This window comes from Sebastes umbrosus, chromosome 10, assembly GCF_015220745.1.
Source record: "Sebastes umbrosus isolate fSebUmb1 chromosome 10, fSebUmb1.pri, whole genome shotgun sequence".
Lineage (NCBI taxonomy): Eukaryota > Metazoa > Chordata > Actinopteri > Perciformes > Sebastidae > Sebastes > Sebastes umbrosus.
Genome location: NC_051278.1, coordinates 17,430,481 through 17,484,985, shown reverse-complemented (window position 1 = coordinate 17,484,985; position 54,505 = coordinate 17,430,481). Strand labels below are relative to the sequence as shown.

Sequence of the window (54,505 nt, the reverse complement as noted above, 5' to 3'; positions counted from 1 at the left end):
ACTCCTCCGCAGTACACCTGCAAATGCCCCCTCGGCTTCACAGGTGAGATAACTTCGCTTTACTATCTGTTTTGTTGCCCCCTTTCCATCTGTCTGTCTGTCTGTATGTGGGCGGATATCTCAAAGTGCGGATAGAGCCGTACAAACCCTTGTGGGAAAGTTGGTCATGTGGTGAGGAATGACTGATTGATGTATGGGGAAAAGCCGACGTGGAACTGGTGTAGCTCGACGGCAACATGCAGTTGGAAAGAGGTTTGTGTTCTGCTTTGACGTCTGGTGTAACATGTATGTAAACATCATGTATAATGCAATGCGTGCGCAATGTTATGCAAATGTGTGAGGCAGACATGCAACACAGGTGGTGAAGGCAGTCTGAATGTTTTACTCTCGTTATTCTACAGTCTCATGCAAGGTTCTTGACACAGAGAGCTCTTCTGCTGAGAGCGATCCATAAATTATAAATGTTTCTATTTTGCCTTTTGTTGGTGATTTAAGGCAGCAGTGCATAAAGAATGGCTTTAAATCTATACACAAGTCATGTATTCCATCAGAAGTTCATAATTTCCATCATGGCAAAATAAATGTCAGAAAATACAGGTTTCTGATTGGCTGGCAGGTGTCCATTAAAATGTTATGTTCATATGAAGTTTGCGAAGGAAATGCGTTTTCCACCCTCTTATACAATAAACACAAAACTTTCATTTGAGAGTTCTTGCAGCAAAAATAAGGGTGGATTATGGGTTGTGTCAGTAGACCGAGATGCACACCAAAACTTCATCAAAATGGTCTTAAAAGAACGCCAAACAAGGTGAAGCCTGTACTTCTTCTTTTTATTATCTTTTCATATCAGGTAATCATTGGTTAGATAACATACGTATGCTGCAGTATGACTCACACTGCATTACCAGTTCCTTCACTTGTAAACTAACCATGGATTAAACTGACTACAAACAAACGTAAAGGCTGCATGAAGCCACAAATTGCAATGAATTGCAATTGGCTGTTTTAGCTTTAGTTGTTCCACCAGCTTCTGAGAAAAGTCGTTGTCCTTGACCTTCTAAATGTTCGATCTCATCATTAGCTTGTGTTAGCTACTCTACTGGGAGAACCTGCTTTTTTTATTTGAGCTGGCACTGGTTTTGACAACAGAACCAACTGAGCTGAACGAGTACATCGTAGCAGCACAACAGTTATAGTGAGTTGTTGAGTTTCAGTGGGATTGTTAACATTAGCTTCGTAACCTATTTGATTCCAGTGGTGGAATGTAATTTATATTAGAGGCAGATATTGTCCTTTTTACTCCACTACATTGATTTAATAGCTTTAGCTACTAGTTACTTTGTACATTTAAATTATTAATGCGCAATATAAATCGACAATACATTATGGTAGATTATTATAGATTAAGCTATCCAGCAGTATATAGATAGATAGATAGATAGATAGATAGATAGATAGATAGTAACTTTATTGATCCTGAGGGAAATTCAAGAATATATAATTTAATAGTATTAGCTATACATTATTAAAGTGACCTCACTTTTACCAGCTGCAATATTAAAGTGTTGTACACATTAATGCATCAATAATTGTAATCTATGTTAATACTACAATACACATTATTCTGAAATGGGCCATTCTGCATAATGATTAGTTTTACTTTAGGTACTTTGAGTATATTTTTATGCCAATCGTTTTGTATAATAGTTTATAAATGTAGATCTGATGATGAAAAATGTCCCCTTATCAAGCTTTATAAAATATTGACAGTTTTCTAATTTTACAGTATATTGTGTTTAATTTAATTACACATTAGGGCTGTCAACGAATATTCTAAAGTCTAATATATATTTGAATATTAAAATTAATATTTGATTGTGATAAAAAAAAGCAGCACGACGGCAGGAGGTATTGTATAGATAACTTCTCTTTTTAATTTCACGAATCAGCTGTTTCTCGTACATTCTCTTTCATAGCGAGCGACAGGAATAAATAGAAACGTGACGTCCAACAAAAGTTCAGCTCAAAACACTGCGCAGCGCATCACTCACTCAGGAGAGACATAGTGTCATGGACATAATGAGCAAAAATAGATAGCTTAAAAAAAAAATTCTTTTATAATGAATATTCAAATGGCATTTTTGGCCAATTTTGACAGCCCTAATGCACATAAACATAATAAAAGCAACATCATGCACTCTGCAGTATCCCGATATAGATTCAGTAGTATATTAAACTTGTCAAGCGTACACTTCTCATTAACCTTTTAAAATGTTTCAACAAAAAATCGAAACAGGTTCATTTAATTTCCTGAAGTCAGTGTTTACCAATATCCTTACAGCCGGCATGATGTAAACTTAGACAAGTCTGTTTCCTAGTAACACAGAAGCAACTGCCACATCTGACTGAGAGCTGTTTTTTTGGGAAGAGGGGGTCACGTGACCTCTAATATTGTACATTGCTTGCACATGGGTCAGCAGGGCAACATAGTGCAAAGGGAGGCCACTCTTTCACTGTCAGCTTTTGGTTCAAACCTCCATGTTTGCAAGAATCCGCTCTGATTAATGTCACAAAAGACTGAATCACAGCCATCTTAAGGGCTGCTGCTCCATAACTGACCTCTGACCTCTGACCACCCTTAGGAGCGGAGCAAGGAAAAGCTTCCTACAGTGATCAATTCATTTTTGATTATTAGTAGTACACACTAGCAGTAAACACTTTCGGTTAGTCTAAATCCAAACAGAGAAGCACCAACACTAGCATCTACAACTAACTAAATATCTGTGAAGTGCACTGAATTGAAAATATATTATAATTACCAGTATATCATGTATAGAAAATATAGCTCAGGCCAGAAATCTGTGGTTTGAAGCAAAGGCCAGATTTTCTTTTTTTTAACCTTAGAGCTTATTTACCAGTAGCCTCGCCTGTTTGACATTTCTAAGGCCTGCTGCTGACTGCATTTAATCCAAGTACTCTGGCAAACTGCTTCCTAATTAGCTGCCAGCTCGGCAACATGGCCTAAAGTTGTTAAGCTATCACTGACAACTGTTCTAAAAAAACGAGGGGAACAGGGGAGAGACACAAAAACAAAAGGTGTTGTTACAGAGTGAGAGATTTAAGAAGAAAAAAAAAAAGCCTAAGTACCCTTTTCATTATCGGGCTTTAAAAAGATCAACAAATTCACAGAAACAGTCAGAATTAAGTGCGATTTTCACAAGTGCGTCATTGCTTCAAGACCTCCCAGGCGGGAGACCACATCTAAGAAAACACATCATTTCAGTGAATAGCTATAAATAAGCTAAATGCTACTGTGATATTGTCTCTAGCAGACACCCAACATTCACAACTATGCCATTTTATTTTATAATTGAAGCATTAATTTGACGCATTGCTTATCTAAACTGTTCACACCGCCTAAGAAATATAATCAGGTGTTTATGTATATACAGAAGGGGTGGGAATCACCAGAGATTAATTTCATGATTGTCCATAGTTTATCGCGATTAATCACAAATTAATCACACATTTTTTATCTGTTCAAAATGTACCTTAAAGGGAGATTTGTCAAGTATTTAACTCTCGTATCAACATGGGAGTGGACAAATATGATTGCTTTATGCAAATGTATGCACAGTCTATATTTATTATTGGAAATCAATTAACAACACAAAACAATGACAATTATTGTCCAGAAACCCTCACAGGTACTGCATTTAGCATAAAACATAAGCTCAAATCATAACATGGCAAACTGCAGCCCAACAGGCAACAACAGCTGTCAGTGAGTCAGTGTGCTGACTTGACTATGACTTGCCCCAAAACTGCATGTGATTATCATAATGTGGGCTTGTCAGTAAAGGGGAGACTCGTGGGTACCCACAGAACCCATTTTCATTCACATATCTTAAGGTCAGAGGTCAAGTTGCGTTAAAGAAATTAGTGGCAATAAAATACGTTAATGCGTTATTATCACGTTAACTTTGACAGCCCTAATTATATCATAAGCAACTCATCAGCATAATACAGCACAGTATGTAAACATCTCTCTTCGGACTTTGTTACATTCTCTATTCTAGAAAAAAAGGACAGTGTGGAAAACCACAGATTGTGCTGAACATTGTTGATGCTGTATAGGGTTTACGATTGCACTGCACGCTATTGTTCCTCTCTTGTTTTATTGCTTAAACAACCGGTGAATGTGAATTTTTTTTTTTCTTCCCCAGTGCACTCAGGTTTTGGCCTATAGCATATTTCCCAATCTAGCCTTAAGTCCTGACACACTTACCTGTCAGTCAGATAAGCCCTTACATAGCACTACATGAACAAGGTTTTTCCCCCCTCTGTTCAAAGCTGAAATCTGTTGCCACTTCAGTAATGGAAAATTGTCTCTTGCACCATGGCAGGTCTTAGTGACTGATAGAATTCATCATTTTCTGGCATCTTGGGGATTTTTGCTTTGGAATTTCGAGCCATGCAGCATAGAAAGGCCAATTTAATTTCAGGCTTTGCCCAGAAACCCCAGTGTAGTCAATCATAGATCATAACTCAGGATACATTACTCACGCCCAGGCATTCGGGTGTCATTTTCAAAGGCTTTATTTTTCACGGAACAACAACTGTTGGCATATATTTTGCTCTCTTTCTTTTTTAATTGTGTTGATAATATTAACAAGACCTGGAAAATAGCCATGCTATTAAATGCTAGTTTAGAATCCACCAAAGATCCAGGAGTGGGATTAAAAGACAAATTGTGAAATCATCTGTAATTCTTCACCTGAAATGCAGTCTTTCTTTATCTGGCCAGTAAGAATCTATTGGCTGGAGGTAAATAATGATTGTGAAGAGCTGATGCAATTAAAATAACCTTCAATTGATATTGACCTTTAACATGTTTTTTTTTTATATATTTGATCATTTAAAGCCTTTTAAGACATTGCACTACAAACATTTTGTAACCTAAATCACCATATTTCATATTATTAAAGCCTTCATAAAAAAAGACTACAATACAACATAATTGATTTTATTCACAGCGATAAATGAGAGTAGGCGTTTCCCAGATTTTAGTAGGACAAATTTGTATAATTTGCTGCCGCACAGCGTGGCGTATTTTGAATATAATGACCTGTAGCAGCCACCGTGCAGATGATATCAATCATGGTGTTTGTGCTGTAGCGTGAGGTTGCCGCTGTCAAGAAGGGACTTTCACTACATGTCATTGCTGCTCCGTTATTGATGATAGGACATTTTAAATTAATAACCTGCACTGGAAGACACCCACCCCCAGCCACAGCGGTTGAACCAGCAGCTGCTGAGGCAGCTGAGCACCAAACAAATCTCCCATCAAGAAACCTGCATCCCCCCACTTCTCCTGCTCTCTTCAGCCGGACAGAGCTCGTTATTAAGTGTCTATTTTCTTAACAAGAAAGTGAGCTTGTCCAATCTCTCTGTGCGTTTCCAGGGGCTCACCACCTGAATCCTACAGCATCTTTTTAAAGGAATGCTTCAAGATGGCCTAATTATTGTTTCAGGAGAAAAAGGTGCTCAAACAATTGCAGGCAACTCTTAAAGGAACATTTGGGGACATATGCTTATTTATCTTCTTAACAAAAGTATTTAGACAAATATTGATTGATAACGCTTTCATATCTGTATATGAAGCTAAAGCCAGCAGCCAATTAAGCTTAGCTTAGCATAAAGATTGGAATCAGGGGAAAACAGCCAGCCTGGCTCTGTTCAAAGATTTTTAGAAAATCTGCATATCAACACCTGCCGGGCAACGTCCCAGTGATGGCACGACTCCAGGTTGTCTGTGCTCCTAGTCAAGAAACAGTCCGGCATATCACCCCTGTAAACTTGTTGTTCTTACACTTGCACCCATTAAACAAATGAGATGTTAATTAGTGCTTTTAACAGTTGTTGGTAGAATTTCTTTGTACTTTTTGGACAGAGCCAGGCTATCTGTTCCCCCCTGCTTCCAGTCTTTATGCTAAGCTTTCTCTTGAACAGTAATTAGGCCACAAACATTCCTTTAGCGCGGTCCTGTAGGATTCAGATTGTGAGCCCCTGGAAAAGCAAAGGGAGATATTAAGAGAACATATTCCCCTGGTTTGACGGGCTATTCCTTTACTAAATATGGCAGATAAATCATTTTCTTTGGACCTTCTATTCTTACAGAAAAGGGGGCTTTTTTGGCAAAGTTGTATTTTAAACATGCAATGTACAGGAAGAGCTCTGTGTGAAGATAGTAATGTGTTACAAATGCAACTAATTGCACCATTTTTTTTGCTTCTATTTTCAGGAACAAACTGTGAGACTGAGATCGATGAGTGTGTCTCCACTCCCTGTCATCACAATGGCACATGCGCCGACTTGCTAGGACGCTACGAATGCCAATGTCCTGCAGGTATGTTGGGCTATTGTCTAATCTAGAGCTCCGTAATGACATTTAAGTGATTATCTGTATTCGCTGTGGTAGCAGGCAGTGCTGCATACCTTTTAAACTTGTATGCAGTGGATGTGGCCTAAGATCTTCCTCAGTCGTCTCAGGGGTGAATTCGTAACCAGAATCTGCCCTGTCTTCGCTTATTACCTAGTTTAAAGGGACAGTGTGTAGGATTTGGCGTCATCTAGTGGTGTGGTTGCAGATTGCAACCAACTGAATACCCCTCCCCTCACTCCTCCCTTTCCAAGGCTGTGGTAACGAGTCACAGAGTGTAAAACCGTAGTAACACCGTTCACCTCACTCAGAGGTCATCCTTACCATAATAACACTATTTTAGGAGCAACAGAAGTCAGACGACTGCTGGCGGTACCACAGTTTTGCACTTAACTGCAGTTTCACAAGTCTGTCAGAGAACTACGGTGGCCTTCATGTAATGTAAAAACGTGAAAAGCTCTCTGTAGAGACCACATTTGGTTTGTTCATTCTGGGCTACTGTAGAAACTCTGTCAAGAGGACCCATTCCCTATGTAGATACGAAGGGCTCATTCTAAGCTAACGAAAACACAACGATTCTCAGTTTCAGGTGATTATACACTAATGAAAACATAGTTATGAATACTATATTCCATTTCTGCTAATAGATCTCCCAAAATGTTACACGCTGTTCCTTTAAATACATGGAAAATAGCACAGGAGCACTGAGACGTTATTTGCTTGACAGCGCAGTTAGGGATGCATTTCACCCTTTGCGGGTGCTTTGAGAATTACGCGGTCTCTATTTGTCTTACTTGTGCAGGTTTAGCGGCCGCAAAACAGCTGCACAATCCTTTTGTGACTTTGCCCCTCAGTGTGCACTGAAAACCAAAAGTGATTATCCGTCGCCAGCAGGGTCCCCAGACTGTGACGCATCCTGCCTGAGGAAGTCAGGCTAAAGAATTCGGCATGATTCAATTCATCACATGAATCATATGTCTTACTTATATCCTGTTAACTATTCTTGGGTTTTCTTTGATGATACTACAAGTACAAAAGCCATTATAAAAGGCCAACCTCACTGTGATCACAATGTGCTCTATTGTGCAGTGTAGAGGCGACAAGAGGGGATCTTCATCTCATTATTCACAGTATCGGTTTACCAGGCTGGTGATGAACAGCTTAGGAAAGGCTCATTGCCAAAACTCAATAATGCAACCAAATTGTGCAAATACATTAATGTGAGTTTCATGATGTTATATTATGAAACTCCCATTAATATAATTTTCCTGTACATAATTGCTTATTGTGCCTGACGGGCTGAGTCTGATTTTAAATCCACTGAACGTAAACTCGCGGGAGCTTGGTGTTGCTGGCGGGAAGCTGTTAGTGTGTCTGGCAGTTTGTGGGCACGGCGTCTTAGTGGCCAGATGAAGTTTTTCTCACAAGAATTTGCCGCTGTTATTTTTAGCCCTTGTCCTCAAAATGTTTTTGGACTCTTTAGGGAAATGTAACATTGACGTTAATGAAACATTGTGTTTGTTCACTCTTGTTCAATTAAACATTAAAGGACAATACCAGTGTTAACGGGTCACAGAGTCCGTTCGCCTCATCAGCTGCTGAAGCAAGCCACATTAGAGACACTATTTAAGGTGACATTCAGATGTGGCATTGTATTTTCATCAACTGATGAATTGTGTCAGCCCTTGAAGTGTCTAAGGTGCAACTCTCCGTAGTTTTAAAAGATGGTGAATGATAGCTTGTTCATCCATCCATTTCCTCTGCCAGCTTATCCTGCTCCGGCTGCGAGGGGCTGAAGACTCCTCCAGCATGCATTTGGCGAGACGCAGGGCACACCCCGGACAGGTTGCCAGTCCATCTCAGGGCTAACACGCAGACAGAAAAACAAAGTCGTACCTACAGGGAATTCAGAGTTTCCAGTTCACTTAACTGGCATGTCTTTGAAGTTAGGGAGGAAACCTTTGCAGACACAAGGAGGAATTGCAAACTCTTTTAAAGGCCAGCAGGTTTGAACACAGCAGTGCGCAATGCAATAATAACATAGAAACCTTATGTCAGAAGTGCTGGTAATGAAAAAGCTAACATTACAGCCTCTTACTTTAAATGTTAAGAAGAAAGTGAAATGGTCCGCCTGTGCCTACATTGGTATTTTTGCTTAATGCAAATGTAATTTATTGGAGTATCTTCAAAAGCTAAAAGGTTATATAAGTCAATAAACAATAATAATTGAGAAAAGTATTGAAATTGTGTCTTAAATATTTCCCAATACGCCAGATCTGTTGTGACTATCTGCTTTTTGGGTGAGCATCTATGTAGAGATCTGGCTGTGATGTTAGAGGAATGACGGGGTGGGCTGATGGCTATGTCATTGGGGTTATCAAGTGGGAACCTCCCATCACAGATGTCAAGTTGAATTAGACCCACGACACCCCAGAAGGCTCACCAGTTATCATGTGCCGCCCCGTTACACCTGCTCAGAGCACCGATCAGCACTGTCTCTATATTTAGGAACATATTTCATAAATGTACCTACGATGCCTGTATTTGCCCTCTTACTATTAACATCAACAGTAAGCCTAAGACGATCATACAGGGAGTAGAAACTGTTGTTTGCCCGCCGAGTTGACACTGATATTTGCTGTATCTCCTATCTTAAACAAGAGATGGATATCTCATGCTTTGCACACAAGCTGGCGCCTTTTCTTTTCAGGCAGAGCCGTCGGTTGCTCTTTTCAGCTGCCTCTGAAGCAGCCTCCCGTAATCCCCGATCATAAATCCCTAACTCTCTAAGTAAACTGGTACTAGATGTGGCCACAGATCCATGGTAACAAAATTCCACGGGGCACACCCTGGTTTTCCAGCCTTGCTACTAAATCCCATCTGTTATCTCAGTAAAGCTAAGCCTCTTCCACTCATGTGCCTCATCTGCTGCATCTTCTCATGGCGAAGTGAGTTCTACAATGTAAGAAAATAGTCTGGTGAGAGCAGGACCACAGTACTGAGCAAAGTCTTAAGACATGTGTGGGATTATAAGTTGCTGGCCACTTTCTTTTTTCCAAGCCCTACCTGCCGCTGAATATATTACCAACTCGATACTGCGTGTTCCCTTAACAACAGTGTGCATGGGTTAAGTCAAACTAATGCACAGTTCTCACTCTCCCAAAGCTTACTATATTAATTTATGTTAGTTCATGGTCCAAAATGGTAAATTGATAGTTAATTAAACTGAGCTAATAGTTATATTACTGTTAAGAAACAATGAAAGGATAAATAATGATGTTTACTTATTATTAGTAATTATATAATTTATGTTATTTTATCATTAGTTTGTGTAATATGAAATATTTAATTTCTATATTGTATCATAGCTGATTGGAGACGATAACAATTACATTCTGATTACATTAGTAAAGTATTTATTATCAGTTAATTGTTGTACACATTATAACATTGCATACATTATATTAAGTATTCGTTAGTGATTACCAAATGCTTTGTAAACCTTTCAGAAATCATTTGTAAAACATCTATAAACATTACATAGACAGATGGACCAGAAACCAATTATCATTATTATTAACAGAGTATTAACTATCTATCTAAATAATGTTTATAGATGCTTTACAAAGTATTTATCAACCATTTAACAAGGTATTATAATCATCAGTTGCTACTTTATAATAGCCATCCAAATAATATTTATAGATGGTTTACAAACCAATTATTAATCATTAACAAAGTGTTAGAAATATCTACCCATATAATGTTTATAGATGTTTTACAGAAAATTTCTTAAAGGTTTACAAATAATATTCTAATCATTACCATATACTTATATATGTCTGTGTGTATATATATATATAAATATGTGTGTGTGCATATATATATAGTGTGTGTGTGTGTGTGTGTGTGTGTGTTGTATATAAAATGTTATGTGTGCAACAATAAACCGTTAAAATTATGGCATTACTAATAATTACTAAACATTATGAATTATTGTTTGTTAACAGTAAAATGACTATTATCTAAGTTTAATCAACTATAAATTTACCATTTATAAATTATGGTTATTATAAAGTGTTACCCATTCAACTATTGGTTCTGCAAATTATTATTTCTAATTATACCACCTCAATAAGGGTTTTCCTTTAGGGATAAGACAAAGTGTCTGCTGTGATACTAACCAACCTTTTTTGTCATCCACAAATCTGATGATGGTTACAGATAAGTATTAAAATCAAAAGAACAAGAAGAAGAAGAACAGCGATTAGAAGGGGGAATAGAAGAAGCATAATAAGAAAGTTCACATATTGAAACTCAAGTTAAGAATTAAATTTGACTACATTTCATAACAGGGCCGATCCTCCAGTCGACCCACAATTAGCCTGATTCCGGCCTTGTTTATTAGATCTATAGATGAGCTGACCTGATACAGTGACATTAATTAGAGATGTGTTTGCGGCAGATCAGGTCACCGGTTCCATTAACTGTATTAAATCTTTTCTTTCAGGTTTTCTGGGGAAGAACTGTGAAGTTGACATAGATGCTTGTGCTCTACCCAACAACACATGTCCACCAAAGACTCAGTGTCTGGATCTCCCAGATCGCCTAGAATATACCTGTCGTGTTCCCTGCCCTCAAAACCTTCAAGTGAGTAAAAACATCTTCCTCTGTTTTAGAGGAGGTCAGCAGTAGATGTCACATAGAAGTGGTGTACATCATCTGAAAGCTGGGAACCTGAAGATTAATTTGAGATGCAGCTCAGCACTGTGTCAAGTTGTTCTAGTCAGAATCAGAAATAAACATGAGTTAATTACTTAATTAATTAAAAAGCTTTACATCCTCTAAATGCTCCAAGTCTGTAGTTTGCTGCTGTAAAGTTTCATGAGGCTGTGATTATCCCAGAGGTAATTTTATACAGTGGGGTCAAGTTACAATAGCTACTATGAGGATTAACATCTTCACACATGAATACAATTGGGCTCATTAGAATAGGCGAAAATAATTATCATAAAGTGGACATGTCTGTAAAGGGGAGACTCGTGGGTACCCATAGAACCCATTTTCATTCACATATCTTGAGGTCAGAGGTCAAGGGACCCCTTTGAAAATGGCCATGACAGTTTTTCTTCACCAAACTTTAGCCTAACTTTGGAGCGTCATTCAGCCTCCTTCCTGACAAGCTAACATGACATGGTTGGTACCAATGGATTTCTTAAGTCGTCTTCACTCTAGCTTTAAGACTGAGCCCACTACAGCCTTTTGAAAACAGTAATATCGGTCGCCAGCGATCCCGCGGGTCTCAGAGGTGGACTATTTGTCCTCATCTGCGGTTCTGTTAAGTATTCCTGTTAAGTCCTATACATGTTTAAAGAGCTCCCAATCGTTTGTTTATTTCTCTTGAAGCAATTTCTATGTATACTCTCCAACATTATCACAACAGGAGGGAACCATAACAAGCAAATTAATGAGGATGTTATGTGTAATTTTCTCCCCCATTTTATTTAGAGGGGTACTCTGTTTGATCATTTTTTTGTTTTTGTCCCACAAGAACACAGGACTCGCATAGAAATCACCAGAAAAATCTAACTTGTGGTGATGGTACATTATTAATGCATTTCCAAATGGCTAGAGTGACACTTTGGCAACTTAATCAAACCCACGATCAAATACTAATGCAGAAAGCACTGTCTTTTATGGGTTAAAACTTTTTTTACTTTCATATGTTAAGTAAGAAAGTAGGAATACTCACTGTTATTTATAGTATCTGCCAACTGTCACCACAGACTGAATTATAACATGGAGGACTAAAGTGAGGAGTTATCAAATATTAATGCAGTTTCTTATTTATAAAATGTGGGATAATCCTTTGTTATACACGGGGATAGAAATAAGCATAAGTCCCACAGGAAGATTGACGGCAAATGCGATAATCCATAAACAGAGCAATCAGCTGGTGCTGAAGCTCTACAGTATGGTGGTTTACCCGGGAAAGAAAGCTGTATTAAATTATTGACTAATGTGGGAGTTCACTGCCTTCTTGTGACTTTTGATACATTTGAAATGTTGCTGTTTGACACATAACAGAACCAATACACAAGTGTAGTTAAGCAACAGATTCTGACCTACGACCTGACCTGAAAAAATCGATACAGCATAGTATCACGATATTTTGCATGGTAATATTGTATAGACACACGGACGTCAAGTGTTGATCTTTTGTTATATAAACTATTAACCTCTTAACAATCCTCCAGCTGCTACTCTGTCTGTAAGAGGCTGTAGCAGCTCAGTTTTAAAGCTAGTGAAGAGTGAAGATACTGGTATCATATGAAACTAGAAAACGGATGGATTGGTGCCAACCATGTCATGTTAGCTTGTTGGGAAGAACGCTAAATAACGCTCTTGGCATGGTCATTTTCAAAGGGGTCCCTTTACCTCTGACCTCAAGATATGAAAACTCTGAGATGAACAGAGTGAAAACGGTATCTTATTAGTAGGGCTGTCAGGGTTAATGTGATAATAACATATTAAAGCTGCTTTAAAGCTAAAGTGAAGATACTGGTATGGTATGAAACTAGAAAACCTAAAGAATCCATTGGTCATCTGTCGGTAAGGAGGTTAAATAACGCTCCAAAACTTACATTAAATTTTGTAAATTTTGTTAATTTTGCAATTAATCATGGACAATCATGCGATTAAGTATTTGAATCGATTGACAGCCCTACTTATCAGATAAAACAGATGTTGACAAACTGCATAATTCGTAGTTGAAAAAAGGTAATAAATTGCAATATATCTTATATATTGTATCTCCGATTCCCACCCCTACTGTAAATACATAAAAACGTGGTTAGTGGCTATAGGGTTGACGTATATACTGTATATATTCCCAGTGTACTGTATGCTGCATATTTAATCAGAGAAGCACATTTTTATGTTCTATTTTGAATGCCGTTGCACAACCTCCAGATTTTTAAGCAGCCATGGTGGAAGAGTATACAAAGCTGGAATTGTATGATTGTTTGCTTTTGGCATGCAGGAGGGGAGCACATCTACAGGACTGAAACGGCCTCTGCCACCTGATGCGGATGAGTGCCACTGAAGATGTATTTCTGAATGCGCATTTTTTTGTTGTTGTTTTTTTACATATTGATGATTCAACCCTCTGCATTTAAAAAAAAAAAAAAAAGCTTTAAAAACCAGACGAGCATCTTCAGATGACAGATGGAGATGATCACTCGCTGTGTATAAAGCCTCGTGTTGGCCCCCTTACAGAAATGCCATGATGTCTGCATTATACACCTTCCCACAAGCCAGCTCTCCCTCAGACCCTTTGTTTCCTGCTCCACTATATATATATATATATATATATACACATGTACCAGCGAGCAGGCGTATCTGTTTTGTTACAGAGAACTCTTGGGAGGTTTAGCCCTCAATGACCATTGATCTTGTCTTGTTAGACAGGATGTAGATGCTACGTGGAATACTGAGTGCACCTGGTATAAAGCAATGGATCAGTATTCATGAGTGTGTCATGTGGCTGTAATGAAGCTCATTTTCAGGCAGCCAGGAGCAAGAAATGATTAGGGATTGCGTTGTAAAATAATGGTTACATTTTTGACCAGGCTCAATCCAATCTAAAATATTACCATACAAGATGAAGCGATTTCACTTTTGCACACAAAGCGGCATATTTCTTGACGCATATATCTGACGGCTCTGTGTTCTATCGACAGCCGTGTGCCAACGGAGGACGCTGTGTGCTGAATGACGGCAGTAGCTACACCTGTATCTGCGCACCTGGATGGTCCGGTCCGAACTGCCGTATAAATGTCAATTATTGTGTTCGACATTGGTGTCAAAATGGAGCCACTTGTGTGGATGAGATTGACGGTTACAGGTGAGTGTTCAACTCTTGATTGTCCTCGGGCCATTCGAGCACCAGAATGTCAATGATTGTAAAAGCCGTGACATTTTGCTGTTCTCTTCCTCCAGGGCTGAAAGTGTTCCTCTACCTCTATATACAGTATTAAGAAATTCTCTTTAATCTGTTGCTAGCTGCCTTTGTCCCAGAGGATACACGGGCGTCTACTGTGAAGAGGACATTGATTACTGTGTTGGCCATCGCTGCTCCGAACACGGTGTTTGCCTGGACCAGCAGTATAATTTCGCCTGCCGCTGCGTGCTTGGATTTGAAGGGTCGCTCTGTGAACTGGAAACAAATGAGTGCATCAGCTTCCCCTGCGCAATTGGCGCCACCTGTGTGGACCTAATCAGTGATTATCGGTGCCACTGTCCCCCAGGGTTTGAGGGTATGAGACCATCTGATGCGAATGTGTGAGCCTATTTGCAGCCATTAGTGTGGCCAGCCACAGAGATATCAGGCTTTAGTGTTTGAAATATGCAGCGTTCATACAGAAAGTTTGTCAGAATTTGCTCAGAATTGAACATTGGGTACAGTTTTCACATTGAAACTTGATATGCGTCAATGGTGAGGGCATATGATGGAATTAAATGGAAAATTTGAATTACTTTACATAGAACTGATTGAAATTCAGACATATATTGTAGCAGTAATGTGAATAAAACAGTTTCTTAATGTCAAAATACTATTTGATAGTATTGGGAAGGCAATCTTCTTGTGTAAATCATTACGCATTAGAACAAGATTTATAGTGACATATAAATCGTTTCTTTGCCCCTTTTCATTGCAGTAATGAATGTACGAGAAATACGATTCACTTGAGTTATTTAGAACGTAACCACATGCAAAAGCTTGTAGCTTGAAGGTGTGCGTTCATTCATCACTGTTATACTGATATACTGATATTTAAAGAACATCTGTGCCATGTTAACCAGATGCTTTTAAGGTAAAACTGACTCCGTTAAAGTTACCTGTTGCAATGTCTTGCTCATGTTAAAGTGGCAGTGGGTAGAAATGGAGCAAATATAATTAAAAAAAGTATTGCTGTAAAATGAGAGTTTGTGACCCGGCAACCATGTTGAGATCAGTTGAGGAAATACCAAGCACCGCCCACCAGCTGGAGCAAACATTCTCATTTTACAGCTAAACAGTACACTACAAGATGTTTCTAAAAATATTGGAGGTGAGAAATAGGCATTAACAGTAACAGAATATTGATTCATATTTGCTCAGCGCTGCCTAGTTTGACCGTTTCATCGGAGATCGTGAGTGATTGACAGCTGCCTCTGTCGAATGAACAGCCAATAGGAACGCTCTCTCTGAAATGACCTGTGATTGGCCAAAGTTTTTTAGGGCCTGAAAACAGACCCATGAGGAGGTGTTGAAGTCTAGTTTTCTCTCAGAACACTTGAATTTAAAATATACTGAAAGGTTATTATGGAATTTTTGCCCCAATGATGCCAAAAACATTCTGCCTACTGAAGCTTTAAAACATGTGGATTCTATACCGTAAAAATGTCCCTTTCATATTATCTAATTATGCCAAAATCAAAAGTGTGAGTTAGATAATGTACATTTAAAATAGTCTGTCTATTTCTTAGACATTTGGCATAATGTGGACTGTTAATAATCTTGGCCACATGTGGTGAAAATGTCTAAATTAGACGGTGGTGCAGTAATGTGTAAGCAGTTAAATGAATTATTATTGGCCGGCATACAGTATAACGATCTGGCTCAGTATCACAGAGTGTGCAGTATAAAGTGTGTCCTGTACAATATATTTAGGCTGGAGGTGCAGTCAGCAGCTCCCTTAATTATGTGAGTATCTTACAGTACATGATTAACAGCGCACTCGCCAGCGTGTGGGGTCGTGATGGCAAAAGTACAATTACCTTTTGGTGTGGACAGCAGTGCAGGTAGGAGAGCAGCGCCGGAGGATGTTGGGCTGTTTATTCTCTATGAGCTCTGCGGCTCACGGAGAACTAAGAGGTCTGAAATATCGCCAGGGGCCAGGCCTAGTGGAGCATTAAATTTGTCAGTAAAATCTGGAATCAATTCGTATCTAACTATTGCCCAGAGGATAATAAAATTGAGGTTACACCATTTCTGCAAACATACAAGCTGCAACGTGCTGAACACATAATCATTCAATCACATTTTGAGCCAGTGGAATCAGAGGCAATCAGCTGCCTCGTGAAATAAAACCCTGTCACCAATAAACCAGGTGCCGCTCATTGTAGGGAAAATAAACCGAAATGTGTACTGCATATGTTCTGAATGCGTTTAGAATTATTATTCACATACTAGAGCTTCAGTAATCATGAAACGTCTACAGTGACAGCAAAACCTGTTAGTATAAACACATTTTAAACTGTGACACTAAATAGAGCTTTTGTTTTTGTCCTTATCCTGCAGGAAGGAGCTGCTCTGAGAATGTAAATGACTGCTGGTCGCTGCCTTGTCTAAACGGAGGCTCGTGCATGGATCTGATAAATGACTACATTTGTCATTGTCCTCTTGGTAAGTACCAACTACTTGTGTATTATTGAGCAGGTTTACAAAAATATCATGCTATTAATTTTCTGTATACTGTATCTCGGGAATACGTGGAGAGTTTATTTCTCATGCATTTACATGCAAACTTGTTTACTTTGATCATTTTTCAATTTTTGTTCAAGGTGTGCTTGCAAAGATAGCAAAGACAGGAATTATCAATGCAGGCAAGAAACCATTTAAGAAGCATCTAAAAAAGGCTCTACGCAAAGCAAATCGAAGTAATAAATCTGTGTTATGGGTTGAGGTTTGAAAAAAAGAAAGTTTTCACGTTTTATTTTTTAGAATCAAGGTCAAATTTGACGTCGGTAGACCTTTAAACTGTTTTCTATCTTGCTAAAAATGAATGACCTCCCTATTTAGACTGAGATTTCGTTTTCACCATCGTTCTTTAATCAAGTAACATTATGTATTACACATTTGTATATGTAAGACATTTTATAACACGTGTTCCAGAAAAGAATCCATAATCAGTCCATAATAGAGGGAGGTGTTGCCTTCCTCAGTGTGCGGCTGATTTTACTGTGCCCTCTGGTAATAAAATACTTAATCACTACTTGATTGCACAAGTCAGAATGTCACAGTCCAATGTCACACTCAACAGTAAACAGCCACAATCCACAGAACAGGATTACAGACAAATATTTGACAAATAAAATCCACAAAACATAGGTGTTGACTGGACACAGCCTGCACTCTGGCACTGGGCAGTGGGTCTGTTTTGCTTTTAGTATTTTCCCAATATATTCCACAAGGGTAGATGTTATGCTGGATATCTTACATTTGTATCATTTTGACAGTCTACCCTCATTCTTAATTTGATGCAGTGAAGCAATATCACTGCTGTTTTGTTGTCATCTTGTTTTAGATCTCTGTGCCTTTCCCTCCGCCAAATGTGCCTCTATTTCACTGCACAATAAATCACCTCAAATGTGGGTGAAGTCATTAAGACATTTACTGCCTTGAAACATGTGTAGCGCCTGTTACATGTTTTTTATGACATAATGGACAAGGCAAATGCATCACTGTAAATAATCTGCTCTTAATATTTTTTCTGCCCTTTGCTCAGATTAGATTTGGGCAAGAACAGAACACCAATGTGTCAGTAAAGCTTCCATTACTGTTTTAATTGCATTGAAAGATTTATATAGACAGGTGTTTCTGAGCACTTTATCTTTTCAGAAATCCAATTAGATAAATGGTGTGTCAGGTTTGCTTTCTTCTCCCTACAAAAACACACAGAACGAATCGGAATCAGATCACTGTCTTCCAACTAAAGTGCAGTATGTCTTTGTTGTCCAGCTGAACTTTGATTACTGTAGAATTTGTTTTAGTTATTATATGAGTAAAGCTCTCAGGGACACTTCGGCCAAGGTTGCACAATCCTCTACATTTGTTGTTTTGGTGAGAGAAAATACAAATCTGCACCTGGATCTCCATCAAAACACACATAGCGACTGGCGATCATGCTAATTAGTTGATGGCAGGCATGGTTTTTGGAAAATGTCTAAATCCTGTCACTGAGCTAGACTCCAGCTGACCACAAAGTCAGCACCATTTAAATTCATAATGTCGCTGTCGTGCCACTTACCGTGACCAAATTTTGCAGCATGACTAACAATGTGCATGTCATCTAAACTTGGTTACAGTAACTGACACATTCAGCAACTATGACATTTTATTCGAGTCTACACCTGACTTCATCGCCTGACTTGGCTCATCCAAATAATTTATGTGCCAATTTAAATATAGGAGGAAAGGTTGAGAAACAGTTTAGCAAACATTTGATGCAGATTTTTCTTAAACTGGGTAATCCAGGGAAAAATTGTAGTTGTTATTTGATTTTGACCAGAACTGAAAACTAATGACTCTTACTTTACACCAAATGTCATTGAATTCTGTTTAGTATTTACCCTACTAACTTACACACAGACCAACAAAGAAGGCCAGAGACATAAGGTATTTGGTCACCCGATTTGACTGTTATCAGGCCATTATATAGGCGTTATCGGTTGCTATAAGCACCATAGAAGTGGATCATTCGGGGCCTTTACCATGTTGTAAATGTGAAAACGAATCTTAAAAGCAACACGTTCTAATGCTGTGTTCACACTGCGAGCGACACAGCAACAGGCTACAGGTAATTTTCAATGGAAGCCGGTGACATGAAGCTACAAACAGACACCGGACACTTGTTGCTGAGTGACGGGCGTGACACGCTACAATAATGTTGAGCTGGTCTCAACTTTTTTTCAGCCCTCCAATGATGCGGTGAAGCGTCAACCAATCAAATGTTTTTGTTTCACTCCGTTCCATCTACAAAAATACCATTAGCCAGTTCCCAATGCTAATTTTTGACATAACTACATCAAGGAGCGCTTGATTAATAAGCACTAACAATGTAGCTGGCCACGCTTGGCTGTTTTGTTGCATCAGTCTCCCCCCGACCTCCACCCTATCTGGAGTTTCACGCTGTCTTTACTACAGCTACTCACTTCCGCTTCTACTCCTGTCATAATTACTACAGTCGCTAGAGGCCGCTGTTGTGTTCTTTTATACCTTTTTTCGGTGATCTATGTGAATAGATGATAAAACCTACTATTGGGTGTAGTAGAACCTGATTGACCCACTCCTATGGTACTCATAGCGACTGATAATGCCTCTTTAATGGCCTGTCGACTTTGGTGGAGGTAATGATCTACACAAGCTAAATCCAGGTTTCATAATTGTACATTAGTATGTGAGTCTCATTTATTATTATTTATTAAACTCACTTAGAAGTAACAACTGGATTTGGTGATTTCCATCCAAGAACATGATTTTCAGTTTTTCAGCTCAGTGAAGCGACCAGAACATTGGCGATGAGCGATGACTAAATGTGCTGATGAACAGCAGTTCTCCGAGCCAAGGAGTAGTTATGACCCGCGGCTGTTATCATTAACCACTGAACGTGGGTACACAAGGACTTGGCTTTAACGTATTCAACAATACATCACAGTGTGTCTTGTTACCACTGCATATTTTGTGATGGAGTGAAAAACACTTTGTGCTTTTGTTTCTGCAGCAGAGTTGAGCTGAGCCGCTAGTCGCTGTCAGATAGAATGGGGAGTCCCATTTGGAGATGGTGACACCGTAAATGTGACATTCCTTCATGCAACATTAACTTCAGAGTGAATTGCATGCACAATTGGTTATTAAACACTTCTGAAACACTCTGTTGGAGGCAATAGCTGTCCATTAACTAGTCAAGGCAATACATAATATGATGAGAAAAGGGTAGCTGGAAGGTCATCAAACATCCAGATAGATGTGTTGATGTAAAGTACGCGGCTCTGGAAACACAATGTAAAGAAAGTGGAGAGTACTTTACAACAGGAAGTACCTAATCTAATACAGCTGCTGTCCTGTGGGTGTATTCAAGTCTTGATAAAAAAGGGATTTGCATTAGGATGGGATGTTTGAAATATTTCAGTCCTTTGCCAGTGAGTGAGAGCTACTTTGCAGACACCGACTGCACATTTAGATTAACGCGACGGAGATATGGGTTCATTCTTCCTGTTTAGATGCTTCTGGTTCAAAGAGGTTTTTGGTTAGCGTGAGTATGAAATTTAGAACATTTTGCTCCTAAAAGTCAAATATTCTGTGACTACCATAAACTGAATCTCACAGCCTTTGTGAATGTAACAATTAAATGCAATTTTTTTTTACCCACATTACCTAATGACCACGGGGTTGAACAGAGTGGAAAAAACCCTGATCTATTTTAGGATTCTCCCTTTGAGTCCTCTTTATTTGTACAAACACGTGTAATGAGTATCAGTCACACCATCTGCCTGTGCTTTATTTACAACAATAGATATTGACATGGGTATCTATCAGTGGCATGCAGACGTGCATTTGGTGGGGCAGATAAATGTGATATAGATCAGTTTGGTAGGGTGGGTCTCTGTCAATGATTCACTCAATTAGCATACTGCATAGCAGGTAGATTGCAAGGGGAGGAATCAATACCCCCATTAATGTGCTAGGGAAAAGGTGTCTACACCTAATAAAACATACAGCCACATAAATATGTGTTGCGTAATGTGTGTTGTTTTATGAATTCAGACCATGTTGCTTATTTCCCAAGGTTTGGCTGAATTTTCCTTCTCCATTGTTACCTTGAATTTTCATTGCAGGGTTCAAGGGGAAAGACTGCTCCGTGGATATTGACCTTTGCTCATTTGGACTGTGTGGTGAACATACATTAATATGCGCTGAGACCAAGGATGGACAGAATGTATCTTGCACGTGTGAAAGAGGTGAGAAAAACCTTTAACGGACCATTAGTATTTATCATGCAGGTATATTAATAGGTGGAAAATCCTGCATTTACTCATGCTTCAAGGTCACTTTAACAGGAGTATGTGGCTGTACAGTAAATACTGCAGCTTGAGGTAATGTTTAGCGGTCTGTAGATCAAAAAGTAAATCCACTTTTTGTTTTATCAGATCAGTGGTTCCCAACCTGGGGTCTGTCCGAAGATCACTGGGTGTGCGTCAGGATTTGTCTGCTCTGAGGTTGTCAAAATTAGATTTGCTCATGTATAACTAAAATGATAAATACAAACTTAATGGATAATTTATACAAAATATGAAACTGTATATAAAACTATTTAAAAATGTACTTTTTTGCTACTTGGTACCAAAATCGAACAAACTATTCTGCTTCTATCCATATTTGTTGGAGTTTAGCCTTTCAAAAACAACATTTTCACGACGGTCAAAAACCTATTCGCTCTCCCGCTTGATGCACACAAAGGGAGGCCCACACCTGTTTTAACGTAGTGCTCCAGCAGCAATCTAACAGCACCATAAATTACATTTACTTAACCACAATAACAAAAATCTATTTTGGAGTATTTGGCTATTATAGTTAATTAATTAAAGTGGGGGTAGACAGAATGTTTTTGGCATCATTGGGCAAACATTCCATAATAAATTGTCAGCATATTGTAATTCAAGTGCTCTAGGAGATAACTAGACTTCTGCACCACCCCATGGCTCTGTTCTCAGGCTTTAAAAAATCTAGCCCATGACAGGAGACTTTGGCCAATCACAGGTCATTTCAGAGAGAGAGCGTTCCTATTGGCTGTCCATTAAACAGAGGCAGCTGTCAATCATTCATGAACTCTGATCAAACGGTCAAACTAGGCAGCGCTGATCAAATATGAATCAATATTCTGTTACTGTAATGCCTATTTCTCGCGTCAAATGTTTTCAGAAACATCTTGTAGTGTACTGTTTAGCTGTAAGATGAGAAAATTTGCTCTGGCTGGTGGGCGTTGCTTGGTATTTCCTCAACTGCTCAGCTTTTCTTAGATATAGGTAGGAGGGCTTCAAGGACAATACATTGGGAACCACTGATCATGCATCAAAAAAACAGTCCCACAACTGGTGCATAACGTTTATAACACCTTCATAATCATCCGATAATCTCATGCTGATTCACACAGATTAATTTGACAGCTCCTGCAGAAAAAGAAACAATTTTGTTTGTGTGTCAGTCAAGTCCCGCTGATTCCCCTCCATGAGGATGACAGTGTTATCACAGCAGTAGCTGCCAGCAGTGACAGGGATAACACAGAGGAAGAGGCTTGACCTGTTAGATACTCTGAGGCTTGCCAGGGGTAACCAGGCTTCACACTCTTGCAAGTCAAGGATGTATGTGCAGTAAGTGACAGAGTGCTGGGATAGTACTGTGTGTACACACACAGGGAAATCATGCAGCTTATTCCTGGATACAGTGACAGTACTTGAGATGAAAACAGTTTTTTCTTGCCAAACCAATCATAATTCAGTCGAGACTACTCCACACCGGCACTGCTATCTCTTTCTCGAATGAATGGCTATTACATAGAAGTTCATGTAACCCAATCAATAACCCTAACTTCATTACTCCTGTTGCACTTATGCTCGGCGGATGTCAAAGTGAAGGATTGTGAGTGATTTCTTATGTAAATGAAAGCAACCTGCGGCGAGCTGCTCTTCCCAGATCACTTCTCAAGGGCAAACTGCGAGATGCTGTCTTGTCTAGATGTTTCAGGTCGGCAGTCTTGGCATCCATATTATCTGATGTTTGCCAACCTAATGTGTTGCAAAACATGTTACTCATACCCTCCCTCGCTATACAGTATATCCCACGCTGTCAACTCTTTTACCTACTATTTAGTACTCAGACAAAATCATATCCTTAAACTGAGAAAGTTGTATGAACACACAATGGTGGATTTTGCGTGTATGATTTTGCGTCTGCATTAATTATGCAAAAAATTAAAAAAAGAAAATACAGGTCTGGCTTGTTATGAAGGTTGTTGGGGAAATTCTTCCCAGATTTTTAAGTTGTTAAACTCTCTTGAACAGCAGCTTTTGCAGGGCAATGGTTGTGTTTTTAGGAGAAAAAAAACACTATTTTTGACAGCTTTTTGTTTTGCATTAGTATTTATTTCAAAGGAACATCTTTTCAGTTATTTTTGCCATAAAATTTTTGAGCTCCAAAAGCTGTTGTTTCATCAAATCCCCACTTGGCATGAGACGGTTTTTGTCATACCGCAGGTTTTCGCAATACAGCAGCTGTTTATGTTGTTGTTGTTTTTATACAACCCTACAGTATTGTTTTGGAGGGAAAACTGCTTATTCATTTTTCCACATTCCTATTTGTGAAGAGCATCTTAGGACCCTTATGCTCTGTTTAGTTCTTGGCTGACTGTGTGAAACACATAACAACGACTCGATGGTAGATACGTGTGAGGTTAACCCACAAACAGCCTGTGTAGCAGCGGCAATAATGTGCCTTAAACACTGACGTGTTTCTTCTCTTTAATGGCCTGTGTGTGTGTGTGTGTGTGTGTGTGTGTGTGTGTGTGTGTGGTGGGAGTGCGTTTACACATGTGCACTGATGCATGTTATTTGTTTCATGTGGTTCCCTTTGTGTATAGATTGAATTTGATCTTAAAAATCACTAGATTTGTCTTGTTTAATGTAATAAATCAGAAGGGCAATGACTGGCTCTTATTAAACATGATTAAATGATCCATTGAGCTGAGTCTGCATGTGCCCAGCAAGCTTTTTGAATCAATAAACGCTTTGATACCCAGCTTTTGTTTGTGAAAACAAAGTCATGCTGATCCTAATTGGCTGAGGAATTAAACCAGGCAGAAAGGATTCCAATAATGGTGTTTTTTCTTGTTTTTTTTACATATGCTGCAGGGTTTGAAGGGTCATTCTGTGAAGTAAACCTCAACGAGTGCAAGTCAAAGCCCTGTCAGAACGGTGGTATTTGTGTGGACGGTGTTGACCTGTATCAGTGCTTCTGCTCAGAGGGTAAGTTGCAATGCAATTAGATCCCCCGAATAGTCGAGGCAATACGATTATGTGGCTAATTCAGAACTTTGTTGTTGTGCAACCAACCAGTTTCAGTCCCGGAGTTATGACCCTGACTTAAATGAATAAAAGCCATTCAGAAACACTTTTACACTCATTCTTTCTCCATTATGTTATTTGGTGGTCTGTTTGTTATTCCGGTGGATAAATGGATATAAAAGGAGATGAAAAAACATTAAGTTATTTCCACTCAAATCTACAAGCAAGGCAATTTTCCATTTGGTGCTGATGTTCAACAATCATACATGGAAAAAACTCATCTTATATAAGTATCCAGGAAACAAACGCAGCTACAACTCATTTCACTTAAGTGACTAGGTATATCAATCCTAGATAAACTGAATAGTCTGTACAAACTTCATCACATCTCCTCTGATGGGACCAATACTTACAGTAAAAATGATCAGGGTAGCCTACTTTGTTCCAATGACTGTCTACAGTCTCAAATGGTTTAAAATAAATAGAAAAAATAGGACCAGTTGCCTTATTATGAGTTTGTTCATATCTATTTTATTTTTTAATCAATATATTGCATCTCAGATCTTTATAATAATGGACTATGTTTCTAATCAATTCAACAACCGAACCAATTACTTTAAAGGAACAGTGTATAACATTTTTGGGGATCTATTAGCAGAAATGGAAAATAATATATTCATAACTGTGTTTTCATTAGTGTATAATCACCTGCAACTAAGAATTGTTGTGTTTTCGTTAGCTTAGAATGAGCCCTTCATATCTACATAGGGAGCGGGTCCTCTTCACGGAGTCCACCATGTCACTCCGCCATGTTGCTACAGTAGCCCAGAACGGACAAACCAAACACTGGCTCTAGAGAGAGCCTTCCACGTTTCTGAAGGACACCGTAGTTCTCCAAGATGCTTGTGAAACTGTTGTAACGTGATCTGCAGAGTGCAAAACCGTGGTACCGCCAGCCGCCGTCTGACTTCCGTTGCTCCTAAAGTAGTGTGATTATGATAAGGATGGCCTCTGAACGAGGCAAATGGCGTTACCACAGTTTTGCACTCGGCAGCTCACGTTTCCACAGTCTTGGAAAGGAAGGAGGGAGCGGTGGGGTGCTCAGTTGGTTGCAATCTGCAACCACACTGTCCCTTTAACATTATTAACTCAATGACTCATTAATACAGAAAATGGATTTGAAACCTCCTCAAACTCGCCTGCTAAAAAATCTCCTCGGTATATCTGAACAATCAAAAAACAAAACATTCAACATGAACCGAGAGACTACACACCGAAAAGACTACTGCTTGCACATTGCATTCCTTACAGGCTATTTCTTATCTGTAGACCCATTTTGGTGCAATATGTCCTGAAAAGAAACATAAGATAACAACCTTCATTCAGTTGTGGAATGTGCAAGGATTGAACCATTTTTGCACACCTGGAAGAGATTCTCGGTCCTTATCATCTGTTTCGCCCTCGATGTGATGATGTTTATCTTAACACCTGTACAGCCATGTGCCAAAGAAGGTTGAGAGTTAACAGAAATTTGTCCTAATCAAACCCAACAGGCGATTTTTCTGATTAGCACACCTTGAGCCAAAGAGCTGGGACTAATCAGTGAACTGTTGTAGTGTTTGCTTGGAATGAAATCCTGTATATTCTCAACAAGAGGTGTTTTGTTTAACATATGATGTTGATTGCTTCCTTTTATTCATTATGATTACACATTTTCTCACATCTCCTGCCTTTCAGTTCAGTACCCATATGGTTAACAAATATTTGCTTTAAATTTTCTCCGATGACATAAAATCATTCCACCAGAAATTGTCGCCTGCATCATTGGAGTAAGAAGGAGTAAATCTCAGCTATTTTTCCAATAATTTCTTGGTCCAGTTGACATCTTACCTGGGAGACATACCTCTGATTAAACCTTGATTGCGGGTGAAGCCGGTTATGCATTTTTAATGAAGTCAGGATAATTGTCAAATTTTATGACATGGAGAGAGGTGGAAATTGGTTCCATGGTCAGTTTGAGAAATGATGAGAATTTGACCTGCACTGATGGTGCAGATAGCCAAGCATTAGTCATGGGCCTCCTGTAGCTGCAGTGTGTGACAGTGCTAATGATAGTCATTTTGTAGCGTGACCATGCGGTAGAATATATTTATGGGGGACTAAAATGTCAGAAATTGGCAGCACTCACTTTTACTTCATGACTTTAACCTTTTATTTTTATAATATCAAATATGCTGGTATAACTTCGCCATGAAAAAAATGTCACACATAATATGACAAAACAGTATAATTTACTTCCTCAAATACAGACTGTGGTGCAATTTACTCTCCATATGTACTTGTTTACTTGTGATGAGCTTGTGTTGAAAGGTCATGTAAAATTTCACAACAGCAATAAATTGCTATTGGGTGCATTAGTATCTTTTCATGTCTGGTGTTTATTGATATTAACTGATGAGGTTTCTTTTTCTCTCTTCATACCAGGGTTCGGGGGGTTAAACTGTGAAATCAACTATGATGAATGTGTCCACGGATACTGCGCCAATAATTCCACATGTATTGACCTGGTTGCAGACTATGAGTGCAGCTGTCCTTCGGGCTTTGCCGGTGAGTTATATGTCATCGTTTTCATAGTTTACACTTTGATGAATATAGTGCAGATTGATGACTCTTCACTACTGATAACCATCAAAGTAGTCCCATTGTCTAATGTAAGGGCTCATTCACCAGTTTCAGAACGACTGCAGCTGATTGAGTATAAAGATAGATTAGTTTCTCCTTCTGTAGACACTGAATATAGGATAAAGTATTTATCCAAAGATGATATATTGGTTACAAAAATCTATATCTTACATATACAGTAATACTGATTGAAGTTGACAAAATGCTGTAATTGTAAATGTTGTATGTACATGTTCATTTTATCTCCAGTTTTATATTTGTTGCGGTATGAATCAGAGATGTGGACTCGAGTCACATGACTTCGACTCGAGGCAGATTTGAGTCACGAATTTGATGACTTTAGACCGACTTGGCAAAATAAAAAAGACTTGCATCTCCACTTGGACTTTAACACCAGTGACTCGTGACTGCACCTGGACTTGAGCCTTTTGAGGTGAAAATACTTGATACCTTCCCCCAAAGCCAAAGATTAAAAAGTATGTTATTTAAAAAGTGCGCGCACAAAGACGGATCAACCGGTTCCGGAGGCCCCAATCCGACAGGATCCAATCAAGGTGCAGGAGAAAACCATGAAGAACTAACATTACTTTATTGAGCGCTCTGTTGTTAAAATGGCACTACATTTGGTGAAGAGCACATTATGACTTGTTTAGGACTCGAAACTCAAAGTTTAGGACTTGGGACTTGACTCAGGATTTCCCTGTCTTGACTTGGGACTTGACTCGGGACTTGTCAGTCTTGACTCAGGATTTCCCTGTCTTGACTTGGGACTTGACTCGGGACTTGTCAGTCTTGACTCAGGATTTCCCTGTCTTGACTTGGGACTTGTCTCTGGACTTGTCAGTCCTCACTTGGGACTTGCCTGTCTTGACTTGGGACTTGTCAGTCTTGACTTGGGACTTGCCTGTCTTGACTTGGGACTTGTCAGTCTTGACTTGGGACTTGACTTGGGACTTGTCAGTGTTGACTTTGGACTTGATTTGGGACTTGTCAGTCTTGACTTGGAACTTGACTTGGTATTTGTCAGTCTTTAGTTGGGATTTGACTTGAGGCTTGTCAATCTTGACTTGGGACTTGACTCGGGACTTGTCTGTCTTGACTCAGGACTTGTCAGTCTTGACTTGGGACTTGCCTGTCTTGACTTGAGGCTTGTCAATCTTGAATTGGGACTTGACCTGGGCCTTGCCTGTCTTTGAACTTGAATCGGGACATGCCGGTCTTAACTTGCGACTTGTCAGTCATGACTTGGGACTTGATTCGGGACTTGTCAGTCTTGACTAGGGACTTGATTCAGTACTTGTCAGTCTTGACTTGGGACTTGACTCTGGACTTGAGTGCAAAGACTCGAGACTTGTGACTTGACAAAACAATGACTTGATCCCCTCTCTGGTATGAATAGCACCTTTGTTGTATCCATCACTCCCATATGTTTGTTGAGCAGTAGTAACGAGGGACTTTTATTCATATTCTTTTACTGCAGGCAGAAAACTAGACTCAATAAACTGTGTGTGCTTTTGGCTGTGGGGAGAAACTGCGGTAGCACAAAGACACGGCAGTTATACTGTAGTATCACCCCTACTGGCTCCATTACCGAACACACACCTCACGCTGGTTCATCACGTTAATAGCTGTCACTCTCTGCAGTCAAACTCATTTGTAGGACAGGATATTGAGACGTGTCATTATGTTTTGTGATGTACTCTTTCTTCTTATCGTGTGTAAATTGTTATAGCGCTCAATTAACAATCTTTATTTACCTCTCAGGTAAGAATTGCTCCACATCTGTCTCCACATGTGCATCAGATGTTGAATTCTGCAGGAATGGAGGAACCTGCTCCTACAACTCAGCTGGGGAAATACAATGTATTTGCTCTCCAGGTATATAAAGCACATTTATACAGTCGATTAGTAATGGGTTTTGTTAAGCTCAAGTTTTGTTTTAATAGAAGAATAAAGCTTGGCGTTTGCTCTTTAGTCGACAGTAATTCCATGTAGAAATGCAGACATGCAATAGCAATGTAACATGCAATGCTATATAATCACTATAACCACAGTGTCTTGTGCTTTTCTTGGTTTATTCTACATCAATCCCTCTCTTTTAAATTCAGCTCCTAATGCATGTGAAAACGTATCAGTGTTGTTGATTTACTGTGGTGGTATCACCAAAACAGCTTTTACCTCTAAGTGAATACCATTAGAAAGCATGTGTACAAATCCACAAATTAGTTACAATTGGTGAAAAAAAAACACCTCACAGTTTATTTATTTGTGTACCGTTTCTGAAATCCCTCCTTGGTTTTAGTGCTTCAGGCTCTGGCTGGATAGAATTTGTAAATCGGCAGGGAGGAAAAACACTGGCAACGACAGCGTTACGTGAAATCGCAACCCGTGATGTCTGCCAGACGTGGGAAGACGGGAGGATACTGTACATAGCTCCGCACATCAATCACTTCTTTGATCCCACCTCTTACAGGATACCATGGCAATGAATGCTCCTCATCTGTGAACCAATGCGTGTCAAATCCTTGCGACCCTGAGGGGACTCTCCTCTGTGAAGAGCTGGCAAATACTTATAGATGTGTGTGTCAACATGGGTACTCCGGGCCACATTGCAAAACGCCCGTAAACCACTGTGTTGATGGCCTGTGTCAACACGGTTCAGCGTGCACGGATCTATCAAGAGGGTTCAAGTGTGATTGTTTACCAGGTAGGTTCACCATCCAGCGGCGGCTTGTCTCAAATGGAGGCAATTCCTGAATGAATGAATCATATATATGGCAGACACACTCCCAGTTTGATGCTTTCGCTTGTTCAGTTTTCCTCCGCTGTGGGAGTCTAATCTCTTTGGCCTTAAGCAACAACACATAACAGCCTTATGAAATGTGTAAGTCAAGGCTCAGTTCATCAGGTTGGGAGCTGACTTCAAAGCACTGAGGATGCTTTGAATGTATGTTTTCCCACATCTAAAAGTCCTCTACTGGTATTTTATCAAAGGTATTGTTTGCTATCAAGGGAATATAAAGTATACTCTCATTAGATAGCATGTTACCTGTACCTAATACATTTCTGAGGTAATAATTAGATTGTGTCAGTTAAAAAAGGAAATTAAGTCTAATTAGTTAAGGTCATTACATTTCATTGCAGTAATTCACAGGTAATTATAGGTGCAGTTAAATAAGCTAATTATAGATAATATGTATAAATAAATAACAGCATTCACATAGTATTTACTTTTTTTCAGTAACTATTCAGTATAATGAAAATTAAATTAATCAATAGATCAGATAGATCAGTTATTTATTATAAAAAGCCTTCAGTATCCACACATTAGTCTGATTAATTACAAAACATCCATCATTTTACTGAAGACAGACAGATTTTATGCTTAAAGGTGCACCTTGGAGTTTTCTTATGTTTGCATTCAGTATTTCTTAAAAAAATGCATTATTTGTTTTGTTGAAGTAAACATGTTGGACACATTTACTTCCTCATAATATGTTTACAAAACCATTTTGTTTTAATCAGGGATGCCACGAGAACTGACAACTACCAAGTTGATGCCAAAATTCTGAAAATGTGACGGAACTTGTTTTACCTGCGATATTGTAGGTACCGCCAGGGCTCGAGACTAACGATGTCCCGTCGTCACGGGGACGATAGAAATGCGTTTGAGACGCAGTAAACTCACTATCGACACAATCAACAAATCCGTGTTGAAATCGGCAGAACAAGCAGGACTGTGATGTGTTCAGGCTCTTTTCAGTAAAAATGAGAATTGGGTGAAAGTAAATTATAATGTGATCATGATGTGTTCAATGTAATCTTGAAAGCACATGGGTCCTTTGGCAGGTGATAAAAACAAAACGGTGACCCATTCACAAAAACAGCTCCAAACCAGTGGTACTTACTGCTGTTTTAAAGCAGCATTTGAATTTTTGTCATTAATTGATAATACAGCAATTGTACATTTTGAAAAATGTAAGAGCAAATAGTTATTTTGCTCTTTAATAGTAATTATTAAGGACTAACCGTATGATCACTACTAGAGATATTTACTAGGCGATGTTATGTTACGTCCTACAGGCGTTACTTTAAAGGATTATCCTTTGACGTGGAGGCATCCTATAGAATAACTTGTCTCCTCTCTGCAGGGTTAACGGGCCAGTTCTGTGAGATAAACATTGATGACTGTGAAGAAAAGCCATGTGGAGCCCTGAGTATTTGTAAAGACGCTCTCGGTGGCTACAATTGCTTCTGTGCACCTGGATTTATTGGTAAGTGAAAGCTATCTTGAAGTTATTCTTTGTGTGAGTTAAAGTGACATTTTATTCACAGAGGCAGTGTGTCAACATGTTGTGCACCTTTTATCGTTTTCTAAGGAAATAACTGCGAGATTGAAGTGAATGAATGTCTCAGCCAGCCCTGTCAAAATGGAGGCTCCTGCAGTGATGAGCTCGACTCGTTCAGCTGCCAGTGTCTTCTTGGAATCACAGGTATTTTATAGACCATAGAGCGTTTCACATGTTAACATAAACAGTCCAGTTTATTTCCTGTTGTAGTGTATGTGAATGGCATAAGCTGACAGGGCGTAAACATGGACCCAAGCTGCTTATACGTTTTATACGCGTCTTACCATGACTGTTTGATTGCACAACACTGCTTTATGTGACAAATGATGAGTGGGAAGCAACTTCAGTGCATATACCATGTACTGTATATGCTTATAGTGTATACATGGATAGGGTGTCGAAGTTAAGAGGGAATATATATGTAATATTAATGCACTTCGACAATTTTTCTTTAAAAGATAGTGGGGGAAGCTTGAATAATAATAAAAGAAAATGATAGAAAATCAATTCTTTCATCTAGAAATTACACATTTGGTTGTCATAACAATAAGGGTAATGATTAAAATGAATATGTTTCATGCCATTTGGTCTCAATGCATCTATATATATATTTTTTTTTTAAATACATTTCTAATTTTGCACTGAAACTTTCCTAAGAGATATAATTTGATTTGGAACACGGGTGGCTCTGATCAGAGTTCAGGAAAATCAAAGTGGTGAGAGAGCTCTGCTCACAGCTGAACTGTGGAAATTATATTAAAGTATTATATACCATATCGTGCTTGGGGCTGGATCTGAGGAGTTTCACTCACTTTACTTAATGTTTTATAGTCTCAACTCTTGTTCTACTTCTCCTTAAACTATAGGTGGTTCTATAAATGTATTGTAGCAGGTGAATTATATATACTGTACGTACTACACTCTGGCTGTCAGTCTGCACATTGTTTTTAAAAATTGATGACAACAAACTATTTTTCGATTACATTCCTTCAACCTTGATGCCTGTCAATAATGGAAACCTTTTATTGAAGCACTAGTAACTGAGGAGCCACGGGAATCCCATCGGGGGCATATTTTTTATATGAAGGTGGAAACGCCTCGGTTGTCTCTGCTCAGTGTGTGGCAGGTGATGTGATTTTAATTGTGAAGGTATCTTTGATTAAACCCAATTTGTGTACATCTACTGTAGTTAAAAATCACAGTTGATATCAGAGAGAACTTTTTTGAGCACCCAAACAAAATAGAATATATTGATTATAAAGTAGTAGTCTTATTATGTTTCTATCTGCAAAGAAAATAGTGATTTTTAAAAATGAATGTGATGAGATGTACCATTTATGATTTATGAGATTTATATTGTAAAAGTAGTATTTTTTATCCACAAAACTAGCACTCAAAAGCTCCGCTACCAGACCATAGAGGCTGACAGAATTAATACAATTATAGCAATTTCAGTTTAGCTGGACCCCTAGTTGTTCTTAAAACACAATATTGAGGCTAAAATGTAATGTTTATCTTTAGGGTGGTGGGTGGCATGGAGTCATTAAAATCCAAAGAGTTTATCCCTGTAGGAGCAACAATATGTTCAGCAAATTGCATGGTATTTCTCTGTTAAATTATACTTTTGTGCAAGTAAAAGAAATTGGCCTGATTAAGGCACCAGTTTGAAGGTCAGTGGGGTCACATAGACATTAGGAGTCATCCACTGCGGACCAGATTTAATGGAAATCCCAAAAATATTTATTTTTGATATCTTATGTACAAAGTTGGCTATTGACTTACCAAAGATGAAGATGGTGTATATCCCAGTGATAAACTTATTTAATTTACTTTGACCATTATATTTGTTGGCACTAGAGGAAACTCGTGGAGCAGTAATCACCCCCTTGGAGCCATGAATGTGCATATACCTGGTTTCATGGTGATCTGACCAGTACTGAGGGAGTCTTGATTGCTTTTTGTTGCTAAAGGCTGGCCCACACTAAAAGATTTTTCAAATCTTAACAGATGTTGAAAATGACCCCACACATAATGACATGTAATGTTAAATTTAACAGTTTTGTTCCTATAGTGTGTGATGAGCAACGAATTGGCCAAAACAGCACATCACACGCTAACAGATCCCATTCATGAAGAACAAGAGTCCCGACTAAAAAAAAGGAAATCTTGCGAAATCTCTCGTGATCAAACGTGACTTTATAGTGTAAACAAACATGGCAGGAAGAATTAGCAGTTAGTTTTTGCACTACTTTGTAGTGAAAATTGACGATGGATGGATGGATGAAGTCATGGAGACACGTTAAATAAACACTTGTGTTGTTGCCACAAATCAACAAGTTTCTCCTTCATTTCTGAGGTCCAATCTTACTACGGTGGTTGTCCTTCTGCTTCAGTCAGCTCGGTTCTCAATTGTCTATCGTCCTTACCCACATGACTGCGTCATCAGCTGTCCTCAGGGTTCCCCACAACAGGATATCCAATCGTAAATATAGAGCATGTTTAATATTTACGATTTGAAATCGGTGCGGCCAGGATGAACTTCCGAGCCGATCGGGGATGTAAAAAAACACTCTTACCATACCTCACACCACAGGAGTATCTGGAAAGATAATCTTTAGAACCATAACAAAGCTGGGCTTTGCTGACGATTGTTGAGAGGGGGGAATCGAATCGGTCCCAAAATCGGCTTGATTCTCATGTAGTTTGTGCCCAGCGTAATGGTGCAAAGAAAAATCTCATTATAAAATGCATATGAAAAGATAAACTGTTCTAGTGTCTATTTTGAGAATAGACAGAGACAAATAATGATATGTATACACACAGCACTTAAGTGAGCAAACCTGCTGCAATGGGTTTGTGGAAGCTGCACTTCTGTTAGTAATAAGTGGATTTATAAAAATCACTGAATGACCCCAGAGTCTTTCAGAGATATAGAAATGTTTTGGCTATGTTGAGCATCAGTATTAACAACATCTATCAGTGTTTGAGCCATGATCTCGTGCTAACCTTCAGGCCACATCCAGGCCTCATTGCTGGAGATGAGGTTATACAACAAGCTCTATTTAGACCTTTATAGTGTTACAAGAGCAGCAGCAAACAGTACACTGTGATTACATGGAGTGTTGCTGTAATTCAAAGACCACTTCTCACTTTGGCATTTCACGCTATATAACCGCCTCCAAAGCTTACAGCGACTTTGAATGTGTGAAATTGTGATAATGCAAAAAAAAAAATCACCTTACGGCTTGGCTTGTGTGCAGCTGATCTGCTTTGTGTTTTCAGAGTAAACAAATTAACCAAAAGAATAATCCTGTATTACATGAACTATTTTTTTGTCATAATACAATATAGAAATGGATAGAAATCAGCTACATAGACTAACAGTACAGTTATTTAGCTTTTAAAACCTGGATTTAAAGCTCCTATTTGTTGAATATCCAAAACAAAATGTCAGTGTCAAATTAATTTAGCTATCATAACAGTAAAAAAAGTGTTTATTCCATGTGTCGCAAAACACGCACGCAAAATATCAGGCGGACTTAATTTTTATGACAACTGTCTTAACATACTGCAACCAAGGGATTGAAGGTGTCACCAGTCATCACATTTCTAATTCTACACAAAGAGGCTTTAAGTCAAACGCAACATATATTTTATCAAGTTAAGGGAAAGTGGAAAACAGAGCATGAGTCATAAAATGTTACAAATCAGTGCTGCAGTATGGTACTTTTTGCGTGTGTCGTGTGTGTTCAACTTCAACTCTCAACTTTATTTGTCCCCAAAGGGCATTTGATTTTGCAGCTGAGAGTGCAACATGAAACAAACATAAAATCAGTCAGAGTAACGCAGACTTGGAACAGCAATAACAACAATACGTGATGACTACCAGGTCATCCTCCGAGTATGACCAGCAGCAGAGCATTATAATCAAGATCAAAATACGTCCAGTGGCAACAACATAATCAGAAATCAACATGAACATCATCCTACAAGTAGGCCTAAATATTCCTGATGCACTGTGGGGATGAATGATGAAGAGCGTGGTTGGGACATGATGGAATTTGCCCTGTTTACCATCTGGGATTGCTCAACCCGGTCACACGAAAAGGCATGTTAATGACACGATAATGCGCAAGGCAAAAGCGTATAATAAGAACATCGTTCTTGCTTTAGGCGTGTCATTTTCATGCCATATAGTCCGTACTGACTGCAATGTAATGACGTAGAATAAAAGGGGAGAAGGACCACTAATGTCAGGCAGGCGGGTGGGAGGGGGGGGCTGGATGGGTCCAACAAACACAGGACTTTCAACCAGGAGACTGGTGTTTGATACCGGTGTTTTGTTTTGTAAGTTGTGTTAGTGACGTTTGTCATGTGTTGTCCGTAGTGATGTTGTGTTGTTTCCATACATAATTTACTCGGGTTACGAGGCAAAACCATAGACTGTATAAAATATGGTCGTAGTCTCAGTGATGTCACCCATAGGTTTCTGAAGAGTCTTAGTGGAGCTCAAAGTGGGTGGCTCCATTCATCGCCATATTGGCAGTGACGACACAGCCTAACTCACAGCTAATCCAAAAATGGGCAAAGAGATGGATCGTTGGTGGAGCTGAGGCGGCCCCAGGAGACGCAGCAGAAAAGATATCAATTAGCCAAACTTTAAGCCTTAAAATAAAATAAACGGGTGAGTTATATAAAAATTCACTCCCCCCCGTACAGAGATATTAGCTATAGAGACCAAAACCATTTTTTTGTATCAGGCTGTGAACATGTTTATTTCTGCTGTGAAGTCTGGCATTTTAACACGGGGGTCTATGGGGATTGACTCTCTTTTGGAGCCAGCCTCAAGTGGCCATTCAAAGTTTTTGGCACTTCCGCGTTTGCTTTATTTCTCAGCACAGGAGGTTACCGCTTGGCTACAGCAGGATACTACGATGGACCACCTGTAATTTTGCAGCTTGCATTCACTATTTTAGCCAGTGCCTTCTTGGACGACTGACTCTTTTAAATCTCATGTCTTTACAGGGAACTACTGTGAGGTCAACACAGACGAGTGCATGTCCTCACCCTGCCTGCACAACGCCACGTGCGTTGACCTTGTTCATGGCTATGGATGCATCTGTATGCCTGGCTTTACAGGTTAGTGGATGCACTTTTTGTATTTGGGTCTTTTTTTACACATTTAGACAATGACATCTTTAATCATAAATCCTGTACTGCCATTAAAACAAGTACATTTTCTAAGTGAAGTCAGCAGCTCCTCTTTATAGTATAGAGACAAAACGGTAGTTTAATTCTTGTGCACATTTTGAAGTCTTTCCGAATAATGATTTCCCTACATGTGGTGCTGTGATGTCAACTGTTAAAAGCACAAAGATGAGTAATGACTCTCAATTAAAACAAAGATCGTGTGTTTCCACCCGTGAAAGTTTCTTAAGAATTGCTAATAATTCCCACACAGTCAGATTCAGTACTTTACAAACAATACAACTGTTGGCAGTGCTGAATTGTGTGATTTCAAAGGAGCTGGTTTCCCTTCTTTTAAAAAAAAAAAAAAAAAATCCCTATGAATAATGTTTTAAAGAAAACTTTTTTGAATAAGAAATTAAATTTGAAATGGAGTTCTTGCTGTGAGGATGTTTCATACTGTGCTGCAGCACCGTAGAGAGCCCTCTCTGGTATTTTAGCTGTATTCAGCACTACTTCCACCTTTCCACATCACCTGTGTGTCTAGTATTAAGATCAAGATTAAAAATAATAATAATTTACAAAAAACCCTAACCCAATTATTTTAGGTTCATGCCGTCTAATATATTCAACCTCTGTTTATATCCCAATGAAAGGTTGTGGTTGCTCTAAAGTGATGTTAAGCAGCTGCCTGTAATATATAACTGCACAAGCTGTGATTTGACGGTTTAAGAGAGATAAGAGTCAAACATTTATGCCAGCGACCCTTTGACACAACGTATTTATCAATCTGTGTTCTTTTCTGTCAAAGGTGCCGACTGTGAACTTGACATTGACGAGTGTGCTTCATCTCCCTGCAAGAATGGAGCCACTTGCATTGACCAGCCTGGTAATTACTTCTGCCAATGTGTGGCTCCATTTAAAGGTAATGAGCACCGAGGGAATGGGGACAAAAAGCAAAGTTAATTAACTCCACATACTATCATTTTCACCTGTCTGAACTCACTTCACATGTCTTGACGAAATAGAACATCTTCATTTTCTACCTGTGGTTAAAAAAAGAAAACTGGAGTCATTAGTGAGATGTAAGCTACGGTGGGTGCTTCTGCCACACAAGTGGCAAATTTCATCATTTAGTCAGAGGAGCTTTGCATGTCAATGGAAATCAAAATATTGATGTGTGATTTGGGGTAAAGGAGGATTTTACCAAAAAAGGGAAAGAGATTCAAACTCACTTTTTTCTCTTATTTTACAAGACAGGAAACCTGATTTGAAGAATGATCAGTTTGTAGCCAAAACATGGATCTAGTTTTCATAATGACATTTTACAATGGCCGTAGCTAAAGTTAAATTGTTCTAATTTTATAATTTAATTATTTTCTTACCACAAATATATGTATTGATTTACTAAGTTTTTACTAGGGCTGTCAAAATTAACGCAATAATAATGCTTTAACGCAAATTCGTTTTAACGCCACTAATTTCTTTAAACGCGTTAACTAGAAAACCCGAGGAATCCATTGGTACCAACCATGTCATACTAGCTTGTTGCGAAGGACACTCCAAAACTGGCATGGCCATTTTCAAAGGGGTCCCGTGACCTCTGACCTCGAGATATGTGAATGAAAATGGGTTCTATGGGTACCCACGAGTCTCCCCTTTACAAACAGGCCCACTTTATGACAATCACATGCAGTTTGGGGCAAGTCATAGTCAAGTCAGCACACTGACACACTGACAGCTGTTGTTGCCTGTTGGGCTTGAGTTTGCCATGTTATGATTTGAGCATATTTTTTATTCTAAATGCAGTACCTGTGAGGGTTTCTGGACAATATTTGTCATTGTTTTGTTTTGTTAATTGATTTCCAATAATAAATATGTACACATAATTGCATGAAACAAGCATATCGGCCAACTCTTATGTTGATGAGAGTATTAAATACTTTAATACTCATTAATACTTTAATACTCATACTCATTAAATACATTTTTAACAGATAAAAAAATGTCAATTAGTCCCATTTAACCGTGGACAATCATGCGATTAATCACGATAAAATATATAGATCGATTGACAGCCCTAGTTTGTACACAATACTAGTAGTATATTACATTATTATTTATTCATCTGTAGATCATACTTTACTGTCAGTAATCAACTAAACATTTATATATTGTATAAATTAGCACATTTTGGTTATCTGTATTTAACACAATAGGAATGTGTTACTTTAATTGAAAGAAATATTAAATTAGGATTTAATCAGTAAATTTAGCATGTAGCTAATACTACACCACTTGTGCTTTCATAAACAAATGATCAAAAGTAAAACGTCTTAAATGACGAGACTCTACCATGAAGGAACTGTCAGTGCATAAAATTCTAGTTGTGAGATTTCACCGGAGCACAAAGGGCTCCATCTTTAATAAATGTGCATTAATCCAGCCAGACTCCTCATAGACGCGCTCATCCTAACAAAACCGAGCAACCAGTCAAGAAGGACCTTGGTCATAACCCAAGGATCACTCTGACAGATCTAATGAGCTCGCTGGCTGTGGGCTCTTTCTGGAAGGACAACAGTCAGGGCAGCACTTCACAAATCAGGCTTTACGGCGGAGTGGCCGGGAGGAAATGACTACTGAAAAAGGCACCTGAAATTTACAAAAAGGCACTTCAAAGACCGCTGACGGCGTGAGGAGAAAGATTCAGAGCGCTGATGAAAATGAACATGGACGTCTTGAGCTGTAATTCAAAGCACGGCAAAAATGAGGCACAGTTGATTACCCATGTAACACCGTTCCTTCCTACTGTAAGGCATGGTACTGGCCACATCGTGATCTGGTTGCTTTTCATAGTCAAAGATAAAGGGAACTGTAAATTAAATCGAATGCAAGTACACTATAAGAGAGTCTATAATAATGTGGGATCATTAAAGCAACCGAGCACAGTATTTTGAGGTTATTCTAAGTTACTGTATGGCGCGCGCACACGCATGGTCATTACCATTACATAATCACTCCGTTCCCATTCTGCACAAATCACTTTGTAGCTGAAGATTTCCAGTGCTGTGTCAAAGCTGCATCTTATAAAAGCAGAAGCCTTGGTTTGTTCCAGATTAGTGTTAGACCCAATCAGCACCTCATTCGTTTTCCTCCATCACACATTTTGAGAAGCAAAGTGTGTTTAAAGCAAATAAATGATTTGTTTTCTTTGATTTAATCACAGCTCCACTCTTTCTACAAGTCTGGTAGTATCTACAAATGGCAGATAGCCACAGTACAAGTACGATAATACTAGAATGAGGGACTTTGCAGTGGAAACTTTGCTGTACTCCAGTCCTGAGGCCTTACTTAGCCTAAACAATTCTAGTGAGGAGTCCCAGCTTAGGAGTGATTTAGGGAATTTCTCAAGGAAAAGACAGAAACTTTGACCTCAGTGAGGATGTGTGGTTGATCCAGTCATAGACATACATACCGTACATAGACGCCGCATTGACTCCTGGATCGTACGTCAACATGGGCACCATATTGGACCTGGCAAGACTGGCCTGTAACCCTATACAAGTGAACGCCATGTTATGATTTGAGCATATCTTTTATGCGAAATGCAGTACCTGTGAGGGTGTCTGGACAATATTTATCATTGTTTTGCATTGGTAATTGATTTTTAATAATAAATATATACATACATTTGCATTAAGCAAGCATATTTGCTCACTCCCATGTTGAATACTTGACAAATGCCCCTTTAAGGTATTTTGAACGGATAAAAAATGTATGATTAATTTGCGATTAATCGTGATTAACTCTGGACAATCATGTGGTTAATCACGATTAAATATTTTAATCGTTTGACGGCCCTAGTATCGATACTTAGATATTTTTGACAACACTAGCGTATTCACATACTGATAGTTGTTATATTTATTTGCTTATGTTTATTTACCATGCTGGTAATTTTAGTATTTAATCTATTTCATTAACTCACTGTCATTCAGCGTTTGGAGAATATTTCTCCTGCCTACTTTCTGCCATTTTCTCCTCTCTTAAGCCTTTTCAAAGTCCTCTCTCCTCCTAACAGTTTCTCACCTTAGGAGCTCTCCTAAGGGCTAAGATGCCTTGTGAATAACTATTATCTTTACCTGGAACTAATTTTAACGGTTAGGGGAAATTCATAGAAAATGTCATCATTCTAAGAATTTTCTTCGTCACTAGGAGCGACTCTTTGTGCCAAGAAGCTTTATGAACACGGCCCCTGGAGTTTGTGAGAGCTGCCGGGACTCAAAAGCACTGAGACCTGCAAACAGCTGCAGAATGGGTTGTTGATTCTCAATGAGATTGGCAGGCCTGGCAATCATTTCACACTACAAAGAGTGATTTGATTCAATGTTTATATCAAAATATGGCCCCGTGGAGCTGTAATACCACTCACTTCTTATACAATGAATGGTTAAGTAAGAATTTGGAAAGCATTGTGTGTTTGACATCTATAGTGCTGCCACTTCTTTCCTAAAGAAAGACTGTTCCCTGCGTACTGTATGACTGGCAAGCTGTTATATAATGTCATGAGTATTCACAATATTAAAGAACCAAATTTCAATATTTCCACCAAGTTTCTATGTAATATGCTGACACAGCTAGAACTGAACTTTAATCAGCTGTGGCTACTAACCTGCTGGCTCAGCCAAAAGCAGTCTTATATATACACTTTTGAGCAGAACCCATTTGGGTTTAGCAATTCCTCTACAAAATAGGCAGCTGATGATTGCTGATTACTCATTTTTTGCAGCAATTTCTGTAAGAATGTCCTAATAATGTTTTTTTTCTCGACATGTTTCTTCATGTGACTCTTTTACAGAAATTATCAGAGGTAACCATGTTATGCGTTGTGTTATTTAACGTGCATTGCCTGGGCTCATTAATGTTCTGCGCTTGCTTTGTTAAGATCATTTGTGGCTATGTATGCTCTTCATTTCTTTCCCTTTGTTTGTCTTTCATAACGTTTTTATTTGTGTTTGAGAAGAGTGATTTTCTTCAACAGATTCATGCATGTTCTGAATATAGTGATGTCTGGCATTTCAATTTAGTCTGTACGGTTCTAGCAGTTTACTAAAACAAAGTGACTGTTAAAGCTGCAGTGGGTAGAAATGGAGCAAATATGATTTTTAAAAAAAGTTATTTTTGTACGCTGTGTTGTGAACAACAAATCTGTGTTGAAATCAACAGGAGGAGATTTAATAACATTATCTGTTAGAAGCTGGTGGGCAGCACTGTCCTGCTTGGTTAAATAACGGAGCTATTAACGTTAACGGAGGTGCCATTGAGTTACAATTATGAGGCGTTCAAACTCTGCTCTCAATAAAATGACCATTGGGTGAAGGTAAATTCCAACGTTATCATGATGTGTTCAAATGTAATCTCGTAAGATTACGTTTTTGGCGAGAAACTTGAATAAATCCATTTGTTTGAAGGATATGTTTTCACAGTAATATAATAATAGAGATAATAATAGACCCTGCCCGGCAGCCATGTTGAGATCAGTTGAGGAAATACCAAGCACCGCCCACCAGCCGGAGCACAGCTAATAGGAACGCTCTATCTCTGAAATGACCTGTGGTTGGCCAAAGTCTGAAAACAGAGTCAAGAGGAGGTGCAGAAGTTTAGTTTTCTCTCAGAGCACTTGAATTACAATATGCTGAAAGGTTATTATAGGATTTTTGCCCATTGATGCCAAAAATATTCTGCCTACTACAGGTTTAAGTGACACAAAAATTTTAACTTTCAGTCGTGCATTAGTAATGAAATGGTGTGCTGCACAGCCACTGGAGTGCTTTTATGAGCTGTTTTAAATCAGCATGGAACAGGACTGCTATTCATTCGGTAATTGTTTTGTCACAAGCACAACACCTGTAATATTTGAGGTACTACAATAACATCAGCAATTTAATTTCTAATGTTCAGCCATTGAAATGGATGAAACAGTCCTAAAATGCTTCTAAAACAGCATCCATACTTTATATCTGTGAGGATAATCTTATTGCAAGTATTATAATTTTTGTTCATCATTTTGGTTCTGTTTAAAAAAAGGAAAGTGGCAAGATTTTAAGACTTGTTTCTTTTACAGTAATTTTGATTGATATAAAAATGTAAAAAGTGATTCTGGATCAGCTTCTACTGGAGCATGTATAAGTATTCCTGTGTGTCTCTCTCTGTTGGTCTCTCTTTTTAATGAGTGAGCTTGACACAGCATGCAATCCACCACATGGACGAGTTCATGGAAACATACAACAGCAGTATAACCTTTAACAACCAGGTTTACAATCCCATTGCATTTCTAGACAGGTTGTTGTGTTGTTGTCTGCTGGTTGATTCTCCTACATGTGTTTCTATGCCTCGCTCCAGGTCATAATTGTGAGTTCCTACCCTGCGAGGCCAGCAATCCGTGCGAGAACGGTGCAGTATGTGTGGAGGAGTTGGATCCGGACCGTTTCCCTTCGGGTTTCCGCTGTCATTGTCGCCGGGGCTTCACTGGCCCCCGCTGTGAAATCAATGTGGATGAGTGCGACTCCAGCCCCTGTTTTCACGGCTTCTGCTATGATGGTGAGAAACCGCCTATCTTGCCAACGTGCTTAATAACAGGCACTTAAGATGGAATAAAACCTTCACACACACACACACACACACACACACACACACACATACACAGTGAATCTGTCCAATTTCGTTCTGCTCACTTACAGTCTGACAGGCAGTTTTCAATTAGGTCACGATTGCAGCTAATACGAGTGATATGAGAGTGAGTTATTCCATGTGATGTGAGGATCTAGGACATTACCTGCTGGAGTGGGCTTGATTAGTTCCTTAACACAACTGTAACAGGAAATCAATTAAGCATCAATGCTGTGTTGTAATTTGAATAAGGGATGATAAATGACAACATTCATGCAATCAAAGGCAGAATATTGTTTTTCTTCTCGTGGCTATCTGATGAGATTTCACTCCTGTGTATTCCATCTCTCGCATAAGTGATTAAAAACGCATTGATCAGAATAATAGTCTTAAAGTTAAGGATTATTTATCACCAGTTGGTCAATGATTGCAATGTAGTCAGTTAATTAGTTTTACATTTATTGTGAAGGACAAAAATTTAAAAACGGCACACATTTCCGTGAAATGTTTTGCTTTAAGATGACTGTAATTACTGTGCAGTCAAATTAGATTTCCCTCAGTAGCAAAATATTATGCTGTCTTAAAGGGCCAGTGTTTAGGATTTGGTGGCATCTATCAGTGTGGTTGCAAATTGCAACCAATTGAGTACCCCTCCGCTCACTCCTCCCTTTCCAAGACTGCGGTAACGTGAGCCGCCGAGTGCAAAACCATGGTAACTCAGTAACTCAGAGGCAATCCTTACCCTAATAACACTACTTTAGGAGCAATGGAAGTCAGACAGCGGTGGTGGTGCCACGGTTTTGCACTCTGCAGCTCACGGGAACTACGGTGGCCTTCAGGTAACGTAAGAATGTGAAATGCTCTCTCTAGAGCTGTTTGGTGTTTGGTTTGTCTGTTCTGGGCTTCTGTAGAAACATGGCAGAGCAACCAGGGTTGGCTTAAGGCATAGGCTTTATAGGCGGTCACCTAGGGCGCCACCTTCTGGGGAGCGCTGGTCGCCCTCTAAAAGAAAATATGAATTAAATAATTTAAAAAAAAATGCCGGTGGACGCTCTTCCTCATTTTCTGCATTGAGGTAACAAATAAAAAAGAAAGAAATACAATTTCACCCCTGTAACTCTTGTTGAAGTGAAACTGACTTTTAAGCCAACAATTTCAGGCGCAAATTATTTTTTTAAATGATAATAAATACAATTATTTATGAAAATAGAAATCTTAATTTTTATCTTTAAATCATTGTGATGTCGATGTGTGTTGTGGCTTACGGGGCTAAGGCTCTGGGGGTTTTGACCTCAACCCTAAGGCGGGGGCTCTAAATGCAAATTTTGCGTAGGGCCCAAAAGGGCTAGAACCAGCCCTGGGAGCAACATGGGGGACTCCGTGAAAAGGACCCGCTCCCTATGTAGATATAAAGGGCTCATTCTAAGCTAATGAAAACACAACAATTCTTGATTATACACTAATGAAAACCTAATTATGAATATTATATTCCATTTCTGGCAATAGATCCTCTGAAATGCTACACACTGTTCCTTTAATACCTTCTAGCCTTCGTGGCATTTCAACAAACCCTGCCAATGTTGTTTCGACTGGCTCATGCCGGAAAAAAACAGTGATGGCAGTGGATTGCTATCCAAGAGTATCCTATCCTTCACTGTGCTACAGTAGACCTCGGCCAGCTGTCTTGACTAATCTTCAGTGCAGCCAGTTCACCTTAGGTTAGTGAGGCAGGCCTCTAGGACCTATTGGCCGGCGCTCAGCAGCAGCCAGCCAGCCACCAGGGAGAGCACTGCGTAGCCACAGTGGCTGAGATGAGTAATGCTGCTGCCACCCAGGACCTAAAGCATTTAATGAGAGTAATAGCAGCTACACGCACCAAGACAGAGTGACAGCATAGATTACGTGGTAAATCTTTGGGATAATGAAGAATCCTGGGACCCTGACTGGGGAAGTAATAAATTCACTCCTGTAAGAAGTGCAATTACCTCTGTCACTGGCTGCCTGTACACCAGTGTTGTGTTGGAGAAACAGAATGATGCATCCCGCTTTAACGTCATTAATAATTAAAGAGGGGAAGGAATGGATTATTCGACGTGGGAGATTCTAACTTCTGATGGAAGAAATTGGCGCATTTGTAACATCTGAATAAAGAATGGCCCTCTCTCCCACTGTTGTACTTCTTTTCCCGCTCATTCGGTGTGTTGCAAGTGTGTTAAGCCTTCATTGACGGAGAGTGGGATGAGTACAGATGGAGAAAAGAAAAGAGACTGAATGGCCATTGCAGAGAGGTTCATTTAAAGATGGTTAGTGTGTCAAACTCTGTCAGCCTGATGTAGAGGGGGGTAAACTGTCACATAGATTTAGCAACAACAGGTTTGACTGACACCAGCACAATGCGTTTCTTTCTCTTTTTTAAAATCATTGTTTTTAATGACACTTAGCATCAAACATATGGTGCCTTCAAATGGGGTCGTGTTTACCGTGTTCACGAGAAAAGTCCATATAAACGCCCCCCTCTTGTGGTATTCACAACCTTGTAAGTGGAATTACAGTTCACGAGTTGTGACATGTTTATTGACATTGTCAGAAATGGCGGAGGCCTTGGAAGTTCATTTTTCGGTACATAATAAGTGAATATATTGTTATTTTAGTCGTATGTTGTGTTTCTTCATAATTGTATAATGTTTGAGAAAATGTTGATATTGCCAACGGCCTCATCTTTTTTCTCCGTCATTATGCCTTTGCATTTCCTGAATTATGTTACCCGCTTGCCTGGTGGCTAAATTGTTAGCCTCTGTGGCTTCTAGATGCCGACAGTAACGTTAATATTGCCGTTGCTTAGCAGCGATGTTCTCACGATGTTACCACTTGAACGCCAAGGCAACAATACTTCAGTTACAGATATAGTATGTGTACATCATCCACTTATGTGTGTCTAAAGTGCCACATTTTATGATTCGTTATAGATACAGAGTAAAACCAAAACAGTGAAAACTATGAACAATTTAGGTGTGATCCTTTCTTTACCATATAATCATAGATTTGCAAAAATAAAATCTGGCCTGTGGGGTGTTACATAGTTAACCCAGTTTTCCGAACTTGACAAATGTAATTCCAATTTATGGTTAACATATGCTGTTATGTTTTCCATTTTGTAAATGTCCAAATGTCCAATGTATTTGATAAATATTTATCTCTTTTCAGCCATCCTTGAGTCCAAAAAAATAAGGTCTTACTCTCCAGGGGTAAATGACATCTGAAAATAACTTGTAAGGCGTTATGTGTCCTTCTCCAAACAAGACGTTTCTTTTACTAGTCATATTCATTAAACGATGAAATCACAGTGGGTGATTGTGCTTTATAGTCGTAATCAGCACTTACCTGTGTAAAGATGTTGACCTACTGAGAGCAGAGAGTGAATTAATGTATGATGCAAGTTGCTGTAACTGTCCTACTGATCTTGTTTCAGTCGTGGACGGCTTTTACTGCCTTTGCAATCCTGGTTACGCTGGGCCAAGATGTGAGCAAGACATTGATGACTGCATGAACAGTTTGTGCAGCACCAACTCAGTATGTAAAGACCTCCATCTGGTAAGTACACACTTTTTTTTTCGTTTGGCAGCATAATGGCCTGATATAATGGCATTTAAAAGGCTTTTAAATGGCACTATGTCCTGTAAATCACTCTAGTTGGTAACTCATTGGAAAGCACTACAGTTTATTATACAATATTGACAAGGCACTGCCTATTGCCTTTGATGGCTGTCATGCAGTTAATGTTCAAAAGCATTTCTATTGCAGTAAAATGTAAACAACTGTGCAATAACATAAATGGCGATGTATTATTAAAAAGAATAAAATGCGGCTACGTGGCTCTGGGCTCTGCTGCAGCTGTACAACGATCAGGTTTATATATTGTAGGCAAATCTGGCAGATTTTATTGGTCTTATTGGGAAATTTGCTCAGCAGGAGGAGATGCAAGTGTCAGGTGTCTGTCATCTGAAATGAGATAGGAACAGGAAATATCTCTTAATGTCTAATAAATGAAGCGCATTATTTTATCTCCTAATAGGCAAATCATGCCATTTATGCCATTTATGCCTTGTGGGCTGAGCTTTTAATTTGTCAAAATGATCAAAAGGTTACTAAAGAATACTTGGTAAAAAAAACACACAGGAGCACAGTAGACATCACAGCTGCATGATTATGGCCAAGATGATAATCACAATTATTTTTGATTAATATTGATTATTTATCACAATTATTCATTGATTTTAGGGACACATTTATTGCACTTTCACGTTTAAATAGTTGGAGCTAGTAAAAAAAACAGCTGCTCATAGAACATGATTTGCCCTCTTTCTGAAAAAAACCCCACTACATTAACAGCTTACATAGTTATATATATTTTATATATATGTATAAATAAAGAGAAGGTCAAAATCTGTTAAAATGTAGTTTTTAACTGTCTCATAGGATATTCAATATCTGTTTTTGTATGTAAAGTTGTGGTTAAGTGTCAAAATGACAAAATATTTCTTTCTTTAGGCATATATTTTATTGTAATTATACACTTTTAAATAGATCAATAACAGTAATTTCATGTATTTGACAGTGATATATCGACATAACAAACATATTTCTTGTAAAATTACAGAAAATCTTGCTTTTATCAATAAAGAATACTTCATTTTGATGTTAGATTTGTTAAAATTAGCATGCAAAAGCTGTTAAAAAAACAGATATTTGATGTATTCCATTTATACAGATTTGTTTGAACATGACAAATTTCAATAAACAGTTAAGTCTTGTAATTTTAACATGATTTTCCTCTCAGTTTGAAATACATGGAAAAAAATAACAAATGTATTGAGAAAAATTGTAAAAAAATGTTTTTGTGTAGTGGATTGAACTACAGTGGTAGGATATTTACAGGACAGGCCTGGTCGGTCTGCCTTCTGGCTGCAGGGCTCAGTTGATTTTGTGATAAATGAAAACAGTTTGTGAAATTTAGGCTGTAAATTGCATATCAAAGATCAAGTGATTTTCTAAACACTCATTATTCTCAGTACATTTTATTCCAAGCGTGCTTGTCCTGCTGTACTGATGTCTGTTTACACGCTCACACACTTCTGGGTTCAAGAGAACATTTTAAGTTTTTTGCAAGGCACAGCTCTACTTCTGTAGTTATTTGGTTGTTTTTTCAGCCAATAACATTGATCTGTTGCAGCTGCAAAAAGGCCTTGGGAGCTGCATGCTGCTTACAAACTGTGCAATGAGAACCATGGGGCCCTTTTTCCAACAGCTGCTTATTTGCTAACAGATTGCAGTAGTGAACCAGATGGGTCATAGATAAAGTCTTCTTTTTTCTTTTTTCTTTAGACAAAGACAGATAACTTCTGGTGTACAGTCCACACCTAATGTTAGAGCTTAAATTAAGTTTGTGCTCTTGAAAATTAGCACATAATTTATGTTACAAAAAATAAGATTATGTTTTGGTTGTGAGGCTATGGAGACCCAGACGAGCCACATGGTGAGGAGAAAAAAAGAGAGATTTGCTCTCACAAGTATTTCAGAACCTTTCATAAGTATTCATCATGTAATAACAATTTTCTGTTCTTTTTTTTTGTCACAAAGACAAAATCTCAAACACAAAGACATTTCTACTATTTTGTAATTTCAACCTTTCAAAATTGATTTTGAGATTTTCAAAAGTTGTGGCAGTGAACTTCCTCCACAGCAACTACTCAATACAGGTCTATATTTCAAAATAATCCAAAGCCAACACGTATTTTTACTTTTCAGTGTGTTAAAATATTACTTTTGTTTCCTCTCCTTCACTTATTAACCCTTTAACAACTGACCTGGTTGTTGTTTGCATGATCCTGTTTAAATCAATCTAAATAAAATCTATAATAGCTAGAGCATTCATTCATTCTTGCAGCATAAAGATGAGGCTTCTGTCTTTAGTGTCATCCCATTGAACGCTCATGATGACATCATTATGTTGCGTGCGTTAAAAAACGGGGATGAAATGCATGGTGGTGCCAGAGTATTGCCCCGTAATGACCGCGGGATATCGTTGTTTGCATGATCCTGTTTAAATCGATAAAATATAAATCGGAATAGCTAGAGAAAATTCATTCATTTGGCAGCAGAAAGCTAGGTCTGTCTTTCGCGTCATCATGTTATACGCTCGTGATGACGTCATCATGTAACGAAACTATCAAAACGCCTTTGAACTTGATTTGCTCATAAAAATGAACATATCTCTATGGAGTGTTACAAAATATTTTCTTTATGTTTCAACATTTCAAAATCTTTTGGATCAGTATGTTTTGTGTGTTTGAGTAACATTTTATGAAAAAACATGCCCAATTTTTGCAGTTGTTTTTTATTTATGGCACAATTTCAATACTTGTATCAATTATTATAGTTTATTGACTGACATAACAGTTTAGATTAAGTTGTGCAGACTTGAAAACTCCAAAAAATGACATCACAATAAGCAAACATAACAATATAGGTACTGGCGGACCATTTCTATTGCAGAGTTCAAAGGGTTCAACAAAGTATACTGCCATGGGCCATTATGATATCGAAAACTAGTGTTTTACTTTACGCTTTCGTAGGTAAATTTCTAGTATTCATAGGAAGCAATACCTGAAGCAACATTTTCTCATGTTGTCATCAAGACACATTGGTTACAAGAAAGTGCTACTGTAGCAATTTCAGGATAACTGAAGGACAAATGCTCATTTTCCCTCTCTACATTATGAAATAGTCAACAAGGGATTCTGTGACAAGGTTTCAAAATTGCACCAGCACAAAATCCTGGTTCAAATGTTCAGTGTAATTTTCTGGGATAAACTGAATAAAATCCAAAGACAAAAGGACACACTGCATAAGACGGGAATTGGGTCTGATATGAGGGGTATAATGAAATTTCAGCCAATATTTTTCTAGTCACACTGTTCTCTGTTTCACCATTATATTTATTTCTCTCCGCTCATTATTCAAATATAGGGCCAGTTTTTGGAAACCTCTCAGCATAGTCTTGTTTACTGTGCAGCCATTCCTCTCTCTGAACACCGTGTCCCACAGAGCTTTAGCTTATTTTGGAGAATTGCGGTCCCTGAAGGTGACTTAGCAGCAAAAATGAGATTATGTTCTATTGCCAGGGGTAAGGAATAGGAGTCTCCTGGAGGTATCTAATTTATCAAGAGATGACGGCATCCCCCCCCCTCCCACCCCCACACAGCACCCCTACCACCACCAAAGGGCCCACAGTGTACAAATTATATCAGACAAAGTTTAACGGCTCCCCTCCAGTGTATGAAATACAGATTAGCATGTGTTCAACCAGCAGCACCCAGGACCTTCAGACAGGAGTTTGGCACCGAGGAATCCTGAAAAACCCTTGACCATATGACTGCCTTCATCCTGTATGCAAAGAGGAATGTAAATTGAACCGGTACCTCAGAAAGTAATAGACAACAAGCCATTCATCTCCCGCGCCATGATTAATTACCATAATGCAGATTGCGATGATGAAATAAAGGACAAGCATACTGCTCTGAATGGAGGGATAAAAAAGATTAGCAAGGGTAGGAGCTATATATATATATATATAAATCTGTATCTTAGTGTACAGAAACAACATATTCATTGGTTATAAGACACTTCTTAATCAAACATATTTGCTTATATGAAAATTCCCTTCCATACAAAATGTGAAATGGTCATATTGTATGCTTGATAAAGCCTTGTACCATGTTCCTTGAATGGCGTGGAAAAAACAGGCTTGCATATTACCCAGAGGGTGGGTGGTAGGAGGAATACATCTGCATGGCAGTGATGTGGAAATTTAAGACAAGCATGACACTTCCACAGTTTAAACACATTTCCACAGGAAAGATCTGTTTTTTCTGTGAGTGGGAGGTTTTATTCTGCAATATTTGCAAGCATTTGTTTACTAAAATGTAACAGGTATAAATGAGTAAACAAATAAGCCATCCGACTGCTCCACAACAACTTAATTAACAGCTTCCATATGTATATACAGTCACTTTTTGTTATATTTAATGGTGTGCATTGCTGCTATTATAATTAATAGACTCTAGCTATCTGAATTACTACGCCAAGACAAGTACAGATGTAAGGTGTCACTATATTTCAATGGTAATCTAATGGTGTTTCCTTTTTTTTTTGTGCAGAGTTATGAGTGTGTGTGTCACTCTGGCTGGGAGGGGGAGTTCTGCCAACGAGAAATTGATGAATGTTTATCGCAGCCTTGCAAAAACAACGCCACCTGCACAGACCTTCTCAACAGCTACAAGTAGGTGTGCGAGCCGGCCCGAGGGCACTGTCCTCACGAGGTGCATCAGTCACTTAATAAATGCAGGAAAAAGGAGCCGTTCAGAGATAGCAATATGTCCTTCCAACCGGTAGCGGAGATAATGAATTGCAGATGGCAGGTAAAACAAATGAGTCAATCAATGGCTCGCAGCATGAAAAAGGTTTCAGGGGATCTGTGACTCATTGGAGGAAAAAGCCGGTGTATCTGCTCCTGCTAATGCCCTCCTCTCGCTGGGGAGACGTAAAACTGCTTCAGGTGGAAAAGCAGGGGGATGAAAAGGAATGCAAGGTGGAGTGGTTGTGCTCGGGTGCTCACTGCCACCAAGTGGAATATTCAACCCGCCTTAAGAGCAGATACTTCAGAAATCTCTGTTTCTCTGTCCCCATCTCTCTCTCCCTCGCTGTCTAGCATGCATACATTTCCATTTAATCCCCACTCAGTGCTCTAACCTCCTGTGTCCTACATGCAGCTGTCCAGAATTAAAAGCAGCTCCGACCAGTAGTTCAATTAACCTTTAAATTCCCAGCACTGTCTCACACAGAGATCCAGGAGTGCTGTGCCAGTACATGGACTGCACCACTGTGTGCTTGCATGCTGCAAAATGTGGATCATTTGAATTGTTTATCAGCAGCACTCCCACAGTACCGCTGCTATTTCAATTTTTTGCACGATTGTCCTAGAGAAAAAATACTAAATAAGTGTTTATTTATTCAGGATTTATTTGAATTTATGCCGAAATGACCTCTACAGCGCCATATCTCCTCTCTGGTGTATCCAAGGTGTTTGTGCTCGCCAGGCTGGACAGGTGCGGACTGTGCCGAGGATGTGGATGAGTGTGATTCCGGGCCCTGTCTAAATGGAGCTCGTTGTCAGGAGTCAGACGTACCTGGGGAGTTTTCCTGCACCTGTCCCCCCTTCTTCAGCGGCCCCTTGTGCAGCCAGCCTTATGACCCCTGCAACCCCCTTCACAATCCGTGCCTGCACAACTCCACCTGCCTGACACGCTCCAATGGAACAGCCTCCTGCAGATGCCCAGCTGGTGAGTGAGCACACCGCCACAGCCTCGTACTAATAGTGCTTTTTTTTTTTAAATGTTAGCCCACTTTTCGAGTGTAACTACACCATTGTGTTCAATAGGTTACTGTACGCAGACAATCTGCACAGCTTAAGCACTTTACAAAAATTACAAAAAATTACATTTACATCATAGATCAAAAGGTTCTAGCGAAGAAGATGAAATATATTCCCCTGCTTCTTTTGTGTCTCCTGTGTGAGGTTTTCTAAAAAGTTACTATATCAACGGAGACGATAATTGTTTTCTTGTGCATGAATCATATGTTTTATTCTGTATTCCTGACACCATTGAAGAAACAGCGGTGAAGGTTTTCCTACCGAGATGTTTTAATGTGATAAAATACATATTTTTTCCAACCATGATTGATTCATGTAAAAAAAAGAAGTAAGACTTTTATTTTGTGCTGGATTGATTAGTCCATGTAGCTTGAATCTGGGCCATAAAGAGAGTGGGAAGCATAATATTACAAAGCATAAAACCTGGCCTTAGGGTTGTATTAATTGCAATACATTTCCTGGATTTTCACACATTTTTCATTCTAATTTTTGCAAAAACAACAACAAAAAGGTCAACAAAGCCAGACAAGGCTGATGTTCGGCCTTTTTACTCCTTATGAGAACAACTTAGCTACTGCTTTATCTTGGTTTTATTTACCCCCTGATGATCAAAACTAGTTAAACCCAGTGGTGGATGGGTTGTCCATGGTGAATTACCTGCTAGTAACAGGTAACAGGACAGTGTCATGATTATTTATGGAACCTTGAAGTAGCCGTCCAACACCCAGATTAAAATCAGCATCCGCCTTTTGTTCAATTAAATTATTGTAATTTATTTTTTTTAAATCAACATAACACAAAGCCTACAGTAAGTTATTTTGGCTGCTTCCTATTAGCTTAATGTGTACTTATCAGCACTTAATACATGTGGCATGTCATTGCAATCAATTCCTGATTAAATAGTTCTTTCTCTTTTGCATAAAGCTGCCACTCACTTCCCTTTCTTTCACTTGTTAACTGTCCAAACAAGTCATCGGGGTAAACCCATTAGCTGCAATCACCATGGCAAAAGATAAAAAGCCTTTTAACCGTGCCTCTTACCATTAACATGTTTTGGTCACAGCAAAAGCACTGACATAAAGAGCAGTCAGTGTAACCTTTAAACATCGTGTTACAGCTGTAAACAGGAATAAGCAAGATAGAATATGGATATGGAAACATTAAATACACTATTTTTAACTAACAATTTGGCACAAAATGTCTTTATGTACATATCAGCTGTTAGAACTGTGCGGTACCATAATTCCAAATTGAATGAATGTTTTTGGATTTACCTCCACTTTGTAGAATATCTAACTATACTAGCAGATTCTGCTAGCAAGCAATCTGATCTAATCATATGTTTTGAATAGCGCCGTCAAAGTTATAGCGTTCACACAAATTGATTTTAACGCCACTAATTTCTTCAACATATTAATACCGTCAAACTTTCAGAGGTTGGAACGGGCTCAGCTTCAAGCTAGATACTGGCATCATATGAAACTAATACATCTAAGTAATCCGGTGGTACCAACCATGTCATAGTAGCTTGTCAAGAAGGAGGCTAAATAACGCTCCAAACCTATGCTAAATTTTGGCAAGGAAAAGCTGTCATGGCCATTTTCAAAGATTCAAGATATGTGAATGAAAATGGGTTTTATGGGTACCTATGAGTCTCCCCTTTACAGAAATGCCCACTTTATGATAATTACATGCAGTTTTGGGGCAAGTCATAGTCAAGTCAGCACACTGACACACTGACAGCTGTTGTTGCCTGTTGGGCTTGAGTTTGCCATGTTATGATTTGAGCATATTTTTTATGCT

The 54,505-nt window shown here is 38.8% G+C and overlaps 1 protein-coding gene across 1 annotated transcript; it reads left to right on the top strand.

Annotated features, from left to right (window-relative positions):
• The first annotated feature begins 236 nt into the window (after positions 1-236).
• On the top strand, positions 237-52,618 carry LOC119495747 (protein eyes shut homolog). Its single transcript, XM_037782506.1, has 19 exons — positions 237-252; positions 6,305-6,409; positions 10,953-11,092; positions 14,185-14,348; positions 14,507-14,760; positions 16,788-16,892; positions 21,104-21,226; positions 24,173-24,286; positions 26,810-26,932; positions 28,772-28,885; positions 29,481-29,714; positions 31,159-31,281; positions 31,387-31,500; positions 36,382-36,495; positions 37,355-37,468; positions 42,946-43,143; positions 46,682-46,803; positions 51,429-51,550; positions 52,351-52,618. The coding sequence occupies exons 1-19, from the start codon at positions 237-239 to the stop codon at positions 52,616-52,618; spliced, it is 2,667 nt and encodes an 888-aa protein (XP_037638434.1).
• The last annotated feature ends 1,887 nt before the right edge of the window (positions 52,619-54,505 follow it).

What these genes read in the sequence shown, in the direction of transcription:
- LOC119495747 (XM_037782506.1), top strand. An exon ending in ATGTGTGGCTCCATTTAAAG is followed by an intron (nt 37,469 to 42,945) that starts GTAATGAGCACC and finishes GCCTCGCTCCAG; the next exon opens with GTCATAATTGTGAGTTCCTA. An exon ending in TATGTAAAGACCTCCATCTG is followed by an intron (nt 46,804 to 51,428) that starts GTAAGTACACAC and finishes TTTTTTGTGCAG; the next exon opens with AGTTATGAGTGTGTGTGTCA.